At 37.4% G+C, this 71,335-nt stretch overlaps 6 protein-coding genes and 1 long non-coding RNA gene across 12 annotated transcripts; 3 read left to right on the top strand and 4 right to left on the bottom strand.

The window, feature by feature from the left end:
• Positions 1-5,919: 5,919 nt before the first annotated feature.
• LOC131303860 (uncharacterized) lies at positions 5,920-8,957 on the top strand. 2 transcript variants are annotated; one of them, XM_058330920.1, is made up of 4 exons: positions 5,920-6,865; positions 7,041-7,427; positions 7,852-8,075; positions 8,235-8,957. In XM_058330920.1, exons 1-4 carry the CDS (start codon positions 6,112-6,114, stop codon positions 8,484-8,486), a joined length of 1,617 nt encoding a protein of 538 aa, XP_058186903.1. In that variant the 5' UTR covers positions 5,920-6,111; the 3' UTR covers positions 8,487-8,957. The 2 variants fall into 2 exon arrangements, with proteins under 2 accessions (XP_058186903.1, XP_058186902.1); XM_058330919.1 differs by having other exon boundaries at positions 5,925-6,865; positions 8,232-8,957.
• A 4,542-nt stretch (positions 8,958-13,499) lies between these two features.
• LOC131303873 (E3 ubiquitin-protein ligase MPSR1-like) lies at positions 13,500-14,416 on the top strand. The gene is made up of 2 exons (XM_058330935.1): positions 13,500-13,599; positions 13,645-14,416. Exons 1-2 carry the CDS (start codon positions 13,592-13,594, stop codon positions 14,213-14,215), a joined length of 579 nt encoding a protein of 192 aa, XP_058186918.1. The 5' UTR covers positions 13,500-13,591; the 3' UTR covers positions 14,216-14,416.
• A 1,917-nt stretch (positions 14,417-16,333) lies between these two features.
• Positions 16,334-17,461, bottom strand: LOC131304258 (uncharacterized protein At5g19025-like). The gene has a single exon (XM_058331438.1). It carries the CDS (start codon positions 17,165-17,167, stop codon positions 16,505-16,507), a length of 663 nt encoding a protein of 220 aa, XP_058187421.1. The 5' UTR covers positions 17,168-17,461; the 3' UTR covers positions 16,334-16,504.
• Positions 17,462-28,083: 10,622 nt separating this feature from the next.
• LOC131303897 (cyclic dof factor 3-like) lies at positions 28,084-32,422 on the top strand. The gene is made up of 2 exons (XM_058330961.1): positions 28,084-28,607; positions 30,733-32,422. The coding sequence occupies exons 1-2, from the start codon at positions 28,464-28,466 to the stop codon at positions 32,029-32,031; spliced, it is 1,443 nt and encodes a 480-aa protein (XP_058186944.1). The 5' UTR covers positions 28,084-28,463; the 3' UTR covers positions 32,032-32,422.
• A 1,100-nt stretch (positions 32,423-33,522) lies between these two features.
• Positions 33,523-35,013, bottom strand: LOC131304137 (uncharacterized). The gene is made up of 2 exons (XM_058331264.1): positions 34,326-35,013; positions 33,523-34,235 (listed from the first exon to the last, which is right to left on the bottom strand). Exons 1-2 carry the CDS (start codon positions 34,408-34,410, stop codon positions 33,709-33,711), a joined length of 612 nt encoding a protein of 203 aa, XP_058187247.1. The 5' UTR covers positions 34,411-35,013; the 3' UTR covers positions 33,523-33,708.
• A 14,867-nt stretch (positions 35,014-49,880) lies between these two features.
• On the bottom strand, positions 49,881-53,387 carry LOC131304231 (uncharacterized). Of its 4 annotated transcripts, none has more exons than XR_009192332.1 (6): positions 53,276-53,387; positions 52,880-52,966; positions 52,672-52,754; positions 51,515-52,404; positions 50,475-51,423; positions 49,881-50,369 (listed from the first exon to the last, which is right to left on the bottom strand). It is a non-coding gene; the product is annotated as an uncharacterized LOC131304231 (long non-coding RNA). The 4 variants fall into 4 exon arrangements; XR_009192333.1 differs by lacking the exon at positions 53,276-53,387 and having other exon boundaries at positions 50,475-50,507; positions 51,247-51,423; positions 52,880-53,037; XR_009192334.1 differs by lacking the exon at positions 53,276-53,387 and having other exon boundaries at positions 52,672-52,737; positions 52,866-53,042.
• Positions 53,388-60,711: 7,324 nt separating this feature from the next.
• Positions 60,712-63,860, bottom strand: LOC131304353 (amino acid transporter AVT1J-like). Of its 2 annotated transcripts, none has more exons than XM_058331571.1 (3): positions 63,540-63,860; positions 61,661-62,268; positions 60,712-61,380 (listed from the first exon to the last, which is right to left on the bottom strand). In XM_058331571.1, exons 1-3 carry the CDS (start codon positions 63,688-63,690, stop codon positions 60,865-60,867), a joined length of 1,275 nt encoding a protein of 424 aa, XP_058187554.1. In that variant the 5' UTR covers positions 63,691-63,860; the 3' UTR covers positions 60,712-60,864. The 2 variants fall into 2 exon arrangements, with proteins under 2 accessions (XP_058187554.1, XP_058187555.1); XM_058331572.1 differs by lacking the exon at positions 63,540-63,860 and adding an exon at positions 63,131-63,494.
• Between the last annotated feature and the right edge of the window lie 7,475 nt (positions 63,861-71,335).

Genomic DNA, 71,335 nt, shown 5'->3' with positions numbered 1-71,335 from the left:
AACAAAAAAACTGTATATTGACCAAAGTCTGTACAAATTAAAACCCACAACAAACAAAGCACAAAAAACCTTAATCAGTGTTGATTTGAATCTTATCCTTGCTTCTCTTATATTAAGCAAGCACATTAAAATATAATCCTCCCAAAAGTTATATAGTTGAGACAATACCTTAATATAGCTTAATCACCTCAGCAAAAATGCAATGCTTGAGATCATCAATCTGCATTTTCAAAAAGGTCAACACACACCCACACAAGCTGGCAGAGAGGGAGATAGGGCTAAAGATTGATTTTTTTAACGCATGCGGAAAAAAAAACTGAACGATGACAAAAAAAAAAAAAAAAAAAAAAACAAGCTTTTTTATATTTTTTGGGAAACTAGGCCTAAACAATTTAAGAAGAACCAAACGAGGCCTTAGATCCTAAAAGTTCTCCTATTAATCTCCACCACCACCAAACCCTCATTTTTCTACAAAAAAAAAAAAAACAAGGGTTACATTGCAGGGAGTTCGAGCTGACTCGAATCAATTCTATGGCGTCTAAGGTAATTACACTGAAGGCAAAAGGCAAGGCGGCGAAGGGCTCCTTGAGGCCGTCGGAGGACCGGTCGCTGGCCAAGTCCATCAAGGAATGGATGAACTGGATCATGAAGAAAGCCAAGGTTTACCCATTACGGCTTCATCCCGCTCGTCATCATCATCGGCATGAACTCTGACCCCGAGCCCCAATTGGTAGGTCTGTTGGGAGCCCAAAGGAAAGCCCATCGGAGGCCGTTCGTCGACACCCTCTACAGGAGATCTTATTGCGCACTGTGCATATATCGTGTGTGTGCACGTGTATATGAGAGGATAAAGAAAGCAATCGACAGCAACGAGATTTTGAGGATACCTCGGGGACGCTTGATTTGGGGCAGCTCGATATGGGGAAGATTGATTTCTCCGCCACTGGGTCTCCCCCTCGCTCTCCATCGCTGGGTTTGGAAAAGAGGGGAAGTAGTGAACTAGGGATCTGGGAAAAGTACAGAGCAAGAAAAAAGATTAAACAAAAAAAGAAAAAGGCCAAAAACAATGAAACGACATCGTTTCACCTAAGGGGAAAAATTATTTCCCGCCCTTGAGCCCTTTTTAACGCGTTCCAAATGCCGCCCAAAATTTGGGGACTAAAAACAGTTGTATTTGAAAGACCGCCGTTTTTTTGGTATACTAAAAACACATCATGTGCAACAGTAGCACCATAATCCATATGTAACCAATAGAGAAAAATTCTCGTAAAGTTCTATAATGCACCACTCGGGGATTGTCCGAGTTGTTTTTTTAAAATTGGAACCGTCTACCTTTTTTATGTGGGAGTGATTATATCATTCGTGCAAAAAATAAAGTAAATTGGTTATCGTTCTATACTTGATCGCACATAAAAAAAAATTTCTATTAATGAATCTACGTCCTGATGAAAAGGCTTCCAAAACCTGATAGACTCGAAAATTTGTGAGAGTAATTGAAACACCAAGAACAACAAAATGAATGGTATGGATCGTTATAGTTGTGTCGCAGTCGTGTGGCTAGCGTACATTAGACTATAGCGAAATACATTGGTTTAGAACTAGATAAGTTGGATATATAGATTTGAAAGGTAACTGCAGACTCATTTTTTCGAATGTTCGATCTAAACCGTTACGATTTAAGATTTTATCAAATTTATTATTCTCCCCTAAAAATATGTGATAATCGGATGTCGGAAACCACATAATCGAATCACATTCTGTGCTTCCAAATGTGTTAAAGTCCTATAATGCATCACTTGAGGGCCGCCTGAGCTGTTGTTTAAAAATTGAAACCGTCTACTTTTTATGTGGGAGTGATTATATCATTCGTGCAAAAAATAAAGTAAATTGGTTATCGTTATATAATTGATCGCACATAACAAAAAAATTCATATTAATGAATCTACGTCCCGATGAAAGGGCTTCCAAAACCCGATAGACTCGAAAATTTGCGACAGCGATTAAAACACCAAGAACAACAAAATGAACGGTATGGATCGTCATAGTTGTGTCGCAATCATGTGGCTAGCGTACATTGGACTATAGCGGAATGCATTGGTTTAGAACCAAATAAGTTGGATGTATAGATTTGAAAGGTAACTACAGACTCATTTTTTTGAATATTCGATCTAAACCGTTACGATTTAAGATCTTATCAAATTTATCATTCTCCCCTAAATAAGTGATAATCAGATGTCGAAAACTATGTGATTGAAAACACATTTGGCGCTTCCAAAGGCGTTAAAGTCCTACAATGCATGACTCGAGGGCCGCCCGAGATATTTTTTTAAAATCGGAATCATCTACCTTTTTTATGTGGGAGTGATTATATGATTCGTGTAAAAAATGAAGTAAATTGGTTATCGTTATATACTTGATCGAACATAACAAAAAATTTCATATTAATGAATCTACGTCCCAATGAAAAGGCTTTCAAAACCCTATAGACCCAAAAATATGCAAAAGTGATAAAAAAAACACAAAGAACAACAAAATGAACGGTATGGATCGTCATAGTTGTGTCGCAATTGTGTGGCTACCGTACAATAGGCCCATTTTTATACAATAGAATTATATAATATATATTACTTGTTCCAATTATAAGCACAAAAAGATTGTTGGCCTTGGTGGTTTGAGATGTGTGTCTCAAGTCCCTAAGGACTTGGGTTCGAACCCTATAGAGATTATTTTTTTAAAACCGATTATTTTTTTAAAACTAGTTTTTTTTCTTATTTATTTTCAATGTATTTTATTTTAAAAATATTTATTAGATGAAACGCAGTGTATATTAGTACAGTCCTGCTACGAGCAGGGATAATCCGTAGGGACAAACGCGTTTGGCCCCATTTGGATCCCGAAAAAATCTAAAAAAATATTCATAAATTTTTGAATATTATTTTATGGGGCCCTGTAACAAATCAGCTACAGTGGATATCGATAAGTATTACTTTTGGATAAGTAGGGGCGAAAAAACGCGTTTGGCCCAGTTTCGCCCCTACTTATCCAAAAGTAATACTTACCGATATCCACTGGAGCTGATTTTTTATAGGGCCCCATAAAATAATATTCAAAAATTTATGGATATTTTTTTAGATTTTTTCGGGATCCAAATGGGGCCAAACGCGTTTGTCCCTGCTCTTAGTTTTTTTGATATTAGTATATGTGTAGTAATTGGTATATTATCACGTTTGAATTTTGATTCAAAATTTCTTAAACATATAAAATATTTTAAAAGCTTATTTTACTTAAATAAAAGGAAAAGATTAATAAATTATTGGATTATCAAAAAATGCATAGAAATAAAGTAAACTATAATCTGAAATCCGTTGTTTATTTAATAACATTTTTTTTTTGGTTTTTTTCACGTATCGATAAAGGGATATTCTAAACCTGATTGAGCCACAAATTTACGGGACCGAATAATTCAACAAGTGCAAGAAAATCAACGATCTTGATCGTCAATATTGTTTCGCGATCTTGTGGCTACTGTAATCGGATGATGGAATAAATATTTCCTTTCTTTTAAATTATTAAAAAGGGGTAAAAGTTGATATTCCATGACTAAATCTATTAGTTGGGTAATGTGTTTGATTTTTTAATTTGGATTAAATGAAATTACCCGACTAAAATATATTTGGTCGAAAAATGGAATTTCGTTTTCTATCTTATTAAAATCCAAAAAAATGATATTTCCTAACTAACTTGAAATTTAGTCGGCAAATAAATAAATTACTGACAAAATATAGTTTAGTCGGAATTAATTTTCTATTTTATTAAATTGGAAAAAATGATATTTCCCGACTACATTTAACTTTAGTCGGCAAATATATAAATTACCGACAAAAATATAGTTTAGTCGGAATTAATTTTCTATTTTATTAAATTGGAAAAAATGATATTTCCCAATTAAATTTAAATTTAATCGGCAAATAAAGAAATTACCGACTAAATTTAGTTTAGTCGGAATTATTTCTATCAATTACCGACTAAAATATATGTTTTGGCCGACCAAATTAATTTAGTCGGCAATTGTTGTATATTTTACCGACTACAAATTTTTAGTCGGTAATTGGCTTATATTTTCCGACTAAACAACGTTTAGTCGGGAATTGTGTATTTTGTTGTAGTGAACCTTTCTAAAACCGCCCAAACAAAATACAGACAGGTTGTAGGTACAATTACCACAGCTTTTGAGTATTTGTCTACTTGACCAGCTAGAACTAGAAATGAAAACTAAAGAACCCTCTCCACCCACCCACCACCCCCCCCCCCCCCCCCCCGGGCTTTTTTTTCTCTCTCGCCGGCAGGAGAATCCATTTCTTTTCTTGTATTGTTTATTACAAGTAAGTGACATTTTTTTAACAAACATATAAGAATTTATATTAATCCAACGACATTTTCTGGAATCTAAAAGTAGAATTGATTTTGGATTTCATTTATGTTCATTCATTTTCTGGAATGATTTTGGATCCAAACTTCCAAGTTGATGAATGTACATGTATCAATTTGTAAGTGTTTGTTTTATTGGGGCGCAATTAGTCGGGTTAGGTGGGGTTTACTGTGGTGTAGTCTGTAGAAGAAGAAATCATAGAGAGAGGTGCTACTGGTACATACAAACATCTTTTTGATCCCATTTTTAGTCTAAAAAAATGATCGAAACCGTTCATTTTGTTTAAAATACTTTGTTGAAGGCTCCTACAAAAATAAGCTCAATCCGGTATCGGTTAGGGCGTCTACAAAACGTCCAACTTTGTCCTAAAATTCAAGCCTAGATTCTAAAGCAAAGTTGGATGTTTCATAAATGCTCTTATCGATACCGGATTATGCTTATTTTTTGCAATGACCATAAGCAAAGTATTTTAAACAAACTGAGCAGCTCCAATCAATTTTTTGAGACTCAAAAAAAAATTTGTACACACTGGTACAAATTTATATCTGTACCATTAGACTTTCTGAATCATAGAGTGGTGCTGGGGCATGACCACATGCTGCCCCACCCAATACCCTTAACCACCTCACACACTTGTGGGGTACTCATGGCCCCCGCAACATTGTGTGTTTGGTTAAGACCTAGGGTCATGCTCCTCTAAGGCCTAAGGCACCTAATGGTCATGCTGAGCGGCTTGTGGCAATGCCCAAGAGCACTTATTAATAATTTTCGGCGTAGAAAGCCATTTGACTCAAATTCATGATCCTAATCTTCTGTGTGAGGTAAGAGCATACATAAGTTATGACGTACCTCCAATAATCTATCCTTGGGTTATCCCCCACCCATCCAAAAGCAGTAGCTTTCACTCCTTTCTTTTTCGAATGGGCAAATTTCTCCTCTTCTTTTCAGCAGTTATACTTTCGTGTTCTCATGGTCTTTGCAGAAAAGCCATCAGAGGCAAAAAATAATAATTTAAATCCCTCGCTCAAAAATCTGCTAAATTTGCTGTCCTAACACTCCTCCAACTGCCCTCCTTACTTTTTTGTTCATGACCAAATGATACTTCCACTATAAGATTCAAAACAAAAGAAAGTTAACTATCACCTGTCATAAGTAAATTATATCATGGGCTGATTTTTTTTCTTTTTGACAATTATATGTACATGTCAAGGTTTTAAATCGTGATATGGGGAAAGGTAATGGTAATGGTGATATGGCCATATATCAGCCAATATCTGTGGTCCGAAACCCTGTTTCGTAACGGTTGACAGGATGCGTAACAACCTTAATTTATTTAAAACCGCAATCCATGTCCAAATTGTGGGATGAGAGGAAACCAATTTGGTATGAATTACTGGAGCACTAAACAAAATTTTAGAGATAGGAGAACAACATAATACTTTTTATTGTAATCCAAGTTTTGTCTGTCTTGGAAGGTAAGCCATAATCCATGATAAAAACCTATCCAAGACTCACCAACAAGCTACTGTTTCCAATGATTATATAAGACCTATTCTCACTGCATGTCATTAGTTAATGTATCAATTCGCTAACCACCCTGCTAGTTTTGATCAAACATCTCTGGATAAATCTGTGTTTATACGCTCCCAGAAACTAATTTGGCCAATCCAAAAAAAACCAAAATGCTAAAACTCCCAAATAAGAGGTTAGTTCAAGCCATGGAGGGTTATGTTTTGAGGATGGCTTTGGTCACATCTTGTTGGTTTATCCTTGAATCTATCCTCTTCCCAGATGGATTTCTGAAGAAGTTTTATCTCGGCTTCTACATCCACCCGCTATTGCTCTTTCTCTGTCAGATTTTCCTTTGGATAAAACTACTTCAAAGATGGCTTCCCCTCCTTGTCTCGCTAGCTATTCGAATCGCTTGGTTTGTAGCGTCTGAAATTTGCAGGGTGTTTCCCAGTATCCTCTCTGTTTTCGCATTCATTAGAATCACCAATGATGAGTTTGCAAATGAGGTGGAGGAGCATGAAATTCCAAGTGCTACAGTTCAAAGTCATATGGCCGATTCGTATAGCACTTGCGATGCAGTATCCATTAAAAATGAAGCTAAAGTATATGCACTACACATGGAGGAGGTTGAAGCAGACACTGATTGCAGTGACAGCTCACTACTAGTGGAGTCGATTATAAGAGAACCCCGTGTGCTTATCGATGAAGATAGAAGCTTGGAGGTGTATATGCCCTCCATTTCACCTCCCCAAGATGATGAAATTAGTGTAACTTTGCCATCATTGTGTAGCTCTAAAGCACCAATCGTTGAGGGAGAATTGATCAATCAAAACATGGAGGCCGACATAGATCCAATCTATGAGAAATACAGTGAAAGGATGAGATGGTTTGATTTGCTCAATCATGATAGAACATGTGGAATAAGTAGGTACTCGTAATCATAAACTGATTTACAAACAGAATGTTTAATATTTGAGAATACGTTTACAATTATATGAAAAATTCGTTGCATCAGCATGAGGCATTTGAGGTGAATTCAGAACATGCAATTATTTTCTTGTTTCGTCAGTGGCATATTGGCTAGCTATTTTGTATGCAGGTGCAATCTTGAACAAGCAATTGGCTTCTCTTAGTTCATTTGAGGATATAAAGTCTGTGGAATTCTCCATTCCACAGATTTCATGGAGCAAGACGGCTAGAAGAAGGCTGATAAGAAGCTTAGAAAGTGACTTCGAATTGGTTTATGTGGCTCAATCATGCTTATCCTGGGAAGTACTACATTACCAATACCGAAAAGTTGAGGCTCTCTTATGCTCAAACTTTCAAAATGGCGCCTTTTATGAGAATGTCGTCGGGGGATTTCAAAAGTTTCAAATACTTCTAGAGAGATTTATGGAAGATGAAAGGTGTGAGGGCAAAAGGTACTGGAATTATGTTCAAAGGAGGTTAACTTTCAGGAGTCTACTCCAAGTTCCTCAGGTTTCAGGTACCTTTCACAGAAAAATATGTTTATCCTGGTTAATCAAGTTGGCAAATCAATAATTAGTGCTATCCATTTATCCATCTCCAACATATGAAGCATATGAAATAGTAACTTCAACATGTGTTTTCCTTTTTAAAAGAGAAAAATAGTTGTTCATTTGAGAAGGGTATCAAAATTTTGCTGATTGAGATTTGAAAAGATATATACCTTTAAAATGTGGTGAACCTTATTATATAACAAATTCTAAAACTTCATCACGATGCGAAAGCTATGCAATCATTATATATTAGTAAGAAATGCATGCCTTCCCCTAAAACGCGTGTTGGACTGTTTCATGGAATGAAATATACTACAGTCCTATGCACAAATGAATGATATTGGCATATTTCCCCTGTCCTCCAATGCACTATACTTCTGATCGTTCAAGGTTATACGGAGGAAAGAGAAGATGACGAAACTAGGGGAGAAGCCATGAGGGCAACAGAAGTGTTGCAGGGCATAGAGAAATGCATAAAGGCCTTTTGGATGTATGTAAAAACGGACCAAAAGAAACCGCGGTGGAAAATGAGTAATCTCATGTGGACTTATCCTCCGGTAGAAGACCCTCGAGACTTGGAGCTCCTAGCAAATCTTACTAAGGCACTCCGAAAGGTAATTCCAGTTATGTATCTGCATAGCAAACATCACATTCAAATATCAGTTGCTGAAATTTGGAGAACTACGAATTTTATGCATTTTTCATTTCATCGTGATTTAGGATACCAACATAACATACTAAATGCAATAAATTGCTTTATTTTTCTGTAGAAGGAGCTATGGCTAAAAGACTTGCAAGGGAAGAGGAGGTGTTGGTTGAAAAGAGGAGTGAACCCTCTGGAAGCATCTCTAGAGAAGGAAATTTTGTTTACAATGATAGAGATGAAGCTGGTATCAAGGGTGCTCAAAATGTCGATGATTTCCACTTCTCAACTCAAATGGTGCCAGGAGAAGCTTAATGATGTGAAGTTTGAAGCAGGAAAGGTTACGAGGGCAAACACAGTTTCCTTATTTCCCTCTTCCTAGTATCTCTCTGAGAATGATATTTGGCACCAGACGTAATTAGGAAATATTTCACTGGTTCAAACGGGAAGGAAGAAAAAGAGAAGTTGTCATCAATTCTTACATATGAGAACGTATAAACGTTGTGTAATGTCTTTAGATTTATGAGCTTGAACCCAGAACCTCGCAGCACTTAACTACTGGTACCTGACCGTTGGGCTGAAGTCTAGGCCGATGCCAAGGTCCACTCAAGGAAAGGAACTGCAATACTTGGTTGCTGCGGCAAAACTGTCAAAAAATAAAGTGGCTTCTCTCCTTGCATTCCCAGGGCCAGGGACAGGGTGATGGGTATTCTCCAGCCTGCATCTGTAGGGTTCTTTTGGCCATTGACAAAATATCCTTTCATACCTACAATTTTAGCTGAATAAGTCCGGTCGCAATGGCCCGTTGTTTCCTGTAATTTTGATAATAGAAGGAAGATAGTCATGTTCTGCATTTGCTAGTTGTCTGAAATTGTTCATTGTTCTTTTCTTTTTTCTTTTTTCTTTTTTCTTTTTATAAGTACCATTTGGTACTCTAAACTTGTTAGGTACATTGATTTGATCCATTTACCTCCTTTCTGGCACATTTTGGCGTTTCACATTCAATGAGACAGCAAGTCAAAATCATGCCCAATTCTGTGTGCTCAATATAAGCCAAGAGGGCCAATGGGGATAAATACTCTGTCCTAATGCAAGTAAATAGATTTTGAGAAAAATATGGCGTGTATTTAAATCTGATATCGGAGCGTCATTTTTTTGGTATTATACGTCAGGATCTAGGGTGCTGTAGTGCACGTGTAATACGGCACACAGCCGTCGATCTCATCAATCAACGGTCCAAATTAAAAATTAATTATGACTGATAATAAATGATTCTTACCGGTCATAATTAAAAATCATATTTCAACCATTCATCGTCAAAATCGATGGTTGGTGTGCGTCCTACAAGGTGCCTTGCAGAGTCTTGCACGACAAAATTTCCCAATCGTATACGTTTAGTAACGACAGTAATGTTACAAAATGAGGCACCAAAACAACATTATAAAGTTATGTCCCACCGCATAGAATATCTAGATATGGTAGTCATAGCATTTGTAAGGTGGTGTTCCAACTCCCAAAAAAGAAGGTTTTGGAAAAAGAAAGGTAATTTCAAGCCCAAAAATTATATGTTTATGCAAATAATTTTTCTATCAATATGGATCTTGTTTGATAGATTTCATTGAGATCTTTTATACGGTGCAAGAAAAATCAAAAAATTATTTTTCATTTTTATTATATTTGAGTTTAAAAATTGAAGAAAAAGAACTTTTTAAAAAGGAAAGTTAGTTGGAACGGGGCCTTTCATATGATATGCCCGCGGACTTTTATTTTTATCGGAAAAAAAGGCTAATCGACGGTAATGTTATGGTAAATGTATGACATAACCCATACAACATGTATCTGAGGTTAAATTCTGAACGCCGACGGTGGAAACCGTGGAATTTCTCTTATCACCGCATCGTGGGTTTTACAATATCTATTCGTGGTTAAACTTTGACCATCAGCGTTGGAAACCGTGGGGTTTCCCTCACTGCACTATGGACCTCACTATATCTTTATTGTTTTAATCTGAATCGTTCATTTTTGTAAATTCCGCCGTGTAATATACCCATGCAAAAAAGAAAAAAAAAATCTACTTCTTAGTTTTCACCAAATAACTTTTCCCATGCCACGTGTCTATTCCGAAGCACACTCTACTTTTTAGTTTTCACCAAATAACTTTTCTAATGCCAGATCACAAAAATTCGTTTAAGAGTCTTAAAATTTCTGCACATAGTCTCTAATAAATTTTCGTTATCTATCTTTTTCCATTCATTATTCTCAAAAATCTTCCTGAAAATCCAAATCGAACAAGAGTCGGATTAATAGATCCAATTGCGGGACCCACCAAGCGGCCACTATAGATCCCGAGAAAGCCGACGGGCATTTTACCTTTAGGTCCAGAAAATAGAAAGTAATTTCCACTGGGTCTTCTTTAATTAACAAAATACTAAAACCCTATGAAAGTGTCTAAAACTCTTAACACTGAAAGCGCCTAATCTCTAGGGCACCCTATAAAAGTGCCTAAACCTAAGGATACCCTGTAAAAATGCATAAATCCCTATAAAAGTGCCTAAACCGCTAAAACTCTATAATAGGAAAGTGCACCCTAAAACCCCTATGAAAGTACCTAAATCTAAACTCTATGGCTCTATAAAAGCGTCTAAACCTAAACTCTATGATACTCTAAACCCTAGATTATTCTAAAACTTTAACGTACCCTGAAACCCTAAAATCTTAGGGTGACACTTTCATTAATGGCAAATGCATTTTTATAAAAGTAGACATAGTGGTAATCAAGTATTTCATTTCTGCGTAATGAAAATTAAGTATCACTTTTCTGTACTCAGAGCTAAAAATCTCAAAGCGGACACGAACAACTCGGCGGAAACATTCTAGACCCTTCGTCCCTTCGCGACCCTTCCAACGGCCTCCTCCGCCCTTCCCCCTGTATTGTTGGAAATTGACTAGAATTCCTAAATTGACTAGGATTCCTTTTCTTATTTGGTTTAGGTTTATTTAGTGTTTTCCTATAAATAGGGACCTTGGGGGTTCCTAGGGTTATGGTCTTTTGTTCAAGGGCTTAGATATTAGGGTTTTGTTTATGCTCTTAGGGTTCCACCAAGGGTTTGTGTCTCCCTTTTGGGTTCCACCAGAGATTTGTCCCTAGATATCTGTTTGGTGCTTCAATTAGAGTTACGGGTATAGCCGGCTCTTTGTTTCTCTCCCCGTTTATAGTGAATCCTCTTGCTCTTTCCCCGTGGAGTACGTTCTTGCTTTGTGCTTGAACGGAACCACGTATATCCTTGTGTTCTTGTTTATCGCTTGTTGATTTATTATATTCTCAATTTCGTGTTCGGCACAACAAATTGGTATCAGAGCTCCGGGTTTCAATCCGAGGCTTTTGTTTTCTGTTGCGTATTGTGCAATTGGTGATCGTTTCAATGGCGACTCGTTTCGAAATTGCGAAGTTCGATGGGCAGAGCACTAGCTTCAGTTTATGGCGTATTAAGATGAAGGCTTTGCTTGTTCAACAAGGATTACACAAGACTTTGTTAGGAAAATTGAATAAGCCTGTTGATATGCAGGATAGTGTGTTTGAGGATCTCGATGCGAAGGCGCTCAGTTCGATTCAGTTGTGTTTAGCCGATGATGTGCTTCGCGAGGTCGGGGAGGAGGATACTACTGCCGGTATTTGGTTGAAGTTGGAAAGCATCTATATGACGAAGTCTCTTACCAACCGGTTGTATTTGAAGCAGCGCCTTTATACGTTTCGTATGAGGGAAGGTACGCCCGTAAAAGACCATCTAGATGAGTTAAATCGAATTATTATGGATTTAAAAAATATTGATGTTGTGATTGATGATGAAGATCAAGCCCTTATTGTGTTATGTTCTTTGCCTGCATCTTATGAGCATTTTGTTACTACCCTACTTTACGGGAGGGATACGATTTCCATGGAGGACGTTAAGTCTAGTTTGTATTCGAAAGAATTGAGAAAAAAAGTATCCGGTGAGGGTGGTGATTTTGTTGCTCAGGGTTTGATGGTGCAAGGAAGAACTTCTGAGAGGGATTATGGCAGTAGAGGGGTTTCTGGCTCTCGTTCCACAAATCAGGAAGTAAAGTGTTTTTACTGTAGGAAATATGGGCACATGGTGAGAAATTGTCCTAGGTTGAAAAATAAGGATAATTTTGAAGAGAAGGTTGTTGCTGGTATTGTTGAAGAAGATTCCGACGATTCACTTATGGTTCTTTCTGTGAGTGTCGGTGATGTCTGTTCGAATAACGAATGGATTCTGGACTCCGGATGTTCTTACCACATGTGTCCGAATAAAGATTGGTTCGATACTTATGAATCGGTCAGCTGTGGTACAGTTCTTATGGGGAATAACATGTCCTGTAGAATTGTTGGGATTGGAACAATTAAAGTCAGAATGCATGATGGGTTTGTGAGGACGTTGTTTGGTGTTCGACATATACCAGATTTGAAGAGGAACCTTATCTCTTTGGGTACTCTTGACTCTTTGGGTTGGAAGCATACCGCTGAAGGTGGAGTCTTGAGGGTTTTGAAGGGTGCTCGTGTTTTGATGAAGGGTCGGAAATCGAATAACCTCTATGTGCTTGATGGTAGTACGATTGTGGGTGCTACATCTTTGGGTTCTTCATCGGTGAATTCGAGGTTGACTCAGTGTTGGGTTTTTAACTCTGTGGTAGAGTCGGTAATTAACTCCGTGTGGAGTTTGAGCAGATCTTCGAGTGCATTCGGGAGGGATGCGTTGGGTGGGAGGTGCCCGTTGGAAGATAGAGGCTCAATTTGGAGGCATGTGCGGCTGGGTTTCCTGAGTCGCGTTTACAAGGTCAAGCAGGTGTGCTTGAGCCTTACTCGTTTGTGCCGTTGGTGATGGCCCCGTGGGGGGGCTTTTGGGGGAGATGAGCGATTAAAGGAGAGGATTGCCTATAGTGTTGAATTCGATGGAATTCAAGTCAAGGTGGAGATTTGTTGGAAATTGACTAGAATTCCTAAATTGACTAGGATTCCTTTTCCTATTTGGTTTAGGTTTATTTAGTGTTTTCCTATAAATAGGGACCTTGGGGGTTCCTAGGGTTATGGTCTTTTGTTCAAGGGCTTAGATATTAGGGTTTTGTTTATGCTCTTAGGGTTCCACCAAGGGTTTGTGTCTCCCTTTTGGGTTCCACCAGATATTTGTCCCTAGATATCTGTTTGGTGCTTCAATTAGAGTTACGGGTATAGCCGGCTCTTTGTTTCTCTCCCCGTTTATAGTGAATCCTCTTGCTCTTTTCCCCGTGGAGTACGTTCTTGCTTTGTGCTTGAACGGAACCACGTATATCCTTGTGTTCTTGTTTATCGCTTGTTGATTTATTATATTCTCAATTTCGTGTTCGGCATATCTATCGACCCCCCTATCTCCATTGCCTTTCTCATCAAGTAATCACATCATCCTTTTCTCTCTCTCTCTCTCTCTCTCTCTCTCTCCCAAGCCACCAAACATGCCGACCTCCGAAGCAAACACTCCACCGGGAGAGCCACCAAACATGCCGACCTCCGAAGCAAACACTCCACCGCCGCAGCAGTCGCCCCCTCCTCCCTCCGATCCAACCGGAGGCCTCGCCGTACTCCTCCCCGTCATCTTAGGCTTCCGGGAAGGCCTCCTTGCACTAAACAGTATAAACCCATTGACAGCCTCGGCGACGGTGATCCACTTCGCTGAAGGTCCAAACCAGCCGAGCAAAGACGGGCCGTTACCCGCGTCGAAGAAATCCATAGAGGACATGCCCAAGGTGAAGATAACGGAAGAAACGGATTTGAAGTCAGAGTCCTCGTGCGCGATATGCTTGGGGGAGTACGAAGTCGGTGGAGAAGCGAAGGAGATGCCGTGCAAGCATAGGTACCACCCAGGGTGCATCGAGAAGTGGCTGGGGATCCACGGGTTGTGCCCGGTTTGTCGGTACGAGATGCCCGTGGAGGAAGACGGGGACGGGGGTTCGAAGGGGAGCGAAGGGGAGAGCAGGAGAGAACAGGGAGAAATACGGATTAGCATCTTCTATGGAATAAGTAGCGAAGGCGGTTCAACTGATGATGGGTCTTCAACCGAGGATATGGAGATTGATTAGGAATGATTGTTCTTTTCGTTTTATACTTCTGTTTGTTTTTGAACTTTTTGTTTGATTCGATTCCATTGGTTGGGATTCCTTTGTACAGACACAAGAATTTGTTGAGTTTGCGATTCTAATGGAATTGTTTCAGTTGTTCGAAGGCTTTGGTGACATACAATGGCTAATTTGATAATGGAATGCTTGTATGGATTTACTAGATTTAAGGTTTTGGAAATCATGTCTACTTGTAGTGGCAAAAAGAAGGGAGGGAAAAAAAAAGGAAATAAAAAAAAAATTAACCGAATATACATCCTACAATGGCATACTCTAGAGGAATCCATGTGAAGAATCACATGCAAAAACGGTAGATTTTGATTCAAGTCTTTTCATCCATTGCCAAGCAAAGTAACGCAGTACGAGGATTAGTTAGAAATAGCTTCAGTAGAAGGCTATTTTTAGGGTAGATTTTGATTCAAGTCTTTCCATCCGTTGCGGAGCGAAGTAACGTAGTACGAGGAGTACTTAGAAATAGCTTCAGTAGAGTAGAAGGCTATTTTTAGGGTTGGCAATGGCAACGAGGTGGATCAGGGGAGGATACCACTGTCCCATTCCCAATTCCAAACTTCTATATATCCAATAGCTGTTCCCGATTCCTGGGATTTTTGTTTTTACCCTTCACCCCCACTTCAGATGTCGATTGGGGATCTCCAAACGGGGAACGGAGATCCAGAAAAATCCCAAATCCAGAGGTGAGGTGAGGTGTGGCAGTCGCAGATTCAAACTTTCAAGAGTAACCCTAACACTGAATATCAAGATTCCATGGTATATTAGCGTCTGATGAAACTTGAATGTATGATCAGTGCATCACATCGAACTTGGGAGCATTTAGTTCACAAGCAGAGGCAATGTAAAATAGACATCAGTTTATGAAACATAACAGACGTTCAACAAGATGAATGTCTAACAGAACCAAATACAGTCACAGATACAAGATAATCGAGACTTAGGGGGAAATGATACAATAATTTCTTTTCGCAGTAGGAAAAGAGAGCTTCGATAACAGAATTTACCATGCAAGCCTAAATTTTAAAGAAGTTTAGTCGACAAGTAGCAAGGAAAGAAGTCCGCACAGACATATCTGGGGCAGTAAGTGAACTATCCTGCAACCAAGGTGATTGAAATCGGTCACACTCCAATCACCAACCCTAAAACCAAAAAGAAAAAGATGTGTTTTTTAATTGTTTATGAGTTCCGAAAACAAACTAATTGGTCTCCCCGTACGTAGGTAAAAGAGAGAATACATTGAACATACTTGCCAAGTTCCGGAACTAAGTCCAGGTCAATTGCATTAAGCTTTAGAACGTCAGGCTAAATTCGAAAGCCTGAGAAGCTAATTTTGAGTTAAGAACTTTCTGTATAGAAGAAGCAGAGTTTGGAGGATCACTTGGCTATGCCAGTTCCATTGCAGTATCCGCAAAGAAATAGGCTAGCAGATCATTTTGTCAAACTTGTGGGGAAAATAACATGTCCAGGCAACTACACCACATATGATCCATCTCTACCTGAAATAGCAATCAAACTAACATGATGGCTTCAACGCAGTTTCAGACCAGTAGCAGGACGGACATGTAGAGTCAAATATAACCGGGTTCTCCACATTCCTGTAAGGAGTGGACTACAAGTCTAAATCTCCAGTCACTAAAGTCTTAACTCCTCACTTCCTTCATCTAGTTTCTTTTGCAAAAATTTCAGCTACGCAGCCAAAAAAGGAGAATCAAAATGTGGCACTTCGAATTTACCAAAGGACATATGTTTCTCAGAATTCCTATGGGTAAAACTTTTATAATCTACTGTGAATAAACAACTTATGTGGGAGTTCAAAAGAGTTGAGTTCAGAGTGCACACATTATGGGAGAGAGTCGCAAGTTTGCAACTACTAACACTGCACGAGACAAGAAAAAAAAGTTTGAAACTTTCTTTACATTCGAACATCTAACTCATTCATGGTCCTACGAATTAGCAAACTGCTACAAGCCTACAATCTATATATATGTATATATATATATATATATATAAGGTGAATAATTTCGAAACTACGATAAGCAACTAAAATGAGGACATATGAAAAAACCACTATTGGTGAAAGCAAGGATTCTTATTTAGTATCCACCCAATCATAACCATCCTTCCAACTTATTCCCATGACCTTACTTCAAGAACGACATATGTCAAAGAAGATGATCCAGTATCCAGTATCAAATATCGAACATGCTTCCTATAAGTAAGAGTAAAAACCATATGAGCACTCTAATTTTTAACCTTTCGCGGCGGCTTCCTTGGTCCCGGAACCTCCATCCTGCCAACAGAACACCCACACCTCCCCCTAAACAAAAGAACAGCTCTTCCATTAGGTGGTGCCATCTTCCTTAGCTCAGATTCCAACTCTTTGTGGTGATCGCGCGCCAATTCGAACACTCCTTTCTTAACACCATCTCTCCCCAAAGAACTACTCGAATTCTTCAAACTCTCCTCCGTCTCAAGCTGGATATCGAATTTCCCCCCCATACGCAGCCCACGGCAACCCGGCCTCCCACATTTCCTACTCAAACACACTGTGATTCCCAATACAGCCACCACTGTGCACAAAATACTTACCCCCAAACACCCATAAATAATAGGGGCCCCAAAAACCTCCTCCCTCACCGCGAAAGCTAGACCTCTAACAATTGCAATAGTGTGGAAAGTTAAAAGCTTTATATGGGGGATTAGTAAAAACCCCGAAGCACTGATCACTGCAATCAAGATTAACACATCGATGGCAGCCCATCGAGACTGTTGGCAGATGCCCAAGTGATTGGGCGAATTGGGTGCCTTTTTGTGCCTCAATTTGGGACAAAGATCGGTTGGATTTACGGAATTAGACATGTCTATCTGTTGATCAACCGAGACTGGGGTATGGAAACAGATCATTTGAATAAAACCCAGAAATGAAAACTGATTATACAGATCAAACAACGTATGTGAAATCGGACGAATTCAGATCGACCCACCTCGTGGCCATTCCGATTTTGAACAAGCGGGTGGCACAAATATGCCTTAATTTTGTTGGGTTTGGATCAAAGATTGGAGCGGAGAAGACAATGGACTGATGCGAAGAGAATTGGGTTTTGTTTGAGAGGTGGAGGGAGAGGATTACGTTCATTTATGGCTCTCATGGTTGGTAAAATAAAAGGGTTGGATACTTGGATTAAGAGTCATACACGTCAAGTAAAGAACCCGTGCCCTCGTGTTTTTTTTTTTTTTTTGCCACATGGTATAGTTAGCTGAATGTATTAGGTTAGCACAAAAAAGAACAATAATTATCCATAACCCTAACCTCAAACCACGCACGGAGAGGCTCGAACCTCCGCCTCCTAAAGGAGAGAAGTGATAGGCAACCAACAGCACTAGGCAGTGAGTCATGTGGCCTCGTGTTGAAGGACTATGATTTAGGCTTTTACTTTTCTTTTGAGGTCTTATGTTCGAAATTTGTCGGGTTATCAACTCTTACGTTTGGAGGTTTGCTTTGCCTCAAACTTGGCTCTCTTGCAAGTGCGCGGTAGAATTAAATCCCAAAATTAATTGAAGTGCACGTAATTTAGTTGAATGCTTGAGTTATAAAAAAAGAAGAGATTTTTCAAGCTAATTGATGGGGTGAAGTTTTGTGGGCTGAAGACTGAAGTAGTGCATATGCAATTTTGCTCCTCTTTTATCGGGAACTTTGCAAGTGGGCAATGAAATTGAGCCTTCAAAATTAGTGTGCACAGATCCGACCCTAGGCATATGTCCACTAGGCGATCACTTAGGACTTCCAATTTTGAGCCCACTAATTAGATCCCAAAATAGTAGAATATGTTAAATATTATTTATGGGGAAAATGACGGCCAATGACGTGTTTTGATAATTGATACCCGCCAAGGATATTTTCAGTATTAACAAATGTTCTTAGCTTGTCCTTAGCGGGTATTAATTATCAAAACACGTCATGGACTGTCATTTTCCCTTATTTATGTCTACTATTTTAGAAGTAGGCTATTGAGGTACAGTGGTAAGATGTGCGTGCTATAAGTACAGGATTGCGAGTTCGTCCTCTTCAATTTTGAACATCAGCAGTTTTGTTACTCGTACAAAAAGTGGTTTCAAAATGACAGTTTTGAGACTCGAACTCACGACCTAGGTACTAAAGAGGTAGTACAACAATTTTGCAACTGAACCACATATAAGAGGTCCCATTATCAAATACCACTTAAGACCTCAAAAAACTCAGAGTCGGGCTTGAGTGTGAAGTGAGCATTAACTTGGTCGAACACATGAATTATTTAAAAATAAATAAAGGTGGGTTTTGCAAGACTGAAGTTTTGCAAAACTGAAGTATTGCACGGTGGACTCAGACTTCTACTAAACAAGTTAAATGATTTTTGGTGATGATTTTAGTAGGGGGCTGACAAGGTTTCCATTAGGGCCGAGCTCAGTCAGCCCTATCCGGGATCCTGCAACTCAGCTACACTATAGGAATTATAGGGCACCAGAACGACATTATTTTTGTGCCAAATGGGGATGCCACTCAAGCCCTCAAAACTACGTCGTTTTGAGCCAAAAAAATAAACCAACTGGATACCTCAATGCAGCCACACTACAGGTATTATAGGGCACCAAAACGATGTCGTTTTGGTGACAAATGGGAATGCCACTCAAGCTCTCAAAACTACCTCGTTTTGCACCCAAAAAAATGGACAGTAACTCCCTGTTATTGATTATACAAGCTGCAGATCCAAAGGAAAAAAAATAGGCCACTCAAGAAGCAACATCCAAAGTCCTCCCTATCAAATTATCAACCAAAAAAATAAAGTGAAGAACTTGTGCATATTTAAATTAAAAACCATTATCCATTATCCACAACCCCAAAATCTGAAATTAAAATCGATCTCAATCCACCAAAACGGCATAACCATCCTCCATAACTTTAATAGAATGTGTTAATTAAACAATAAATGTCTCGCCAAAAAGAGTCATTGATATCTAAAATTTAACCCCTCATTGGGACTCCGGAATCCTGCAGCTCAGCTGCACTACAAAAATTATAGGGCAGTGCAGGATCCCGGAGTCCCCTAATTTTAGGCATACTTAGTTGTCCTCTTGACATTATTTTGTTCTTTTGCTATTTTACTTTATAGATTATCAAAATAATATGGGTTATCCATCGGAAAATTTTAAAAGTTATACAACCTCACACAACTCAAACGTACAATACACACATATTTAGTGGGTCTCACACACACCGACATTGTATAGGTATATTTGTTTGTGATTGTAAAAAACTACACACATTCTACACAATTTAATCAACTTTAAAATTTAGAATACACATTTCATAACCAAATTGATGTATCCTTTCAACTTTATTCCCAATGCAATGAACTCTTTTTTTTTATTATTGATAATCGATTGTCGTGATCAACTTACATGCATTTTAAATTTTTGGCCCCCCAAAAATTTCAAATTTTAGAATCCCTCTTATTTTAGTATCCTTTATAAAAAAAATAAAAAAAATAAAGACTAGCGTAAAAAGCTTCATATTTAGTTATCTCTGAAGACCCCCGAAAAGTCAGGGAGGCTCTAACAAGCCGGTGACCAAAAGATTAGGAATTCATGGCATTTGCTACAGTTGGTACGCGATTGATGGCAGATGCGCTTGTGTCATGCCACAATGGTTCCTAACTTCCTACAGATTTGTTGAGAGTTGAAAAGCCTGACAGAAACATAGACCAGTGTTGCATATTTCCAACCTATTAATTCGTCATCAATTTTGTTACTGTCAAGGGTTGGGTCAGTCAGAGTATGGAAAACAAATTAAGCAATTTACTTGTTCAATCTTGTAAGTTCGACCTCTAGCAAAATACTCAGGCCTTTGAAAGAGTCGAGATCGCGTTAGCTGGTCCGAGCTTTCAATTGTCAATAACAAAAAAAAGCTCTAGAAAGGAAGATCGCATATCGGTCAATCAACCACGAAGCATCATTTGGGCGAAACAAAGTAATATTTGCTAGGAAAAAAGGACCCCTCCAAAAAAAAAGATGAATAAAACTCATCAGGACTAGTTTTCTTGATAAAAGTGGTTGTGCCTATTTGTTTTCAGCCTATTCATCGTCCATAGGGCTTGGAAGCCTCCACAAATGGCTCGCATTTCTCATTTTAGTTCCGCAAATCACAGCGCATTAGACCGCAAATAACGCACCACGTAATGCAAAAAAAGTTAAAGTTTTATTGCACTTTTCACATATACCATTGCGCTTTTTTACGCATTAGCATCTGCCATGTGGACTGTGATTAACATTTTTCTTCTCTTTCTTCTTTCGGAATATAGTGGAAATTGTTTTTCCTGAAACTGCAATTGGGCATGGGGATGGGATGAGAAAAAAAGTCGGTCCAGTTTGGCCTGAATTTGCCAAAAAAATTGGCAGAGTTTGACTTTGTATAAACTACTTTGGCATTTTCGGTTTTATGGACAAATTCAGGTGAAGCCGTGAAGGAAATTGGTTTTCGTTTGTTTCTCTATTTTAAAAAAAAATGGGGAAGGAATTAACAAATAACAACCTACCTAAGAAACAAAATGAGTAACTAAAACATGTAAGAAAAAGAAAATAAATTAGCAATTCAAGTAATGTTGAAGTTTTATTTTTTTTATTTAATCCTTTAAGTTAGGCCCTGTTCTACTTTCTCAAATAAGTACTTAAAAATGACCTATTTTCAAGCTTAAAAATAATGGACTTACAAAAATAAATTTTCAATTTTTTTTTTGCAGTTGAGATCTACGGAGTATCAAACAAGATCCATATTAAATATTTTTTTATTTCAGTAAGCTTATTATTTTTAAGCTTGAAAATTGCAAATAAATATTTATTTTTTAAGGGAGGTAAACTGGAGCACCACCTTAAACTTCCTCTTCCATACTCTCTTTTTTTTTTTATAGTCTCCTCTCCCTTACTCTATGTTGCAAAAAGTCCTTGATGAACCCCCACTACCACTACACATGAATAATTCATGTTAATTAGGCGTTGGAAGAGATAGTACTCAATGGGTTTGCCCAAATGGTTACGAGAAAGTAACTGCAAGATTTGTCTCCCAAGAGATCGCAAATTCGAATTCCTCAATCACTCTCGTCAATATGTGAACCCAACTAAGAAATAAAGCAAGTTTGAGTAAACACAAGCACCTGTTCGGCGCGCCAAATTATGCCAATAGCTTTTCGAATGCTTTTGCTTCGTTCCTTTAGTTACATAATCTTTTAAAATGCCCATGCACTCCCGCTTTCAATTCTCACGTTGCGCTCTCCATCATCTCTCGCGAATTTTAATAGGTTGGGATGTGTTTCAAAAACGCTTCCCAGCTTCTGCAAGTTGAGTATGTGACCTATATAGCAGGTTAGTTGTGCTCCCCAAGTTTTTTTGGTTAAACCAATTTTCAAACCTTTACCTTCCGAAGCTAGTCCACAGCCTTATGGGTTGGGTCATGTTTTCTCTTGCTCTCAATATTTGGTTCGGGCCTTGAGCATATATAGTCTAAACAATGGGCTTTGGACCAATTCAAAGTGGAACAAATAATTTCGGGAAAATGACGGCCCAGGACGTGTTTTGATAATTAATACCCGCCAAGGACAAACTAAGAACATTTGTTAATACTGAAAATGTCCTTGACGGATATTAATTATCAAAACACGTCCTTAGCCGTCATTTTCCCCACAATTTCCTTTGGAGTAATTTCGAAATCAATAATCAAATCTTGACCGATATACAAAATCTGTGGCATTTGGAGTGGGTGATCCGGTGATGTGCCCTACATGGGTGACATATAATTGTCCAGGCACTCCAAGTTTAGAAAAATTAGTTGGTGCTCTTGGCTCTTGGGGCGCCCCTACTTACTGTCTCAACAGTCTTATCCACAATACAATTTTGTAGATCCAGTACTAAGTTTACAGATCTCACAGAAATGTGCGACAGATGAAGGTCTTGGGAGCATTACGTGACGGTGCCCAAAAGCACTGAATAATTATTCCCACGTTTAACTTATACCATTCATTTGTAAACATGCCGAGGGGATTATATGTCTAAGAATCAAAAATAAATAAATCAGGAACAAAAGAAAAGTATGATTCTGAAAATTTTGACATCATATTTTTTTGAAAATAATTATTTTTGGTCATGTTGAATCAATTCAATCTTTTACACGAATATTTTACTTGACGAACCGCGCTGGCAGAGAGCACAATGCCCATGACCATGTCGAACTCAACAAAGCACCTTTCCTTCATCTAGAAAGGATTATTGAACAGAGTGATTAAGTGAGGCTCGAACAATTGAACACAGATGTTCACATGCATAATCAGATATAGATTTGTGTGGAGTTATCAAACTTATGTGGAGTGACTATTCAAGTTCCCTTAAAACACCCCCCACATAATGCCACAAGCCTGTTTCTTTCATACATGGAAGTGGAAATACACACTTTTTGTGGGCTCCAAGTGAAAATTGAGGCTATGGACATCACATTACTGTTGAATAGAGACACTAACAATTTTTTGATCATCCCAAAGTCTCGAGTTCGTTACATACATCAAATTATTTTTGACACATTTGTATCCGAATTGGTATTCTGATATCTATGTGCCTAACATTACTCTCGGGGAAGGTGTAAGTTCCATGATTTGAATTGTTCCAATTAAAACAAGAGAATAAATTTTATTCACCGCCGATGTAAAATCTCATTTTTTTCATTACCGTTTATTTTGGGTCTCACTGAGCGTCTATTGTTGTATCTAAACCGTTCATATTTTAATACCCTTAGTCTAGTATTATTAAGCAAAAAATCAGCTTAATCGGAAATCGATAGATATATCAAATTTTGAATTTTGGTTTATAAAATGGAAGAATTGATTCTGTCCATTTTTTTAAAAAAATTCAATTTTTGATACTTCTAACAATGTCGTATCAAGTTCATTTTTTACGTAAATACATTACTATATGGGGTCTACAAGATGAACGATTCAGATTAACAATTAACACACGATATGATCAAAAAATGCTGAAGTGGAAACCCCACTTTTCCACCGCCGGTAGAAATAATTTATTCTCTTAAAACAAATCCAAATGGAGCACGAAGAAAAGAAGGAAAAAAAAGGTTTTCTTTTCCCAAACGGCATAAAGAAAAAGGATAATGCACCATCTTTTTTTCCCTGAGTACACGTGTCGGTCACGTATGAAACCTTGTATCCGTAGCAAGGCAAAGCACAGCCGCCACTAGTAGCAGATTCGCTGGGTTAGGTTCCTTTTGGTTAGCCCAGCTGCTAGTAAGCACACGTGTAAAGGCAAGACGCGTGGGTGAATTCGGGGGATGTTGTAAAAGGAGCTTTTCTTCTTCTTTCGCTTTTACTTTCTGGAGGTGGGGCCCAACGGAATGAGGGGTGCTGCTGCTGCACAGTAGTGACGTGCGACTGATCCAGCAGTTCATTTCAGCACAAATTGCTCGGAGTAAATCCGAGCTCCTACGAACTTTACCGTCCACTGTAAAGGCAAGACGTGTGGGCTAAATCAAGGGATGGCGTAAGAGAGAATTTAATTTCGTTCACCCTCCACTTAAAAGAGTGAATATTACCATCCTTTCTATTGATTGAAATTATGTGAATTTCACCACGTAGAGATGTCATGCTTATCAAAAAGTGTATTGTAAGGGTGAGACCTATACCATTTCAATCAATAAGAGGGTGAACAAAATTGCACTACATAAAATGAGTTTTTTTTTTCGCTTTACTATTTGGAGGTGGGGCCCAACGGAATGGGGGTTCTCCTGCACTATATCGTGTAATGCGATTAATCCGTCCGTTAATCTTGACACGAACGACTCGGATTAATCCAAGCTCTTATAAATCTTAACCGTATGTTGTACGAATTAAAATTTGAGCCATTTATTATCAAGATGGGCAATCGGAACGATCGCACTGCACTCTGTAATGCGGAGTTGCACTACAGCACGTTGGGTGGGATGCCCAACGAGAATGTGGGTCTGACGTGGCGGGGGCCGTGTTGTAATTCCTCGTTGGATGCTTTTTTTTGAGGACGAGGCAGCCGTGTTGAGTTGATATCAGATGTTGACGTGGAGTTCCGTGGTTCAAAGCTGATCCACTGGTTTTGGGGCTTTTGTTTGTGCCCAAGCAAAAAACTCGGCAAAGACTCGCAGAGTATTTGAAAAAGTTGGTTCCTTTATTTACTCCATTTCACAAAACAAAAAGTTTACTTGGAAAGTGACACTCACAAGTCTTTTTCTTTTCTTTTTTTTTCCCTCAATAGTCAGTAGTGTCCGGAACAACTTAAGCGCATAATGACAAATCTCATCTCAGTCCGGTAAATGACAAGCTATTAATGTCGAGATTCGGAGATTTACGAAAAATTTCTTTCTTGCGGTATTACCCCAAAACAAATCCTAAATAATTATGTGAGAAAAAAACCCACCAAACAATCGGTCTAACTGTTGGGATAATACTCAAGTCTTTTGCTATTCCCCGTTTTCATGAGAATACTTTAGAAAGAAAAAGTAAGAATTTCATTTAGAATGCGCTTATTGTATTCTCTCCTCTCCTCTCCTCTCCTCTCCTCTTTCTGTTGTTGTTGTTGCTGCTGCTGCTGCTGCTGCTGCAACTGAAGTACTTAATGTATTCAAATATCTAGGTGATGCATTAAAGATTACGAGATTAACTAGCTCAAGCCAATTAGTATGCACAAAAAAACTAAATAAGGTAGTGTTTACGATAGTTCTAAATACAGAAATTAGATTTTATAGTTTAGTAGAAGCAAATAAACATGTTTACTATATCTGTGAAATTATGATTAAATTACAGGAAGAACTGGTACTATTCACTTCAAAAAGCTAAAAATCAACTTTTATAAAACTTAAAACCTAAAATCCTTTTCGAAAAGCTCCATAAGCTATCCAAACCCGATTTTGGGATTTTCAAAATTTTATTCCTTTTCTAGACTTTCAAAATCTATAGAATCCGAAAATTTGTTATCCACAATTTTTATTAAACACTGCAAAATTGATTTTGAAAAATTAGAATTTCAAAATTAGAAAAATAATTTTTCATAACACCCACTAAGTCGAAAATTTCGAATTTAAGATTACTAGGGGAGATATTTAGTGATCATTGTATATTGTCCTAACATGGTGAAGGTCATGTTTGAGAGTGGATTTGATATATACTAAAACGAAAATGTGAAAACAATAATATGCTTGTACTTTTTAGTGTTTAATAAACAAAATATGAATTTGTAACAAACACCCATAATTAAAGGCCCTAACACCACGACACAATTCTTTAGTGCCACAACCATTTAGGCATTTATGTCATTTGTCTCCTTTTTACCCTCAAATTTTCTTTGGAAGAAAGGCTTCTCATCTCCAACCCATCTTTATTTTTTCAAAATAGAGGATGGATGTGATACATTGAGAGAGATTTTATAATTTATAAAAAAAACTTCTTCACTTTTTATACTTTTTGGAAGAATCTTAGAGGGATATCATTATTCTTTTTAGAGATCTGGTTCTCTAAATTTACTTTTGTTCTTCTATATTTAGAGAATCAAACTATTTTTAGAGGACCAAATCTCTAAAAAGAACTATAGGTTCCTCAAAAATTCTTCCAAAATGTAAAAAAAAAAGAAAAAAGAAATTACAAAATTTCTCCTCAATGTGTTACATCCATCCTACGTTTCAAGAGAAATAGAGATGGATTAGAGATGCTCACAACTAAATTGAATTTAAGAATTGACAAAAACCATGGAATTACTAAGGCCCTCTCTCTCTCTCTTTTGGGAAAAATACCATGCATTAAACAGCTAATTAATAGAGTTTACAAGCCGGGGATAAACAACCCCTATCAAATCCTCGCAAAAAAGGTCAACAATACAACTAGAGAAATAAGGACGCAGGGACAATCCGCAGGGACAAACGCGTTTGACCCCATTTGCATCCCGAAAAAATTTAGAAAAATATCCATAAATTTTTGAATATTATTTTATGGGGCCCTGTAAAAAATCAGCTCCAGCGGATATCGGTAAGTATTACTTTTGGTAAGTAGGGACGAAACTTTCAGGATCTAAATGCGGCCAAACGCGTTTGTCCCTGCGGATTATCTCTGCTAATAGCTTTTTTGATATACAAATCTTCCACCGAAATCGGTGCGTCCTTTGTCCATATTCACACACAAGTCATACATTAATTATAACCATCAATTCTTATCCACTTGTCTTTCAGTATGATGAAATATTTTTAATTGTTTTAACAAAACTTGACCCGTGATGAGCCGATTGGTCCAAATTAGACGCTGGGTCCAAATCAAAATACTCCCCCTTGTTACTCAAAGTCTAGCCTACTGGTCATATAATCATTTATACTAGTACTATACTTTTCGCTCAGGTTCTTAATTCTTGTTCTTTATACTCCCTTTCAATTATCGCTAGCTCTAACAAATTCTATCAGTTTTGGGTGTTCATAAAAAAAAGTTCTATGATCACAAACAAACATATAAATACACACTCACAAGACATGTGGCACTACACGCTAAAGGTGCGCAATGTGTGTGGGCCCCACATGTCACATGTCTTGTGAACGAGTGTGTTCATTTTTTGTGCATGTTAGGTTGTGATCGTAGCAAAATTGGTTCATAAAAGCGCTTTGACACTTTTGCTTTTGATCTTGACTCTTGAGCATTGTATGATTTAAGTCAATACGCTTGCGGAGACATGAACAACATTTGCAAGTACGAGCGTAAAATCAGTAAATGTATCTTTTGAGAATATTAAAAATTCGTAAAATTTACGAGAGCGAATTTTGAGAAAGAAAAGGGAAATAGAAGAAGATTGATAACGAGAACGCAGGTTTATTTTCAGCAGGGTGTACACGTGGGTGGGTTGCTCAGCTCTCATCCGTTAGTTTTTAATGCTTTGATGGGAAGTAGTTCCACAAGTACTCTTGAGACCAACATTCAAACCACTTTTCCAACTTAAATCCCACACCACAAACAGAAACAAAGAGAGAAAAAGTTGGGGGAAAAGCAAAAAAGAAGGCATCATCTCACCTCCACAAACTTTTTTCCACAAGAAGTCTTCAAACTAGGAGTATAATATTTCAATTTCCATTATGGGCCTACAACGATGATCCGAATCGTTCATCCACTATTTTTTTTGATACAACATGAGTCAACATGTGAACTGTATATTTCATGTAAATTGTTCATATATTTATTGATATTCGATTAAGCTATCTTTTACACAAATTATTCTTAGCGAAGACTTTGAGGTGAATGGTTCGAATTACTATTGTGGGTCTATAATAAGTCCCAAAAAAGAGCAATGCTAATGGCTCGGCTCGTTAAGACTTGGCTCGACTTATTTAGTAAACGAGCCAAGCTTAAGTTCGAGTTTTTGGCTCGCTTATTAGACGAGCCGAGCTCGGCTAGTTTGACAAAAGTTTGGCTCGTGTAGGGTGGCTCGGCTCAATTAAAGAAGCTCGTTTAGTAAATGACTCAGTTTGGCTCGATAAGGGCTCGAACTGAGCTCAAACTCGAATTATTGGCTCGTTTAATAAATGATGAGTCAAGCTCAAGCTAAACAAAACTCTACTCGACCCATTTATAGCCCGAACTCAAGCTCAAATTTTTGACTCGTTTAAAAAATGATGAGTCAAGCTCGAGCTCAACAAAACTCTGCTCGTATCACGAGACTTTGCCCACAGAAAGTGTGTTTGCAGAGGTCTGATGGATAAGTTCGGGACGCATAAACAAAGAACTAAAAGTTAGGCGACTTTTTGAAAAGTGGAGCGTGGATGGGGTGGTAGCCGAGGAATTGGAATTGGGGAGATGACTCGGAAAAGGGATTCGTTCGCTTTTCTTAAAAGCGAGAATCAAAAAGGTGGAAAGGAAAATTGGAAGCTCGGAGGCCACATAAACTTCTTGTGGCTGAGAATTCGTTTTCCCCGCTGACGTGGCGCACCCACCTTTGCTACTACTACTATTACTTGATCAAGAAAAGCGAAACCCATTTCCAGAAAGCGGCGCCGAAACCAAACAAGCTCCCGAACGCCAAACACTCCCCCTGCTCTCGAGATCTAATCCCCAAACCCACCGGATTTCTCTCTCTCTCTCTCTCCCTCTCTCTCTCTCTCATTTTATTATCAGACTTAATGTCGGAAGGGAAAGACCCAGCGATTAAGCTATTTGGAAAGACGATTCCGCTGCGAGATCCTGTTGCCGATGAGGATCTTCCATCTTCGCTCGAGGAGAATAGCAACTCGAACAGAGGTGGAAAAGATCAAGAACCTGATGAGGTATGGATTAGATCGAGTGTTTTTTTGTAAAATTTTCTGAGCATGACCCATTATTTGGAATACTTAGATAAGTAATGGGTCGTGGTTAATTTTGCGTAGTTTGAAGAGTTTCTTGAGGTAGGGTTTTTGGATTTACAGTTTTTAAAGATCAAGAACCTGATTAGGTATGGATTGGATCGAGTATTTTGTATTCTGAGCACGACCCATTATTCGGAATAGTTACATGGGTAATGGGTCGAGGATAATTTTACGTGGTTTGAAGAATTTCTTGAGGAGGCGTGTTGTCCAGTTAGGGATTTGGATACAGTTTTGAAGATCGAGAACCTGATAAGGTATGGATTGGATCGGGTATTTTGTATTCTGAGCACGACCCATTGGTTGAAATAGTGAGAGAGAGATGGGTAGCGAATAATTTTGTGTGGTTTGAAGATTTTTTGGAGGAGGCTTATTGCGTAATTAGGTTTTTTTGGGCACGGTGGGTCAATTGATAGTGCAATTAGACCTTTGAATTGTAGGATAGTGGAAGTATTTTCTATTCTGAGCATGAGCCATTATTTGAAATACAGAGAGGAGTAATGGGTCGTGGATGATTTTACGTGGTTTGATGGTTTTATTGAGGAGGCGTATTGTCTAGTTTTAGTTTTTTCAGATACAGTTTGTGTCGATTGATGTTGAAATTGGACCTTTTTGTTGTAGGATAGAGTAATTCTGCTTCACGATTCCTTTCTTGAAGCAGTTTGATTGTTTGATTGAGGAGCCGTATTGTCTAGTTAGAGTTTTCGGATACAGTTTCTGTCGATTGATGTTTAAATTGGACTATTTTGTTGTAGGATAGTGTAGTTATGGATTCGTCGAATTTTCCAGATGCATACGATTTTGCTAATTAAAATTTTTGGTGGATTTCATGAGTAGATGACCATATTATTAGGCAATATACTTGAAGAAAGTGAGGCTAATCTTCTCTATAGGTGTAAATAATCCTTCTTCACTGTCAATTTTCTTGCCATGTGTTTGTTGATTCCCGAAGTGAAGTTGATTGCATTTTCATTTTTCACATCCCTAGTTTCAAGACTCTTTCTTTGACAGCTGTTGCAGACTGTGTTCTTTGATGATCTTATCTACACTATTTGTCAGTCATTTTTCTTTGAATATCTTGATGCTTAGTTTCTCAATCCCTCATATTCAAGTGTGAAGGATACAGCTAGCTGCTAGTAATATCCATTTGGTAGTATCTCACAATTGGAAACTGCTTAGTGTAAATACTCAAGTTTATAAGGAAAAAACTGGTTTCTTATTGATGTCACTTAAGTTTTTCGCTTACATAGATGTTGTTACAAGCAAATCGATGAGGTTTATGGTTACTTCTGATGACTTCCTGAGTTATTTTTGCGGGTTCTATCATGTTTATAGCTCCTGGGTAGTGTTGTTGTTGCTCACTTTTGATTAGTCTGAACTTCGAGCTCCAATTTCCAGGAGTTACAGATGAGAATTCAGATAATTTTTTTTTACATCCCTGTCTAGTGATAGTTGAATTATCAAAACTGTGTAAACCTATTCACCCAATGTATTCCCAGAAATGACTCGCCGCCCACTTTGCGGCCTCTCATGCTCACAAATTCTGTTTAAGTTCTTGTTTTATTGTAGAGGAGTTGCATACAGGGAAAGGAAGTTTTGAAATGCCTTCCACGATTAATCTAGATTAATGTTTCGATTGTTTTTGTAGGCATTCATAGTTTGCAAATAATTGCCACCAATGCCTAAACTTCAAAGTTATATAAACTCGGGTACGGCTACATGTCTAAGTACGGGATTCAGTTATTTTAACGTGAAGGACACAAGGACATGGTGCCACAAGCCGTGTAATAATTATTATTGAGCTGTGGATAAGTCTTCAGTAAACTAGAATACTAATGTGCTTCCTAGATGAGTATTGATCAGATACATATATCGTACTTTTACAGAAGTGTCAGGTACTTGCGTATTTTGAACAGTCCATATAATGAGGTTCACGTCACAAAGACTATAAGACATCTCTAATTCATTCTACTTCAACTGCTCTATCTGCTATGAGGAATAAGACATGAATTTCTCCTTTTTCTCATTGAAGTCTGTCTGATCTATTCAGGCCCTCTCAGGCGAAAGACTACAGGATACAAAACAGGAAGATGGATCCCAGCCTATTACTGCAGAGGAGATTACAGTTTCAAATGCAACTGAAGTAGTAAATGAGAACCCAAAGACTCCATCCTTTGACAATGAAGCTGCAACAACAAAAACTTCGAAGACCGAAGAAGAGCACAGCGACACTAGTAACTCACAGGATAAAACCCTGAAGAAACCAGACAAGATACTTCCATGCCCCCGCTGTAATAGCATGGACACAAAGTTTTGTTACTACAACAATTACAATGTCAACCAGCCTCGCCACTTCTGTAAGAACTGCCAGAGATACTGGACAGCAGGGGGGACAATGAGGAACGTTCCAGTGGGCGCTGGTCGTCGGAAGAACAAGAACTCAGCTTCTCACTATCGCCACATCACCGTGTCGGAAGCTCTTCAGAATGCTCGAGCGGATCTTCCCAATGGGACCCTCCACCCCACTCTAAAGCCCAATGGCACCGTCCTCACATTTGGCACGGACTCTCCTCTTTGTGAGTCAATGGCTCAAGTTTTGAACATCGCAGAGAGCACAATGCGGAATTGTTCACAAAATGGGTTTCATAAACTGGAAGAACAGAGAGTTCCCGTTTGTTACGGAGGTGGAGAGATTGGGGATGATCAGTCTAGCGGATCTTCAGTCACTGCTGCAAATTCAAAGGACGATGTTGGCAAAATGGGACCGCACAATCCGATGATGCAAAATTTCAATGGCTTCCACCCGCAAGTACCTTGTTTTCCTGGGGCTCCATGGCCTTACCCGTGGAATCCGGCTCAGTGGAACCCTGCTTTTTGCCCTCCAGGCTTTCCTATGCCATTCTATCCTGCACCACCACCTTATTGGGGTTGTACCATGCCGGGAACTTGGAATGTTCCTTTGGTAGCACCACCTAATTCTTGTCCAAACCAAACAGCTCCTAGTTCTGGTCCTAAATCCCCAACGTTGGGGAAGCATTCAAGGGACGAAAACGAGGTTAAGCATACTTCGTCCGGTGAAGAAGAGCCACGGAAAGAGAGTAGTCCTGAGCGGTACCTATGGATTCCAAAATCTTTGAGAATTGACGACCTAGGAGAAGCCGCAAGGAGTTCTATATGGGCGACACTGGGAATTAAAAATGATAAAGCGGATTCAGTTAGTGGGGGAAGTCTTTTCAAGGCCTTCCAATCGAAGGGTGGTGAGAAGAATCATACGTCAGATACCTCTTCAGTGTTACAAGCCAATCCCGCAGCATTGTCAAGGTCTCTCAACTTCCATGAGAACTCATAAGTTTGTAGCTTGGAAAATTTCTAACTTGTGTCATGGTGGAAATGGAAAGGAGTGGTTCAATTGATGGATTCAAATGACTGAGTTCAATTCATGGTACTCATATGCGGGAATCCGTTCACAGAACTCTCCAACCGGGAGGAGAGCGACGATGAAGACTGAAGAGTCATAGATTAGCTGGAAGTAGCAACTGATTTCTACTTTTTGTTGTTGGGTTATAGTAAGAGCTGCTACCTTTCCATTTTGTGTAAATGGTTGTGCTTGAGACGTTAGACTCATGTACATATTTTTGTATGAAACGGGGCAAACTAGTCTACATAGTGAGTTTATGTACCAAGATCCCCAAGTGTAGTAAAATAAATTGGGGAATAAATTTCAGACTTTTCCTGCCTTCTTGAGATTTTTTTTGTCCATTGGCTATTTCATGATTTCATGCACTTGTGGTATTCAATTGTAGAACGGACCATGACTCTATTCTTAAGGGAGACACCGTAAAATTGTTGACGTATCCAAGTCCAAAACGATCAATTGCTCACCTTAGATATTCTTCTGGATGCCCATGGTATTCGGGTGGGTTTCCGATATATAGATGGAAGGTGTTTAGCATCCTCGAAGAGTACGTTTTGAACAACGATCAATTGCTCCTTAGTTCGGGTGGTTTAATACACAGAAACCGCAGTCCCCGCAAACCTTTTTTTTTTCCCCTTGAACAGCCCAGCAAGTGCCTCACTAAATTACAACATGCCACTCTTGTACATTTTGTGCAAGTAAGTAGTAAATAATTCTATATGTCATATCTTGCATCAACTTTCTTTCTATAACTTCGACAGTTTTTTTGCTGATAAGAAAAACTTCGATAGTTTTGCAATTGTTGATTCATAATTTATTCGTCTAGTTGTTTTTTAAAAGTCACAGATACAATTATTTAATTCTTAAATACCTTTCAAAATTCCTGTACACAGTTTTCAATAAATTATTTATATCTCTCTCCACTCATGATTCGAAAAAAGCCTTCCTTAAAACCCGAACCAAACAAGATAATTTGCATTGCCTAAGTGTTCGCCATGTTTTATACCAATCTTTTTAGTTGGCCAGGAACAGGACGTTAGATTGCTGTAACAAATGCTCTTTACAGTTAATAATTTCTCAGTTAGTAGATAATAGCAAGAGAAGTGATTTTTGCACTCATTTTATACAATCCACACTTCTTTTTTTGTTCTTATTCATATGAATTTACTTTCTTGCCCCTTTTCAATTCACTTTTCCATATGTCCAAGGGCAAAATAGTAAATTCATGTGAATAATGACAAAAAGAGAAAAGTGAATTATAAATAAAGAAGTGTTAATATCATTTTCCGAATTCAAATCACTCAATTAAAGTGGGCCCTTCCGCTCTAACCATTGGACATCTTTTTTGCAACTAGAGACTGCTTTCCAAAAAAAAAAAAAAACAAACACACCACAAGAGACAAACTTTATAATGGACATGCAGAATGATAAAGATGAAGCTATAACCATAAACCCTTTACTATATAGTCAAGTCCTTTGAAATAATACTAATCATAACCCATATATAAACACATTTGAGGGTTATATGTATCTCCTAATAGCCTTCCATGTCCTCCAATCTTTTTTTTGTTTTTGTTTTTGTTTTTGTTTTAGAACAGGCCATTTCTCCAATTACATTAATCGAACAATTACATAGAACACAAACACAAGGGCGATGTAGAACCGAGGCGCATATATAACCAGCGCAAACGTAAGGGCGGTGTAGAACAGAGGCGCAGATATAATCAGTACGAACATAAGGGCGATGTAGAACAGAGACACAGATATAGCCAGCGCAAACGCAAGGGCAATGTAGAACAGGGCGATGTAGAACAGAGGCGCATATATAGCCCGCGCAAACGTAAGGGCGATGTAGAACGGAGGCGTAGATATAACCAGCGTGGGAGCCAGTGGCGCCTCTGGCTCGTGGGGGAAAAAGATCTTGCCCGGGCACTCTTTGGCTATGTACCCGTTCGTAGCGTTGTAGCTGCAATTCATCAAAGCCCCAGTGGTGGAAGCACAGAAAAGAACCTCGTGCAGCTGATACCCACCATTAAAATCACTTTTACATGTTATCTCAGTGATCACATTGATTTGGTTTTGAACAGCTGCAGGGAAATCATTAGAGGAATACGCCTGATTTCGATCAGGTGATAACCCTGAATCAAAAGAGGAAAAAAGTGGGAAAAAAAACTTGGAAGGGAGGTGAGGAGGATTTCACAAAATTATGCCATATTTGCAGATCGTACCTTTGGCAACCCGTAGCAGTTGAAGCAGAGGACCAACTTCTTCCATTACAACTATTGCAGTATCGAAATAGCTTTTAGGGGTCATGCCGTAGAGGCATCTCCCGTGCCTCTTCCACTGTTGGGACCAGAATGCGAAATCATCTCCTAGTAAGTTGGGCCATTCTTCCTCAAGGTCAGATCTCTTGTAATCCACCTGAGAATGAAACCAAAGGAAGAGAGAGGAAGCCAAAGCATTAAACCCGTACGAGTAGTTTATTTTGCCAAAAACTAAACAGAAACATCACTCTATAAAACTCGTTTTTTATTCTGATCGATATTGCTATAGGATAAAGGGTCGAAAACAGATCTCCTCAATAATTTCGGAAGTAAAGATGCAAGATTGCTACCGGTGGAAATTACAGGAAATTATTGCAAAAATAATTTGGGGATGCTCTGTTTTGGTCCCGGGAAAACGTGAACAAACCCAGATGATATATACTATATCTTCCTATTGGTTTGTAGATCTGGATCTCCCCTTTAACAAGAAGAAAAGTAGTCATCTTCCTTAGATACCCTGATTGTGAGGAAGAGCAATAGGTCAAAGAAGGATATATATATATATATATATATATATATATATATATATATAGAGAGAGAGAGAGAGAGAGAGAGAGAGAGAGAGAGAGAGAGAGAGAGAGAGAGTTAACATGGAAGGAAAAACACTCTGTGAGAAAGAAGAACCAGAAAAAACAAATACTACAAATGAAGAGAGAGGAAAAAATTGTACTCCCCAGAGGGTTAAGAAAAGGGGTAGGTAAAATATAAAAAGTGTCTTTTTAAGATTAATTTGGTTCAAAATTTGGAGACGTAGATAAGAATGTTCTAAAGGAGTACTCCTACTGTAAAACAAAAGAATGTTGGTTAATTTAGTTGTACGGACTTCGGTTGTCTGTAACAGATCCCCCTTTGTACAGCGAGGAATCGCTTTGCCAAAACCATCAAATCCCCAGAGGCCATGTATCGTGAATCTTTGGGGAACGGGCCTTTGGCATGGGAAAAAACCAGAGGTTGTTGGGGTGCAAACAGAGTTTGGCCATTGGAGGGCAAGCTTAAAGGAAGCTGGGGTAACTTTTGTTGTGCTGGATGAAGATGGTTGCGGTTTGATGGTGTGAAACAGAGAAAACAGATATATGACAGTGAGGAACTTCTTCATGTTCATTTCCTTCCTCTAAGGTTTCTTGGTTTCTGTGTAAGAAGAACTGGAAGTGTACTACTACTATTCAAAGAGTCAACATTTGTTTGGTACAGTTGCATTAAAGGGTCTCTCTTTTACGGCTTGTTTTTTTCAACTTAACTTGAATTTAATTTAAATTTGAAAATTTTATTTTTATTTAAATTTTTTTTGCATTGATTAGTTTTCGGCCAAACATTTTTTAAGTTATTGATTCGTCTCAACGAGAGGAATCAGAAAAGTAAATTTTTTTTACTTTTTTGCCCATGTATTTTGATAAATAATCACTTTATAGCGCAAAAATGTCTTCTTCTTTTTTTGCTAAAAAGTGATTATTTCTCAAAATACTTGGATAGAAGTAAAAAAAAAAAAATGTTTCCGATTCCTCTCGTCGAGACGAATCAATAACCCACAAAAGTTGGCGCAAAACTAACTAATGCGAAAAAAATTCAAATAAGGACAAAACTCTCAGATTTAAATTAAGTTCAAGAGAACAAGACCTTAGTGAATACTCAATGAATTACTCCCTCCGTCCCAATTTACTTGTCCCAGTTCTATTCTAACCGGATAAAAAAACTCGTTATATCTTTAAATTGGTAATGAATTTTATATCCAATATGGATCTTGTTTGATAGATCTCGATTTGTTCTATAATACAATGTTTTCAAAATTACCTAAAACATTATAAATTACAAGATATAATCAATCGAAAAGTGACCCGAACTCCCAAAAGTAACAATTATATTGGGACAGATGGAGTACTTGTTCGGTTTGCATTTTAAGAAAAGTTTTTAAGTGTAATGAGTTGAAAGAGATAAATAGATAAAATTTATTAGTAACCATGAGTAAAAATTTTGAGTATCTCAAACAAACAAGCCCGAGTGAAGACTATTGCTTTAGAGTTTCAAGTTTCAGGTTCATTTCTGGTGATGGATCAGGTCGACTATTACGTTACCATGTGGTTACAAGAGTGGGTTAAGGGTAGACCCTGCCTTCCTTTTTTTTTTTTTTTTCATTAGCAAAAATAAATTTCATTAACTCATAACACGAAGTACAAAGATAATAAGGGCTTGAGTACACCGGCTTGACCACCCAAGACCCTCTTCTCCCAACCATACGGAGGAAACTGATTTAGGCCCGAGTAAGTTGAGCCCAAATCAGGAGGAAAATCCTAAAATATACCCAACGATTGGTAAGGAGCCAATCCAAACAGACCTAGCTTTTAAGCTAGCTATTTGAATTGGGCTTCTTTGTTACTGTTTGGCAACTAGTGTAGCGTAGCCGATTCGGCTGTCAATTTTTCATGGACAATTCGGCGTTAATCAGAGTCTTGCTAATATTAACCGTCTATTATTCAGATTAAAATCTGAGCTGTCCATCTGCTGAGATGAACGGTCGGATCGATTGCACTACAACACTCCCGAATTTGAGTTTTTAGGCAGGCCTTCGATGATAATCACTTTTTTTTAGTAATGGAGGGTGTCCCGGGCCAATATGTGCGCATACTCGGACTAATCTCTATAGCCTCTTCCAAGCCGTTTCACACACTTATGCGTGAAGTGATCATACTTGGACAGAAACATGTCTAAGCAAATGCCCAATCTGTTTTTTGATTCAGAAAATATCATGAATGTCCGACAACTAATCAAATAGATGGATTGATTATATTGATATGAAATGCTATCAACTTGCTTTCACTGTAATGGATCAACAAGTATAAAACCAAAACCCAAATCACAACATGATTGGCTGATAATCATATTCACAAGCCAGCATTCAATTATTCTGAAATTCATGCTCCCAAAATATTATTCGTGCCTTAAGTGCTGTAATTCTGTTAAATGGTATTGATCCACGACAAAATAGCAGAGATAACAAGCAAAAAGGAAAAACCATGCTATGTACTGATTGAAGAATTTTGTCCTTTGTACATGTACAGTTTGTGACCGAGATCAAGATCACGATTAGGACCCGTCAATATAATTAGATCAAGCTCGGTAATATTACTTACGAATTATACAATCTGTATACTAAACAACATGAACTAGAGATCGGCTCTGATACCACATGTAAGAATAAATAATACACATACCGGTATACGCAGCAGAAATAGGATTGAACTATCCTCTAGTCATTGTTATTCAAGTTTGAACACCGAACACACACGCACTAGATTTAAGTGTCTTCCAACCTATGCATGCATGACTTGAGATGCCTTGATTGATGGATACCATAGGCTACATATTCATGTTAGGTTAGGGATCCTACATCTCCTTAGTCCTTATAAAGACCTTCTAGTTTCCTTCCATCAAAGAAAGCAATTAAACTAGTATAATAATGTAGGTGGGAAAGCCAAAAGCTTCTTAAAACCACCACTTCATCATCAATGGAAGTGGACACTTTCATTAAATCACAATGTGACTAAGTGGGCTCTTAAATATTTCTTACAAAGGATACATATAATAAAAAATAAAACAAGACCCCGGAATTAGTCGAAATATGCGCAAACTGACCCGGGCATCTGGTTATTAAAAAAGGCCAAAAATTTCGTTCTTGAAATAACATAAACATCTTCACAGTTCCAACTTCCCACCACTGGCCCCAAATAAAGAGAGAAAACTTTTCAATTTACGTCTTAGTAATAAGCAACCAATTTCCCCAAAAATTTAAATTTTTTTTTTATTCTGCTTTTCTCGTACACATAGTTGTTAAAAACCTACGATACATGAAACATATTTTACGATTTGTATCGTCTCCTTCGGAGAAAGATACATATCCCATTCTGTATCCTTTTTGTATAGAAATCCTACGATATGATCGTGTATTCTACGATTTATACACGTATCCTAATTCAGTTTGTATCGTACGATTTCTTATTGGGAAAAAGTTGAACCTTATTTCAAGAAGCGGAAACCCAAATGCATTAATTTAAGCCATTTGATCAATCTAATTATGACATTTTCTAAAGTATTTGATAGAAATTCAACCTAATGTAGGGCTTGTATAGAAGAAAGAACCATATTATAATTGTGTATTGCCTGACTTTTCTTTCCCTAACAAAGGGAACAGAAAGTCTTAATGTAATAAGCCCCAGTTGAGAGACTTGAATGTAAGCATAGTGTGTTGGTGTTGTTAGATGTATCTACTTTTTAATTGTATATTAATTTTAATTAACGTTATTCAAGTATAAACTAAATTTAGTATTTGGCACAAGAAAGTTAAATCTAATTAAGTCCAATTGACAAAACCCCAATGTAGAGGATACTATAATTAAAGAAGATATAAATATCTAATTTTTAGAAACTCTAAAATATCTAACTCTAGAAATTCTAGAATATTTTTGTGAAATATCTAGAGGTTTTTTTTTGTGAGAATTAGTCACATGTAGGGATAAGTCCTAGCCATTTTGTACCAAGCCAAAAAAAAGTTTGAGTTGAAGTGTAAGAATACTCCCCTTCCCCACTCTTGTCTTTAGTATACTCGCTCTTCCAAAAATCTTGTCAACCTAAACAATAGAAACTCATACATAGATGTACAACAGTTATATGCACATCAGAGAGAGAGAGAGAGAGAGAGAGAGAGAGAGAGAGAGAGAGGGTGAAGCAATTACTACTAATCACAGTGCATCCACAGAACATGGCGACCAAAGCCAAGGTCTCGACAAGTGCATTTTTTCTGTGGTGGGTCCGGTCCGGTTTTTGAAAAATTGCATGAGATCGAGTATTGCAAAACATGAGCCAAAATCATTTACCAAAAAAAAAAAAAGAGTCAAAATATTGCAAAATAAAAAAGCTAAGAAGAAAAGAGGGAAGGTTTTTGTTTTCTTCCACCAAAAAAAATCCCAAAACAAATTAAGAAATAGATGGGACATGGGAAATATCACACAAAAACCAACATGTTGCAAAACCGAAAGTCAAGAAAAGAGGAAGGATATTTGTTTTATGTTTTACCTCGAAAGCTTGTAGCTTATCTCCACCTTTACAGTGGGGGATTGCTTTGTGATCCTTGTCAAAGCCCCACAACCCATGAAGTGTAAACTGTTGGGGAATGGGCCGTTTACATGAACCCAGAACGTATTCATGCTGGTTGCAAAACAGCATTCGGCCACTAAATTGCAAGCTTATAGTAGGACGGAGTGTAGGTTTTATGTTGTGTTAAGGTAAACAGGCAGAAAAAGTTCACCATCATGAAGACCTACACACACACACACACACACACTCTCTCTCTCTCTCTCTCTCTCTCTCTCTCTCTCTCTCTCTCTCTCTCTCTCTCTCTCTCTCTCTCGGCTTGGTTGGTCTTGGTACAATGGAAACTATTTATATGCTTATGGTAGTGCAACTTGTGGTAAAGGGGGTGGTTGTGCTGCGGTACTGCAACTTGTGTTGCTGCTCTTTAAGAAAGCGTTTTCAAAGTTTCTTTCTTCGGAACCTATAGATAGACGCCTTAAAGGGTGATCTTTGCTAATTCTGGGGTGTTGCTTTTCCTCTGTGAGTATCATGTGTTATGAAAACCATGTTCTTTGATTTGCTAAAAAAATCGTATGGATCTTCTTGTGAAATCACCCACTCCAAAACACTTTTACATTACCTTTTTTTTCCGGTCAAACGGAAAAGATTAGAATTAAGCTAGATGTTCAGAAACCCAAAGAAGTGTCATACGGAAGGAACACAAAAAGGCTAAGAAAACCAACGACTAAGTTCTAAGATGTCCTACACACAAGCAGTCCGCCAGGACGAAGTCCCTAGTAGCTAGGGGAACAGCGATAGCGACGATGAGGTCTTCTTCTTGTTGGGAACCCAAAGGGCCAAGCAATCCGCGGATTGATTGGCTTGACGGTAGATGTGGGCAATGGTAGAACTGGTTTGAGATACAAGACAACGAGCTTCATGACGCTGAGGGTGATCAGGAGGTGGGCCTTCATTATAGAACTTGACTGCCACACTTGAGTCAGACTCAAGTGGTAGGTTTTGGCCATCGGGCTAGCGCCAACATACATACTAGCTAATATATATATTTTTTGGTTTTTCGTTGTTTAAATGCATAGAAAACGTCTAGGTAATCATACGAAGTGAACAAGTGGGTATCTCATTGGATATGAATGTGTAGTTCAAAAAGATCTAAGTTTCTGGAAATCATGGAATACAAGCCCTAAACAGAGTATACATTGGAAAAACGGATTTAGATAACCAATACCGATTCTTTGGGATTTAAGACTTGATTTGGTACGGTAATTTAATAAAAATGTGTGGAGCTAGCACAATATATATCTCTCCTTTGTCATATTACCATTCCGTTGCAGTAATCATTGTCCCAAATTAAGATACCACATGGATAGTCAGAGTCCCAAATCTCCTTCCAGGACCTCCCTAGCTAGTATTCTTCTTAGCCCCCTTTTTTTTGATTTTTTGATCATTTCTTTAGCCACTTTGACTTCCCAAAATGTAGGTCTTGGTAATCACTATCAAACAGCGACTTCTCTTTGGGTCTTGTTGTTCATTTTCAAACAAAATTACCCAGCAGTTTTAGTTGTATTTCGTAAATGCCACTGCAATTAATGTTATTTTGAGTTTCCTATATGAAATTCTGATTAAATCATTTTCACAAGAAGAAAAGAGAATTTTGGGGAAAAACCCGTTGGTCTCTGTCACCCACTCAAAATGAAAAAAAATTCTGCTAGTATCCTTATATATCGTCAATCCTATATATTGTCAATAATTAATCGTGCAATTGCCTCACTAAATTACAACATGCCACTCTTGTATATTATGTGCAAATAAGTAGAGTAATTAGTAAATATCTGTTGTCATTTCGTACATAACCTTCTTTCCATAACTTTGAAAGTTTTGCAATTGTCGATTCATAATTTATTCGTCTTGTTTTTTTTTTTTTTTTAAAAGTCACAGTAATCAACAAGTTTTCGAACTTTAGATTGCTATTTTTTTTTTTTACAAAACCAATTCGTCTCGTTGTTTTTTAAAAGTCACAGATACAACTATATATTTGATTCTTAAATACCTTTCGAGATCAATTGTAAAAATACATACTTTACAATGTACGTACATTGATAAATGTCCAAGTCTTTGTGCCTATTTCAGAGACTTGTGTAAAAAAAATATTACGTTAGTAATTAATTATTTTGCTGGCTAGTAAATGTCCGAGTTAAGTACGTATAATGTTGTGGTGCAGGGGAAGAAGGCTTGAAAGTAAATGTCATAAATACCATTGCATCAGGGCCGGCTCATAAGTTTTGGAGGTCGGAAGCGAACCTTTTGAATGAGGCCACTCTATATTTTTCATACAAAAGTGATCTACAAAGAGTCATAAAAAAAAAAAAACCAATACAAAAGATTTACCATTACAAAATAGAAGCATATAATTATCCCCAAAAAAATGCAATTATTACAATACCTCAAAATCCATCATTTGAAAATTATTCTTCTCGCACTTTTTGCTGCAAACGCACTGATTAAATCTCCATAGTCAAGCTGCTTTACCAACTCCTTCTCGATAGACAACATAGCCAATCCATTTAATTTTTCTTGAGACATGGTTGACAGAAGATAATTTTTGATCAATTTCAACTTTGAAAAGCTTCTTTCCCCTGATGCAACTGTAACCGGTATAGTCAACAATATTCTGTATGCAATCCATGCATTCGGGAAACAACCATCCAATGTCTTCAAGTAATTCAACACATCAATTGGCTTTCTTTTATCGTTTGGCAAAACATTATTCAAAACTTTTAATTCTGAAAATAAATCTCTCCCATTACTATCAGAAAACTCACCACTTTTCAAGAGATCCTCAAGATTGGCACAAGAGGACATCAAACAATTCAAACCCCACATAATATTATTATATTCATCACCATAAATAGAAAATCCTAAAAATTTTACCAATTAGGTCAACTGGTTAAGATAATAAAAAACTTACTTGGTAAAGGTGGAGAGTTGGAGATAGTAAAGGAGAGGCCTCAAGAAATTCCGTGTGCAAGTATTTTCCGTCCACAGTCGTTGGTTGTTGTCTTCCCTCCCCTTCGACTCCTCAAGCATGAAGCGTTTCTAGTTCCTGCCGTACTTACTCCTTATGATCGGCTATATCTTCTTTTTCTTTTTTGATCTTTTTTGATTGGCTATATCTTTCTTGCTAGTTTCTGCCGACCCTTAAGTTATTTTCTTTTTCTTTTTTTTAATGCATTAGTGTTTTTAATGAATAATTTCACAATTTTGGCTTATTTTGTGGCTCCTAAATTTCAATTGGGCCTATTTTGTGTAAAGAAATCTAGTGCAATTTTTTGTGGACCATATATACATACATATATATATATATATATATATAAATTTGGGGGCCCTCGTTTTTAATTTTTTTCGGAGGCCCGAAGCACTCGCTTCCCTCGCCTTGGCTATAATCCGGCTCTGCATTGCATCAAAGGGTCATTTTTGTTTTTTCTTCTATTCCTTTAGAATTACCAAAAGGCTTTTTTTTCTCTTTTCCCAATGCATAGTGTTCGGGTCAACTTATGCACACCTTAGACTAGTCTCTACATCCCCTCCATAGCCTTTTCATACTCTTACGCGTGGGATGAGGTGGCCCCAAGAGCTGCTGGTAAGGAGAATCGAACCTGTGATCTAAGATGTGAGCTGTTGAAGACTCAAGGATGTTATTTACACACTTAGACGCCACTCTCACCCGAGTAGGGGTCACGAACGGGCTTGGCAGCTCTGCGGATCGATTTCGGATTTGGAATTGGTCTACCCGACTGATCGGGTTGGATTGTGAGTTCGGACCAAACCCGACCCAGACTGACCCGCGCACACCCCTTTGATAGATGGATATAGTAGTGTATTAGTGTTACTATATGTTTCCTTTCAAATACGAGTATGTTGGGCAGATGATGACTAATAATTTGAGGTTGTAAATATTCAAGTTTTATGTTTAAATCAAAGAAAATAAAACTTCTTAATAATTGAAAGTATACATTAAAATTTGATTATTTTGTGTGTTATGAATCCCGTGCACGGGTTTGCTGCTAGTAGTATGGTATAGATAGTATAGTATAGAGTATAGATAGATGGCTTAATTTCAAGACACCCCCTTAATTATTACTTTTTACTTGTAAATAAAATTACTTAGAAAAACAAATGGGAAATGATATTGGCACTCTAAAAATTGATGCAGACACTCTAAAAAATAAAGGAAAGTGGCTTTGAAGTTAAATTGATTTTGGAGGGCCAATATCATTTCCCAAACAAATACTCTAATTATTTTACTTGTAAATAAAATTACTTAGAAAAAAGTTTACTAGAATTGAGGCCAGCGTCACATATACATACAAATATCAACACAAAAGGGTAATAAAGGTTTTTTCACTCACCAAAAGGATGAAAACATAAGCACGAAAAATGGGGGAGATGAATTCTTACATGTATGCCTATTTAGAATGAATATTTAATTACTCCTATTTTTTAAGAGCCTGGAAACACCCCAATTAGCGTGAGATTCAGGGGTAATAATGAGAATAGAAGGGACACTTTGGATCAACGATCGTAGTCGCCCGACTCGCTCTTACTTAAACCAACTCTAAACTCAACCCAACGCGGGAACTCAAAATTGAAAAAAGAAACGAGAGAGAGAGAGAGAGAGAGAGAGATCAGGACTCAGGAGAAGCGAGAGAGAAATCAGGAGATCGTCATGGATGGTACTCTCTCCGTCCCTAAATGCTTGGCACTTTCATGCTTTTTATTGTCCCATATTATTTGTTCATTTTGAAAAGTCAAAAGCAAAATATGGTAAATTTCCTATGTTACCCTTTTCTTTTGGGCACCAAATTTCAAATTCAAATTTTTAAGTACTATTCAAAGTACACTAGAAGGGTAAGATTGGACACTTGATTTTTGCACAATACAATAATATTTGTTCCTTAAAAGTTAAAATTCCTAAAAGTGCCAAACATTTAGGGACGGAGGGAGTAATACATTGCTTAATCGCCTCCAGTTTCCTATAATTAAGCTTGATTCTGGTTTCTACAGTTATGTTTCTACTGATTTAGGATTGAGGTTATAGATTGCTCAAATCACATTGATTCGAATTTCCTAAAATTATGCTCGATTCTTTGATGCTGTAATTGTGTTATAATATTATATGATTGACGTTTCTGATTTGTTGTTTCCTTGTAAGGCAATTATGTCGGTAAATTTCCTATAATTATGCGTGTTTTCTTGTTTCTTCTATAATTGTGCTAATTTGATATTATGATTTTACGCTTCTTATTCATTGCTCAATCGAATTGAGTTCCCTATGATTATGCTTGATTCTTGTTTCTATACTTGTGTTTCTACTTTTACTCTACTGAAAATTGAGGAGGATTTAGGTTATACATTCCTCATCTCACATTGCTTTGAATTTGCTATAATTATGCTTGATTCTTGATTCTGTAATTGTGTTAATTTGATATGATTGACGTTTCTGATTTGTTGCTTCCTTGTAAGACAACAGATTGGTTCAAACGTACTGTAATTTTGCTTGATTCTTCTTTATATAACTGTGTTAATTTGATATGACTGAGGTTTCTGATTTGTTGTTTCCTTGTAATGCAATCACATCGTTCATCTTTCCTAGAATAAAGCTTGTGATTCTTGTTTCCATAATTGTGTTAATTGAATATTCTTTCTGGTTCAAATCTGTTGTTTCCTTCCAACTCAACCACATTGGTTCGAAAATCTGTAATTATGCTTAGTTTGTTGTTCCTATAACTGTTTTAATTTGATAGGATTTAACCTCAATAACTGGTGTCCTTTATCTGATATGATTTAATGTTTTTTCATTAGATGTAGAAGCTGCTATGTCATTATTGAGTTCACCATTCTCCCACCATTCTGCTATGTCACTATTAGCTGTTCATCGGATTTCTTTATTTGGTTATGCTACTAGATAAGGCTTGTTGAGTTTTGCAAGTTTGGTTTTAGGGATATAGTGTTTTAGTAAATACAGAGGAGGCAGGTACCTTATTTGTCACCAATTATCACCGTGGCAAGTATTAAAAATCGAGTCACCATTTCTCAAAAATGGTAACGTGGGCGAGAATTCGCCACGATGTTAGAATAAGTAATTTGTAATCTTCTAGAATAATGTAAAATAAGTATTTAAATATCTAAGTTTAAAATAATTAGAAGTGTGTAGAAGTAATAATTACTAGAAGATATTTGTATGGATAGGACTAGATAGTTCTAGAAGAAGCTTGAAAGATGTTTGTAATTAAGCACATGGGTTAAAACTAGAAAAATCAAGAAGATAGGAGATATTTATAATGCACATGTGCTTATCTCTAGTAGCTAGAAAATTCTAGAGAATTGGATGTCCTCTATAAATAGACCTTTCTTGTACTCATTTTGTGTAATGAAAAATTCAAGCCTTTCACAACTTGTTCTTGTAACATCTCTCACCCATCCTTTCTTTACAAAATTCCACTCTCTTGTCCAAATTACTTCAAAATCTAACTAAGCACCCCAACACACAAAACGTAGGACTTGAAAGTGGAGACAACTTATGCACTTCATCATAACAAAAAGAGATTGCGTAGAATGGTTCAAAATGGAGAAGTGGGAGATGGAGTGAATAGGAGGATGACTACAATTGAAGTTCTACGTTATCAAAAGATGGCTGTAACAGAGGATTATGAGGCTGCTCGACTCGGCCTCATTGACATACTTAGGCAATTCAACTACAACAACGAGATTACTCTCGTAGATCCGGTTGATGTTTGGTCGCTTGATTATGCGAGGAAGTATGCTACAGACCCTGCTGCACCCGGTGCACCTGCCCAGCCGCCTTTGATGATGAGGTACCATCTAGGTACCTCATCAGGTATATACAACAGAGAGGAGATGCTGTTCGTCTCAAATCTCCTTGAGCAGCCAATTATGATTCCAGAAGTTGGTCAACTTTTAATGTTGCCAGCTAACATGTAAAGAACTTGTAGGAGATGGATGGAAATTGGTTAATCCATTAAGCCAAGCTACTTATGTTGGGAGAGTCTCGAGAATGAAACAAGACTCTCTTTGTATGTCACAGCCTCAATTGCGAAAAATCTCTTGACATTTCTCCACAACGTCCCTAAGAGATAAGAAGTAAGAACCTTTGTAGTTTGGGTTTTCAGCTCGCTAGATACTACGCGTCCCATAATCATCATAAAGAATTAAATCGCGACTTTTTTTTTTGTTCCATATCCCCAACAGTGTATCAATTCTGCCTTCAATAATAAGTATAAAGCTTAGTCCAATTCGCCTCATTCCCATATCCATTCATTCTCCATATTGCAGTCTCATAATTCTCACAAGGGAGAATCACAGCCAGTGACTCATTCCACACTGTGAAAACCACAGAGAACAAAAAAATAGTTGTAGCAAAAATCGGATAAGGGTGTCATTCGGAACACTTCATCAGCCATGTCGAATGGGATAACAATGTCCCTCTGATCCATCCAATTATCACCCCACCAATAATAAACTCCATTAGTGTAGGTTACTGATGAATATTTTTTCCATATATCAGCTGGCAAACCCACATTATTGATTGATCTTCCTCCAAGAATTTGTGCTTAGGTTATATATCTCAATATGGTTGTGAAAAAATGATTTAATCAGAATTTCATATAGGAAACTCAAAATAACATTAATTGCAGTGGCATTTACGAAATACAACTGAAACTGCTGGGTAATTTTGTTTGAAAATGAACAACAAGACCCAAAAAGAAGTCGCTGTTAGATAGTAATTAGCAAGACCTACAGTTTGGGAAGTCAAAGTGGCTAAGAAATGATCCAAAAAAAATTGGCTAACAAGAATACTAGCTGCATATCAAAAAAAAAAAAAAAGAATACTAGCTAGGGAGGTTCAGGAGGCACACCCCCCGTACGCTATCGTAGAAGGTTATGGTACGCAATCCCCTTGTTTCTCTTCATAACAGAGAAATGAAAGCATTTGCAATGTACACAGGGTAATATGCAGTTTCTGCACCAACAAACTGAGCACTGAATTGATAAGGGTTTATGTTGAAAGCTCTGTTCTTGAACCCAAATCAAGGGGACAGGGAGAAATAGAGAGATAGAGTTCATAATCTTCCTCACAACAAATCTATCTAATAATATGAACAATCTCTGATGTGATATTCATGCAAATAAAGTTCATAAACGGGTTCCCTTTTTTGTGTCTATGACTACTTTGAACATCTCTTCTTACGGAATCCTGCAACTAAAGAAATCAAGGATCTTCCTAAACCTGGACATGTAATCTTTTTTTTTTTTTTCGGCAAGTGTAATTCTTTGCGGCAAGAAGTAATTCTAAGTGGCCAAGAGTAATTTTTGGTGGCCAAAAGTAATTTCTCGCGGCTAAGAGTAATTTTTTCGCGGCCATGAGGAATTTTTGGTGGCCAAGAGTAATTTTTAGCGGCTAAGTGTAATTCTGCGCGGCCATGAGTAATGCTACACCGCCATGGGTAATTCTTCGTAGTTAGGTGTAATTCTGCACGGCCAAGAGTAATTATTCACAGCTAGGTGTAATTTTTTGCGGTCAGGAGTAATTATTTGTGGCCAAAAAGTAATTCTGCCTGAATTGATGTCAGGTTCAGTTAAGTTTTGGTTTTGGTTTTGGTTTTGACTCCAGGACTAATGACCAAGAGGTAATGAGATTGGAACAAACTAATGAACGAGACTATAAATCTGACAATATTGAGTTATAGTACAAATTCTTGGAGAAAGATCAATAACGTGTAGCCAGCTAATATACTCAGCAAATATGCACTAAGGACCTACATATTAACATATATACGCCCACGTCATGATTCTTGTTGGAGGCCCCTTTGACGAATTTTATCAATGGTGGGGAGGGGTATTAAACGAGTACCCAAGGGTTGTGGGGACTTTGTAATCTCTTTTGACATGCGTGATGAGGTGTCTTTCAGATGACACCCTTGCCCCAAATTCGGCGTAACCATTACTACGTGTGCAGTTTTCACATTGTGGAATGAGTCACTTGCTGCGATTTTTCATTGTCATGGCGAATGGTCACTTGCTGCGATTTTTCATTGTCATGGCGAATGGACTGAAAGATGGAGAATGATTGGATGTGGGAATGAGGCAAACTGGACCAAGCTATATATACCATCAAACCTTTTCTGGGCATAATTGACAAACCGATGGGAATGAGGAACAAGCCGACAGTGGACACGTAGTATGTCTCAACTTGAAAACTCATACGACGAAAGTTCTTATCTCTGAGAGACATTCTAAGAGAAATGACTATGGATTCTTGGAAATTGGGGTTGTTACATACAACGAGAATTTAGTCTATTAGAGTTTAGTTATCATGCAGATCACCATCGATGCTGCAGTTGGTTCTTGGAAAACTACAAATTTACACTCCAATAGTTAGGCCTAAATTACAATTAAATCTCTGATGTTTGAATTGGGCTATGCAATCCTGGAACTTAGGTCAAGTTCTAACTACACTTTTCATTCAAATTACTCTCAACATGTACTATGTGTACCCCTCATTCGATAGATACATTTCAGAAAATTTTATTTTTTCAGCAAACTTCAAACTTTAAATTTTCAGTGTTTGGTTGACACATTGAAAATATTTTCAGAAATCACAAAATAGCATAGAAAGTAAGAGGGAGAGGGGGAGAGAGAGCGAGATATCTAAGAATAAGGAAATTGAACATGAGCCACGACTGACAATCGAGAAAACTATTTAGTGAAAATTGTAGTAGAAGAGAGCGAGCGAGTTCATTTTAGAAAATAACTTAAGAAAAATTTAAGGGCAACTCATTTCCATCCAATTGATGAATAATAGTTTGCATGTAAAATATTTTCCACATTTTTTATACAACCAAACACCGGAAAATAGCTAAAACATTTTATCGGAAAACATTTTACACCCAAACAAACACGGATAATCAATCTTCCTAAAAAAATTCATCAATAACCATAACTTAGAAGCTAAATATTGCACCAGCATCAACAACTAAAACCCATATCCAAATAACCAGAAGAATCAGAAGAAAACACAGACACAGACCCCAAAAACCAAGAACCAAAAAGCCAAAACTTAAAAGCATATCGACCTGGAACTCAGAACTAGAAACCTATAGCCCAAATCAGAACCTGAACCGGATCGGAAAAGAAAAACCCAGGAACCCGGAACCTGAAATTGGAACCTAGAAAAAGAACTCCAAAATTGAAACCCGAAAACAGCTTTCCAAACATTGAAACCAGATAGTAAACCCAAATCTACCAGAGGCCAGTATCACAGTTCTGACAGTTCAGAGAGGAGGGAGTTTCCAGAAAGAATTAGAGAACTCAGCTTCTCCTTTACCCAGGTCCAAAAACTTGTCTCACGATTCATTCCATATTACAAGACTCCAACCAGACAAAAAAAATAAATAAATAAACGAAATTAAAACAAACAAGTCTTCATTACTTAATAATTACTATTCAGAGTACCACTAAACTAGCTCCTGGTGGTAGTTTTGCTTCCAACAGCCTAGCACACTTTCTACCACTTTCTAAAGCCTCAATTTTCATGATCCAGTCTGGGTGGTCAAGGTAAATTACCAATTTATCAAGGGAGACAGCAATCTCAAGCAAGTGTGAAGCAAGCTCAAGGTCCTTGGCATGCCCAATAAAGCCAACCAACTCCACCACTTTAAGGCATTGGTGCTGAAATCTAGAAGATGCCTGTGCCCGTGCATGTTCAACTACATTGAACTTGGGCTCGTACGGCTTCTCGTCCGATGATGATGATGACGACGACGATAACCATGATTTTGATGATGATGACTGTCACAATTAAAGAGCCATAATTGTGATTTTTCTCAAAAAACAAAAGGATGATAAAGGAAACAACAAGCTTATGTACGAGTAAGATACAGTGCAATGTCGTACCTTCTTGAACTTGTAAGACTATCCCCACGTATACTGCCAGAAAGAAGGTAATCGAATCAGAAGGAATTTTTTGCAACTAGAAAGATCGTTGTGATGTTTAAGTGTACAAAATGAAGTTTAACACTAAGACAAAGATTTGCATGACACAAGTAACCCGAGCTGAATAAAGAGCGAGCTAAGTAATCCATTTAGTCCAAAGCCCAAAGCCTTTCAATCAAATTTTTACTAGTAGAATATCTTCATGTGTCAAACACTTATATATTACAAGATGCCTAGGGGTTTAAGAGCCCAAATGCCATACAAGGAAGAGAGATGAGCCCATGGTCCCTAAAATCCCTCATCAAATACTTCACATCTGCATTAGCTAACCAAACTACCTCCATCCATAATCCCTTTCCCGCATGGTAACATGCACCTGATACTTTCTTATTTTTAAAAAAGCTAGCAATAAACCAATTTTGCGAGTCCCTTCAGTGAAGTATCCCGAAATCATTATGATCCCCTTCCACAGAAAATCTGCCAAACTCTTTAGCATCTACAGGAATTACACAGCAACAAACTTTGTAGTGATAAATGTCTCTTTAAGGATTCTTTGTATATAAAGGGACAATCATTATGACTTGACAACATAAAAATTTCACCTTGGTAATCACTTGGAAAAGTAGTCTCCTAATACAAACGTGAAATGTGTAGCTTTGCCCAAGAAATAAATTAAATCCTAGTTTACGAAATGAAACCATAAAAAACAGATCCGAAAGTTACGAAAGTTAACTCCGAGGTAAGAGTACTCAACTCGCATTGCAAATCTCGATAATGAAGGGCATGCCTTAATCAAGCAAGTGTAGTTGACAAGGCTAACTCCAAGTATGGCATGCGTTTGCAATTCCAACTGCTACAGTCGGCATAATTGTGGAAATTCTCGGGGAAAACTTCTAAAGGCTATAGAAACCTGATCAAATAAAGGCACCCACAAACCTTTAATTGTGATTGAGAACATGAATAATGCTAGAATTCCAATACAATTTGGCTTACATACTAACCTTGGAATAGAATTTCATCTCGAGCCTCTCTAGCTGTTGTAGACAGCTCGAATCCAGGTGATCTTTGTACATTAAAGATTCACAATAACTGCCATCGATGGAGAACTTTGCAAGAGCAGGAGCATTTGTAAGCAAAGATGTATGCATTGCCCATTATATGAAATTGACACGAGATTTACAGCACAAATTTCCAAAACTCTCAAACATATGCATTGGTAGATCTCCAAGGACTTCAATTTGAGTGATACACCAACAACTTTTAGATTCTGAAGCTGATTTGACAACGTGACATGCAATTCTTCCAGAAGAGGACAATTGGCCAGAAAGTTCTCAATAACCTCATCGGTGACATTAACATATATGAGACGGAGGGTTGTAAGGGAAGAAAAGCCAACAGAATCAACAGCCCGGGTCATGCAGCCATACGACTGCATGTCTTGTACAGTATTTGAACTTGACAGGAACTTTTCCAAGCTTGGAAATGTATACATTCTGCGCCATCCTCCAACGTCTTTCAAGTCCAATTCAAAGGTTTTAACTCCCTTTTCAAATGCAAACTTAATCCAGCTATCGACATGATGATAATAACTAGGTTTCAACCGATGACGAATTATAAACTTGTCTACAAATGGACCCTGGTGTAGTTTCAAAACCTGATTAACCCACCTTGCATATGCAGAACTTCGGATCCTTACATCATCCATTCGCACACCCCTGGAATATTCCCAAGCATCAAATTCCAACCTACGAGTGATAAATGTTCACAAGTATCTCCATTTACGTGAGAGGACACTAGTTCTTCCTGCTTCCTTATGTGTCAAAAGAGAAAGAATGGCAACCAGGATGTCCTCTGGCAATTGACTAATCCAATCCTCTCCGCAAATCTCCTTCTTGCCAAAATTATTGCAAAAAAAAAAAAGAAAAAAAAAAGAGAGATGTAAATAAAAGAAGAAGTACATGAAGTATTGAGTCTGTGACATTGCTGAACAGGAAACATATTAGTATTTCAGAAGTCAAATGTTTTACCACACTACTAAACCCTAAGCACAAAAGTCCAAGACAAAAGCAAAAGAAAACCAAAACATTACGAGAAGCACCCGTATTTAAGTAGAATAATGAAGAATTAAAAAATTATGTTTCAGAATACAAGCCGTCACCTTGTTTTGCCCAGAACAAGGGGCAGGATGATGCTTCAATTTTGCCACTTTATTGAGTGACCTATGCTTTGTTCTCTCGCCGCCTATGATATATCCACAAACAGTGCGTAACATAAAGATCATCAATCAGCCATAATAATAAGGTTTTCTTAACAGCACATAGGGAAAGAAATCCGAAGATCACTACCACTGACTATCCTACACTAACCAATTGCAGTTAATTGTTGCTTTTGCTCATTTTCTGCTGCATGTCCCGCCATCCCCTGATTATAAATAAAGTCCTTCCTTTTTGTAACTAAAATAATTTACTTTTCACTCGTTAATCGGCAGAAGAAGAACTACCAGGGTGAAAAGAAGGAACAGAAAACCACACACACACACACACACACACACACAAAAGTCAGATAACTCTCATAGATCACGTCTCAATTTTCCACCCGATCTGCGTAAATTCGGAACTTTTGCCAATAGGCTCAACATCTGAGATATGGGGTGGAAAAAAGATTATTTATTTATTTATCTCAAACTCTGGAAAAGAAAGAAGAAGATTTTCTAATCTAAATACTCCACGAAAACTCAATTGATTTACCAGAGAGTGCATTACCTCTGTTGTAGTAGTTTCCCCTATTCTCCATAGCGTCAGATCTCTGGCATACACAAAATTGTTAAGCATACGCATATATATAGAGAGAGATCTCCCTGTCCGACCCCAATCCGGACAGGGATCCGTCTCCTTGAAGAATAGAACGAACAGTCACTATATGCCAGTGTCTAGGTTGTCGGAAAAATTTCAAAATAAGCCCTGATCTTTCAACAAAATGTTAATTCCCCACCTTGTCACTCTGTTAGTATCAATTAGAACCCTCACCCAATCTCCCGTCCAAAAACTAACTAACGGATGTGCTTACCTGATCTTTGTGTGGGTCACCTGGCCTTATTGTAGATAGGGCTGTAAATGAATTGAGCCGTTCGTAAACTGTTAGAGGCTCGACTCGGTAAAGGCTTGTTCGAGTTCGATTCGTCTACTAAATGAACTGAACCTGAACCTCAATTTTAGGCTCGTTTCATAAATGAGCCGAGCATGAACACAATAGTATTTGGCTCGAGTAGGCTCGCGAACCTGAAGTATATGTGTATATCATGGGGATTTTATATAGTTATATAGTGAAAATTTTAAAACTTGTACAAGTCTAAACGTTTACATTTACTAAAAATTTACTTATGTATATGTTTTTATCATTTTATATGTATATAAACATATTTATGTACATAATGAAAAATTTATTCGTAGTTTTAGACCGTATGAGAACATAAAAATATGATATTATTGGATCGTTAAGACTCGAGAACAAGCTCGAGTTCGTCCCAAACCTGGGCAAGCTCGGTTCGAGTTTGGCTCATCATAATTTTCATTGAGTTCGGCTCGAGTTCGAGTTCACTAAAAAACTTAATGAACAAATTTGAACATTCTAATATTCGGTTCAATTCGGCTCGTTTACGGTCCTAATTGTAGACCATGCCAGTTGTAATTTACTACGGTACTTATACAAAGTACCAGCTGTTAGCGTTTGGACAGGAGATTGGGTGACGGTTCTAATTGATACCGAGGGAGTGACAAGGTCGGGGATTAACATTTATTGAAAGTCAAGTGTGTATAGGACATTGAGTTAAAATGTAGGGGTTATATTGAGATTTTCCCCTTGGTTCTAGGGTTGGCAATGGGACGGGTAGAGGTGGATACCACTATCTCCGTCCCCGATCCCCAAATCCAAATCCAAATCCAAATCCATCCCATCCCCGTCGGGAAATTATTTTTACCCTCCATCCCCTCCCCAAATGAGGAAGGGGGCTCCCCGTGGGGAATCGGGAATCCAACTGGAACCACAGGCAAAATCGGTATTTTTAATCCGGTATCCCTCCTGCAGCAAGACGCCAAGAACAAACAACACATGCAAAGCTCTTTAAAGCTTCGTTTCTTAATCTCTCAACACGACGCTATTTCATGAGTTTCTGACGTGAACAATATTTATCAGATGTGAACAATATTTATCTGACTAGAACTATCGATTTGAGCTCTTTTTTCTACTAATCTTCTATCTGTGGTAAGTAAATTCAATTACTTTTATGTTAATTGACAGTGAAATTTAGTTTCTTTCTTTCTTCCTCACTTATGTATATATAGTACTCCTATATAATTTTTATTTATGTATATAACTTATTTATTATATATACACACACACACACACACACAAACGGGGCGGGGCGGGGATGGGGCGAGGACAGACTCATATCCATCCCCTACCCGTTCCCCATTTTTTTTTTAAAATTATCCCCATCCCCTACCCGATCCCCGAAAAATCCCCAATTCATTTGGGACGGGACGGGACGGGGCGGGGCGGCCGGGATTGCCATCCCTACTTGGTTCTCCGTGGCCCTATGAGTCTAGAGCGGCAAAAGAACGGATTTGGGTGGATTTGGACTAATTGAAACGGATTATGAGTTGAATATAGGTGGGTCAATTAAAGGTTAATAGTAGACGGGTTAAAATGGATTGGGTTAAATATGGGTCAAGTCATACCCAATTCACCCAACCCGACCCGTTCTCCATTTTCTCGCCGTCATACAACCAGGAAAACCCCTGGCATTTTTATTTTTTTTTTCCTGCTTGGTTCCTCAAAAAGCAAATGAGTAAAATAACAGTTTGAATTTTTTATTCTTTTGATCCAGTGCATTTTATGGGCTGAAGAGTAGGAGGTTCTAAGCTGTAGGATCAATGTCCATGCTTTGTTAGAACTGAATTTTGCTTTTGGTTGTATTTTTTTCCTTGCATTTAATATAATTGAGATTATCTTGCTCATAAATAAATAAATAAAACAGAGTTACAGAGCCAAGATAGGTTGCTTAATCTTTTTTTTACGTCCGGGCATAATTTTTTAAATTTCTTTCCACCATATTATAGAGTTCGTGAAGTATTTTAATTTGGTGTAACGAAATTTTAAAAATGATGATTGAAAGTACTTTTTTTTCAATTCAAAAATTGCACGACTTATCATAAGAGCAGACAATTGGGGATAGAGGAAGTAGAGGGTGTTTGGAAACCTATTTTTTGGCTTTTCATTTTCAGCTTTTTGATTTTTTGGCTTTTTGGATTATGGCCAGAATATATTTTTAGTATGGTAGGAGTGTTTGGGAGATCTGTGCAGAATGTATTTTGAAATGTAGTAGTATTTGGTAAATGATTGTCGAAAATGAATTATGGGTTGGATTTTTACCATATTGCCCTTTGTCTTTATTACTTTGTCGAAAATGAAGGAAGGAAAGTGGGTATTTTGGTAATTGACCACAGAATCCGAAAATGCAAAAATGTGAAAATCACCTCTAGACCTACTTCTGGGTTTTTGCCTCTAAACCCAAAAACCGAAAATCCATTCTCAAAATGGGATGCCAAACACCCAAAATGGGAAAATGAGAATCCGAAAATGCAAAAATTAAGTTTCCAAACACCCCTGTAGTATATAACAGGTGAATTTGAATAGGATCTTCGAATTAATAGTTCAATTTCGATTGAACTTTCCCGCTCAATTTCTGCAAATACACTTATAGAGTGATAGCAAAAAGTAGCATTATGTAACCAAAATACCACTTGTTGAAATAAATTTCCACCATTTGTCCTAAAAAATCAGTTGATATTATGGAGGATTTGAATTAAATTTCTCACGAACTAAACGTTATTATTTTGGGAACAACGACAGAAAGTCGATCGAAGAAAACAAAAATACGAGAGTTTGTTGAAAACGGGTGCTCTCTCTCTCTAGAGAAATGTGTACATATGGTTATGTGTACGTAGAGTTACAGAACAACAGAAAATGTGAGGGCAACGAGTAAGAAGATAGAAAAATATGAGAGCTTGGGTCTTTTAAGTTTAATCCATATTGAACTCATTTTTAATCCATTTAAATTCATATAAATATGGATTTATATGGGTTGAACCAATATCAATCCATTATAGAATTTGGGCGGATTGGGTTGAGTTATAAGTGGACGAATTTGGGCGGGTTAAGAAATATAGAATGAAATTGCCACCACTATTTATGAGTAAGGGCCTGTTTGGATGGAGTGAAAACAGGGGGGCAAAAATAAGAGGGGGTGAATGGGGTGGGGCTCACCGTTAAGCCGGTGTTTGGAAACGAAAATTGCAGGGGTCTTAGTTTTCACCCCTTCTTCTTTTTCACCCATTTCAGGGATTCTCGGGTATAATTTTTGGGCACCCCTTGACCTCCCCAAATTTAATCCGGCTTTAGAGGGAGGAATTTGGACGAAATTACCCTTGCTTATCCCCTTTCTCCAACCCGAAAAACTCCTTATTTAATTTCAGGACTCTCTTAGGGTGCTCATTAAAAGGTCTTAGAACAAAAAATCCATTATGACCATTTAAGATAAAATGATCAGAAAAATAAGATCTTCGCACCGGTTCAAATGGATTGAAAATTAGAACACCTATTTTTTTTACACTATTTATATATTAAAAAATATAGTTAAAAAATTAAGTGTTTCAATTTTCAATCCGTTTGAGCAGGTGCGAAAATCATATTTTTTAATCATTTTATCTTAAATAGTCATAATGGATTTTGGGCTCTAAGACCTTTCAACGAGCACCCAAAAACTCCTTATTTAGTTTCAAAGCTCTCTTAGGGTGCTCATTGAAAGGCTTAGAACCAAAAATTCATAATGACCATCTAAGATAAAATTATCAGAAAAATAAGATATTCGCACTGGTTCAAACGGATTGAAAATCGGAACACTTAATTTTTTAACTATATTTTTTAATATATAAATGGTGTAAAAATGTTTTTTATTATAAAATTTTTAGAATAGACATTTTTTAATATTGAAAATTGAATTTATATACTTATTTTAATACGTAATCAAACTTAACACTGCACATGGACAAAATAGTCATTTGACAGCTTTTCCCACCATCCACCCTTCTTATCCCCCCCATTCTATAAACCATCCAAACAAAGTCAAATTTTATCCCCTATTTAATACTCCATCCAAACCACATACTATTTTATCATCCCTTCATAAACCATCAAAATTAATATCCCCTACTATTTTATCCCCCCTTCATATTTTTTACCCTTAATTTTTTACCTGCATCCAAACGGGCCCTAAAGCACAGTTTTAGTTCCCCAAGATCTAAATTTTTTATCACTTTGGTCCCCTATTTTCAAATCTTGTCTATTTGAAGACAAATAGTATATACAAGATGACAAGGTATTTCGTCCTTGGTACGCGAAGTTTTAGGTATATTCAAAAGAGAAAAACTTGTTTCCGGCTGTGCACTCAATCGTGACCGTCCAAAAGTGTTCTGAACGGTCCAGATTTTTATGAAACTTTTCTAGGAAAGAGTTAATTGTGACCAGTCATAATTGAAAACGAATCTCAGCCATTGATTGTGTGAATAGACGGCTGAAATTGGCTGGTGCTGTAAACAAACACCCTGTTTACAGCACATACAGAAATAAGTATTTCTCCATTCAAAATAACTTGCTCCTAGTGGACAATAACATTGACTTTAATGAATTAACCATTGTATACGCAAATTGATTTAGGAACCTAAACTTTTAAAAAAATTCTCTTGGGAATTGGGGCTGTGACATACAAGGAGAATATAGTCTTGTTCACGAGACTATCTCAACTTCAATAGCTTAGATTAAGAGTTATCATACAGATCGCCATCGAAATTGCATTTGTTTCTTGGTACACTCCAATAGTTAGGCCTAAAGTACAATTAAATCTCCGATGTTTGAATTGGTCTATGCAATCCTGGATCTTAAGTCAAGTCCTAACTAGACTTTTCATTCAAATTACTCTCTAACATATACTAGTGTACCCCTTGTTCGACAGATACGTGTTCGAAAATTCTGATTTTATGGTAGAATGATCCAATTTGAAACTCAAATAAACATGTCTTGAGTTAAGCATTGTTAAAACCTTAATAAATGTAGACCAAATCAAATTTCAGCCAAAACACTGATGGGAATGTGGGCTCTTTGTGGGTAGGCTATCATTAGAATTTCGAAATACATTGGTTTCATATTAAATACTATCTATATATCAACCAAATAAGATAGTAGCCCCTAGTCTCTCAAGTCTCCTCCACTAAGTTGATAAACATAAAGAATCATATCTTCAATGCTGAGAATTTTGACAAGAACAAAAGTAAAGCGAGTATAAATTACTGACAACATGACCCCAACAATCATCGCATTGCAACCTAGCCCCTGAGCTGATAGGCAACTCATGGGACTGACTTCCTGTAGATGTGCAGATAACCCCTCTTTCCAAATGTTCCCTTGGAAGTTTAGCCATCATACTACAGGATCCAAGGGCTCACAACAACAACAACAACAACAACTCCTCCTCCTCCTCGTTTAACCAAACGATGTTGTCTAGAGGCTAACAAGATAACAGAGAGAAAACGGGAGAAACCCACAATCCGTCATCTTCTTCTCCGTTCAACGTCTTACAATTCCCATTGCCAGCCCATTCCTTGCGATAAACTCGTTCCCTCTCAGTCTAAAAAATCGTTCCCCCTCAGCCCAAAATCTTGAAATTATGTCGAACCGGCCCAGTCCGGTTTTTAATTGGTTTAGCTGGTTTTATCCTAATACCCTAGGTTCTAGGTAGGGTTTTGACTCACGTGGAGTGGTATTCAATTCGATCTGGGTTGGATCGACTTCTCTCTCATTGGATCTCATGATTAAACAGGTTGGACGGAAATTCTTCCCTCCAACCTAACTCTGCAACACAGCCGGCTTATGGGCAGCAAATAAACTTTCAGCCTCCCAAAAAAATGCAAAAAAATGGGCCCCAAATTTTTACGACTTCTATATACGTTAATATTAGGCCTAGAATTTCACATACTATGAAGTCACAACATGAACATCTCTTCCGATTATAAATACACGTTGTCATTATCCAACGGACGTGCACGGTAGCCAACTGCACGATCGAGCAACGTCACGCCGTTCGGAGCGACACAAATGATTTTACCCGCCGCTTAATAGAAATTGTACACATCTATCACTGGTTTAATTGACAATGAGCGAGAGGTCGTTTAAATTCATATTTGTTTTGAAGGTAATAATTAGCCGATGTGGGACTTGACCCTTGACCTATTTGTGGTGGGGTAAATAAAAGATCCATAACATTGGGATCATACAACAAAATGATCAATGGACAATCAATTAAGAAAAATAATCTAAGTGAATTCTTCAGCCAAACCATAAGCCATTAGTAAGCTCTGATGCTCGGGTCAGATGAGCCTGCCAACAATGGAGATATCGACTTCTTTCGGAAGTACTAATAATCAAACAACTATCCAAAGAAGAGAAAAGAAGATGATTCATGAGAAACTTGTTTTTGGAGGAAGGTGGGAGCCTGCCATCAATGTTATCTTTTAAGCCGGTTAAACTGTAGGCGTGCCTCTCACTCTGTCTGCCTTTACATAGCACAAGATTAATTGATACCTAGGTATGGTCATATCCTATCCAACCCGACTAGCTCCGATCCCTGCCCCGAACGGGTTGGAAATTCGGAAATTTTTTTGGAGATCGGGTAGGATCTGGAAATGATTCTTAAAAACTTTCAGAGAACAAGTAGATGGTTGATATGTAAATCCCCGCCCTAAATCCGCCCCGACGACAAAATTTCAAAAACCCCACTAAAGACTTGAAAGGGTGGTGATATGACTTACGAGATTAATCAAATTAAAATTTGTACTTTAGGGGGTTTTGCAGTGTGGAATGAGTCAGTTGCTTTAATCTTCTGATCAACGGCGTATCTTTTTAACATATTCTTTTTTAACAAAATGTCGGGCTAGCTTATGTGCACCCCGACTAATCTTGGGTTACTGAAATTAGCAACCAGCCAAACCTCCAGCTAACCGAAGGTTTGAAATGTTTGGCTTGCATAATATAGTTTTACGATATTGATCCACATAACTTTAACTGTCACTTCAACAAGTTATACAGATTGCCATACAAAAGCTTAATTGTAACTAAAAGAAGTTCTTGAGATTGCCATACAAACACTATCACTGAGCCCAAGACTTTTCTGTCTATTAGTAACATACAAGTGCCTTACAAAACTGAAATCAACTTCAAAGTCAGCAGAGACAGATATTGCTTACAAATGCCCTAATATTTCTAGAACAGAAGTGTAAGTTCCAACGATAACAATCGCAATACCCAGTAACACGATGAACTCGATAACAATGGGTTCAAATCCCAGTCTTCGGTAAGTGCCAGATATCTTCAAGTAACACAAGCATGGAAGTATAATCGAAGCTGTGACGCTCAGAAATGCTCCGACAAGTGACATTAGATCCCCGAAAAAGGGGATGGACAGGGCTACGATGACAGTGCTGATCACCAAGGTGGATCTGATCAAGAAGCTAATCGGCTTTTTACTGTAGTATGCCCGGAAGCGATTTTCGATAGCGTTCACTATTGGTGTTACCATCAGTGCATATTTAGCAACAGGATTGACTAAGGTGGTGTATATTGCCACTTTTGAGCTGAATGTTTTGGTTGGGAGGTTTAGTGTTATCTGCGACTGTACGCTGGAACCAAACATCAGGAACCCAGCTACTGCCATTGATGCATAGGTAACAGTACAGAAGAGAAAGCATAGGAGCAACACCTGCAACAGAGCAAAACAGAGTGAAATTTGGTAACACAAACCAGTGGCGACCCCAGAATTCAGTATGGTGGAGTCATTACAAAATAGACCCCACAAGTTGAATAAAATCAAACGAAACTCTACAAAATGAAATTATCATCAAAGTGCTTGTTTTTAAACTCATTGAATTTTCTCCAATTTCTAAAATCTCAACCCTAACTAGTACAGTATTTTCAGGGTGTTTTACTCCAAAGTAATAACCAAAAAGATTAGGTTCTCTCAAACGATTCAAGCACTTTACCTTGGAGAATTGCTTTTTGTTTTCCATGGAAGTGTAAAGGGTGGGAAAAACTGGATGGGCACAATAGCAGAATGCATATAAGCTGACGGCGGTAGGTATTCCCTTCCAGTTGAGGAGTGTTCCTTTCTGTTCAAATCCAATACCATCATGCGCTCCGGCCCACACAATCGAGCCTAAGATGATAACAGAAGCTAAAACTCCGCTAGCAGATATAAAAGAGATGACGTTCATGTTACTCAACCAGACTGTTGGCAGTATAACGAGGGCGACAATTACAACAAACATTTGTTTTCCACCAACTGGTACTCCAGCAATCTCAACTCCCACACCCGGCAAGAGATTTTGTAAATTGTCACCTTCTAGAATCAAGAAACCTGTGGCAACCAAGTAGAGCTCCATGTTCATGAAAACCGATACCACCATTCTTCCCTTGTTTCCAAATGCTAGCTCGCCTATGTCTGGATAACTTCTAACGTGTGGATCTACATCCATACATCTCTTTATTAGCAAGCCGGTATAGAAGGTGACAGCAGCGATGACAAAAAGTAGTAGTAAGCTCAACCACCCTCCTGATGATAGTGCATAGGGAACTGAAAGTATTCCGACACCTGAGGAATAGAACAAAGAGGATTTATTGTAGTTTCTTAAGTCAATGTAGTACAGAAAATTTATTTCTGAAGAAAATTGGTAGGGGAAATGAGAATAGATTTGAGAGTGCACAAAGAAGTCTAACTGGTAAAATGGTTTATGGAAACTAACAGTACTATCAGTTGTTTTCTGCAGGAAAGCTATTATAGAAACAGGATGGATTTCACTTACTCATTACCAAAACTAGAATATCATATTTAGTGATCAAATTATTCACGTCCATTAAACAGAACTACTACATTCTCTCTTCATCCATTTTTACGACCATTTGTTCGGGCGGCTTAAGTGCACCTCAATTTATGTCAGAGTCCGGACCGAGCAAACCTCCAGTGGCTCCAAGACTTTTTCAGGAAGAACAAAGACTAAAAAGAGGAATACAAACAGAAAGAAGACTGGCTTTTCCCTTTGATGAGAAGGAGCTTTTGATGCACCCTCTTAAGTCAATTGTTCATATCTATTTGATAATTTACTACCTTTTGTACGCATATCAAAGACAAGCAGAAAGGGAGATTTCTATAACCTTATTTGGCTCAAAATTCCTTAGTTTCCGCTAGCGAATAAAACTTTATAAACCTTTCTTAGACCCTCAACTACATCCCACATGATTTGCCCATCTACCCACTGCTTCAATCTGATCAAGATTACTATGAACAAACAGTTATAAGTTTCTAACAAACCCCAAGGGGTTTGGTCAAGTAAGCATGCATGAGAAAGCTAATAAGTGTTTGTCCTCCTTGAGGTCATTAGCTTCATACGGAAGCTCGCCCGGACATCCGGTTATAAAAAAAACAAACGATTCTAACAAGATGGTTGTTTGCGTACCCAAATAGCGAAAACTTCAGCAATTACGAAAATTACTTGTATTGGGCTTCAATTCATTCGATCTTTTTTTTTTTCTCAGCAGCCAAACAGGGTGCTGTGGGTATATCCTCAAACAGGGAAATCAAGAAACGGCCAAAATGTTTTCTGAAGCGCTTCAATCACAATCAGTTCCTATAGCACAGTAAATCTCAAAGATCTTAATCAGAACCTAATGGATTTGTAATTTAACTAAATCTATTCATCTTATGTCATATAGATTACATGTCAGATCCCTAGATCAAATTAGGTAGACAAAGAAAGTGGGATTTGCAATGTAGGGGTCCAGTGGTGGCTCCAGACCATAAAGCAATCAACCCAATTGATAGGGGGAAAAAAGAGCAAAAAAATCACAAACAAAAATCCATCAAACCTGACAAAGCGTTGAGTCCATTGAAACAGGTCTTGAAAAAGGAGGTGTTTCCCTCAGCTTCCTTCACACAGAGCTTGTCCTGCTCCTTCTCATCCTTGTCAACCAAGAGTGGTATTGTTATGGAATACCCATCTCGTGGTACGGCATCCATTGTAGATACTCTGTCTGTGTGTGCGCGCGCGCGTGTATGAGAGAGAGAGAGAGAGAGAGAGAGAGAGAGAGAGGCAGTGATAAGTGCAACACCTAATCCGAAAACTGGGCAGCTACCTCTTGAAATAGCAAGAGAGTAGAATAAGGAGTTTTTTTGGGTGGTGTGATGGAGCTGGGGAATTCCGTGTATTTATATAGTACAAAGTACAAACATTAATTTTCTCCTGTGGGATTTGGGGTCCGATCTCTTATGTTCCGAAAATTTATGTGATTTGGGGTCCAATCTCTTATGTCTCGAAAAATTTATGTGCTTCTGTGCCGAGGATTTTTCCAAACGTTGAATTTTTTATGTTTTAAATTCAACGGATAAAAAATTTCTTGGGATACAAAAATTTTCGGCACAAAAAATACTGTCTTGCGGAATTATCCCAAATGACGGCCAAGAATGCATGGAAAATGTGTTAAAAAAAGGCACACCATTGGACACATCGTTTTCGACACCCACTCGGCTGCTTCATTACTCACATGATTACAACGAAATAAATGGCGATACACGGCACTACATTCCAATCTGGGGAAATTATTGAGGAGGCCACCTTGGCTTAACTTTTTTAGAATTTTTAGGCCCACTCTTTTCAAATGACTCGAGTGCATAGCCCAATATACACGCATCTCAATTAATTCTGAAGCTTAATCGATCTCATCGCCGACTTATGGAAAGCCCATTTAAGCCGGTGTAAAGCTATGTGTGGATTGATCCCAAAGAATTTGATAACACCTAATAAGTTCGAATCTAAAAGCTTAATAATGAGCAAATTCCTAAATCTCAGACGTTGACCGCTTCGTTTTTATGTTTTTTCTTAATTCTTACTAGTTTTGGGTTGATTTTTTTACAATCGCAACATTCCGACACTGAATAAATTTTCACATCAGAATGTTCAAGAGTCACTGAATAATCTCGCCATTCATAATTACAATTTGACAACTATTAAGGCGTGAGAAAAGGACATGCATTCACAGTTTAGCTATAAATACGAAAACAGACATGTTCAAAGCCGTCCGATGTACATGGCCAATTTCACGTGCATCGAAGGGTTCTGCATACATTTGTGTCTGAATCTGTGTCCGCAACACTACTCTTTTCAAATCTCAATGTTGCCGTGTATGATTGGGAGTAGTATTTTTGAATAGGAAGATATTATCTGAAGTTAGTAAGCCAGCTTAATTATTACCTTATGAACTAAAACCTGCCACCTATCATTTCTGAAATGCAATTTCGCCGTGTTTAAATAGGAATTCATTCGGAGTAGGAAAATATTATCCAAAGTAGGGGTCATTCGGCTTGTTTTTTTCATCTTTATTTAAATTTTTTTCGCATTTGTTAGTTTTTTTGTCAATTTTTTTTGAATTATTGCTTCGTTATGACGAGAGAAATCTAAAAAGTAAAAAATTATGATCGAAACCTAAATAATTTTTTGGATAAAAACAAAATTAAGCCAATTTTTTCTTCTTTATTAAAAAAAATTGATTTCGATTGTAATTATTTTACTTTTTAGATTCCTCACATCATGACAAATCAATAATTTACAAAAAAATTGACGAAAAACTGACAAATGCAAAAAAAAATTAAATAAGAAAAAAAAAAAAAAGCCATTTGGCTGATTAGGCCGAATGAATTAATCCTCGTCACCTTTCCCATCTAGTTCAAAGACGTATAACATGGGAAGCCTACCCTATGACGGAACAAGAAACAACAGCAATGATAGGATCGATCTAAAATTAGATCCAATCCAAATGAACTCTTTTTTTTTTGAAGTATATGGTAGAGATTAATTTGAGTTACACAACTTACATACGCTAGCTAAATGAATTTAGACTAGACAATTCAACGTTACTTTGGGAACAAGGGAGATGAATTAGTACTATAAAAATTGCTTGGACGGAGTTATCTACAAGATGCAACGGGCCGTTTCCCGACCGAGTTTGTTTTCGGTGGATATATTATGGGTGGAGATATGATAAATGGGAATATATATTATATGGTTTGTATGAGTAATTATTGAAGACTAGATATCTATATAGTAAGGTTTGTTTTGAGATGGATATAGAATTAACAGGAAATATAGCATTTTCGTAGTTACAAAGCAGTATATGAAGACATATATAATAAAAATAAAGGGAGGTGTCATTATTATATTCGGCTCTAGACGAATATACAATTCAAGAATATCATATCTCTCTTCTACATTCGGGCAACAAACACCGAATATAAGTAGTTCAAAAATGCTATCTAGAGCGACACTATATTCGCTATAGTTATCATCTATATCCCGTTGACGAACGGGCCGTGCATATATTAAGGGTTTACCAGTCAGACTTTAATATGTGTAGTCCAGAGCTTACAAGCCGACTTAAACCCATACTCCTAGACTCCTAGTACTCCAACTAGATAAGGGTTTGGTGGATGGTAGAGCACGACGTGGGGACTTCAGCCCGTCAGAGCAATAATTGCTATAAGGGCATCCGCACAAGCCTTTTTAAATTTTGGACCAAATTATACCTTAAAAAATTATTTTTTTACTTTAGTTACTCACTTTTAAAATATCTACTACATCAGGCTCTTTATATTAAAATTTTGCCATTACAATATTGATTCTTTATTCTTCTTTATTCATGTTTCATATAGTACACGTACAATCAAACAGGCTGCAAGTTGAGATGCAACAGAATAATAATAAAGTAATGCTTACCGAATGAACAGGGGCTCCTTTACATAAACGAGGAACTGTAGCTACTTTAGTTTTCTCCGAGTTGTCAGCGAGGCTGATGCTCACTGGTTTTGGATGACTTTCTCGCTATAATAGCGATAAGAGCTGGTTTAACCAGGTTGGTGCGGATGCTCTAATAAGGACAGGGTTTGGTAATCTCTAGTGGGGTTTTTCTTGAGATTCTTTTGGCAACCTCTGCACTGCACATGTTTTTTTTTTGTTTTTTAATTTACTATTGTGTTTTGTTTTTGCTGTACTAAAGGAACATCATGCGGATCAAAACAAAAAGGAATATCATCATGTGAATGAAATCTTAAACAAGAAAAAGTCTGGGGCACGGATCAAAAAGAAAAAAATATTTCATCCGTCCCTTTTTAAGTGTCCTGCTTCGTAATTCCAACTTATTAAAAAGACATCATCATTACACTTTTCACATCAACTTTTTCCTCCACTTTCCCTATTTACCCATCATCATTACACTTTTACTCACTAACTTTTCAAAATAAAATCTACTTTAGGGACAAAATAGACAATACACCAACTTTTACCCCCCTAACTTTACAAAATGGACACTTATTAAGGGACAGCCCAAAATGGAATACTGGACACAAAAAAAGGAAAGGAGGGAGTAGAAAAGTCTGGGGGTACGCGACATATATATCGTTTAACATTCCGCTGCTTAGTACATATGTGTATATATCATTAGTGTGAAATCTTGAATACATGCAAGGGCGGCGAAACTGTGTTGGGGCTCGGGGGGCCGCATACATGCAAGGGCGGAGGTATGTTGGAGCAGGGGGCCGCTATGTTGGGGCCCGGTCCCGACCCTCCGAGCATCCGAGTTTTAAAATTTTATTTTGCATATACCTTATTTTGAATATTATTCGTAATTATTCGCGTATAACTACTTATAATTTTAATAATTTTATTTTGATTTGATAAAAAATTGGCTATTATACATTCTCATTTCTCAATTTCTTTCATAAATAAAAAATAAGCACATAACGGTTAAAATAGCTTAAAGAAAAAATAAAATCATCGGTATTTTTTAACATCATTAGGCTAGAATTATTTCAATAAAAAAATGTAATGCATTGAAAAATAAAAATCTTGTGATATATTAAGTATACGTTCCGATAAAAATTATATATCTATTAAGCCGGTCCCCTAGAATCCTAATCGTGACTTTGCCACTGACTACATGGGTTGCTCGTGGTTAAGTGGTATACATTTAATGTACACCAAACCGAACATTGTACCCATAGTTGTGCTCGATTTTATTCTCCGAGTTTGCAGAAGTGCAGGTATACATTTAATTCTCAGCATCTAAAAATAGATTCTCAGTATCTTTTCTTTGAAGGGCTGCTACACACAGACCAAGGCGCATAGAGTGTGGATAGATTTTTTTGTAGGGTCCACTTTGGGTTCCATACAAACGATCCGACTGCTCAATAATTGTAAAACACTTTTTCAAAGGTTCCTATGAAAAATCAACTCAATCCGATACATATAGATTCTCGATCCAATCTCTAACTTTTCATTGAGATTTTTGGATAATAAAAAGTTAATTAAATGATTGGATCGAGCACCTATAGATATCGGATTGAGCTGATTTTTTTACAGAGACCCTTGAAAAAGTGTTTACATTTATTGAACGGCTCGAATCGTTTGTATGGGACCCATGGTAGATCTCACAAAAAAATCTATGCACAATTTGTGCAAAAAGTGTCTATGTGGACAGACTTTCTATGCTTTTCTTTTGTTCAGTGCATCTTTCTCAGATCATTAAGTTAAAAATCTCGAAATGAGTTTTAATTATTAAAAAAGGTAATGATTTCCAGACTTCTCCCTTTAATACTATATGCACTTCATTTCTTGTCTTTTAATGACACTTTTATGTGTAATTTTTTTCACTGAAACACAAGAAAACGAGTGCATGCATTAAAAAAGACAGTGTGAAAATCAGTTCTGTGATGTCGTATTTGAGCCTATTCAATGTTCATACATGATACATTCAAAGTTTTCTAGCTTGTAATCATAAAAAAATTGAACGGGGAAAATATTGTCCATATACACCATTAAATAACTGAAAGTATTCCTATTTCCGTTGTCGATCATTTTTAGGCCAGGATTTCTATAAACAAGTAAAAAGGCTTTCTTTTTTATAGACAACAAAAATTTATTAAAACTCGACAAATAGTACATCGAAGAGAAGATCAAATACTAGCCACAGAGATTGAAGCATAGTATGAGGAGGCCAATTGGCCAAAGGAGAAACAAGAGTAAACAATGCGTTGCTGCTTTTTTTTATTTTGGTAAACAATGCTTTGCTGCTTTAACCTACTAGGTTGGTTGCACATGCATCCAATCATGTGAAGATCTCTCAATTTCATTTGACATTTCGAGTTGTTCGATTTCAGACCTTGATGTATTTGAAATTATTGTGACAAATTAAGTTGATCAAACATCGATAAAAACTTGGTTGGATTATATTTCTATAAGACAAATGGACGGTCAAAATATGACTGGTCATATGTGTCCTGGAAACTAAATATGTTTCATTTAGATCAATACTATTGTCCGATCAACTTAATTTTCTGGTATGAATAATAACAACTCAAAACTTCTAGAATCATCTAATAGGATCATATATACTGAAATCGTACTTTCCGTCACATAAAAGGCCACGTGAAAAATGGTCAGACAAGAGAAATTTTTCATTGTGAGAAAAAATGATATTTCAATTGTAGGGTTAGCTCATGACTTCTCAGAATAGATGAATTTATTCTGGGTTACATCCGCCATCTCAACAAATGAATCAATAGGATTCGTTTTCAATGGAATTTTTTGCATTCACAGATTCTATCGCCTCTCGATTAATGGGTCTGCATTCGACAATGAAGCTCTTAATATAATTTATTCTAGAGTCGATCTTCTCAATCTTTATTGGCTCAGAGTGTCTTGATTTTTTTGTTCGATTCTAATCTAAGCACACATTCATTTCAGTATGAATCAATAAATTTTGATGTTGTATTACATTGCCTTTTATGAGATGACTCATGGATCTAATTACATATTGAAATTCTATATCATCAATATTCTTTTTCTCTCTTTCTGTCCCCCTTTTATTCACGTCTTTTTTTTTCTTTTTTCTTTTTTTTTTTCATATTTTGCTTCACAACTTAGAATCCAATTGATTTTTCTTTTATTTGGGCAAAACACAATAGCGGAACTAGCCATAGGCTACCTTAGGCTGTAGCCCATGTCTACCACAAAACCCCCCCCCAAAAAATATGTGTGTATATATATGTTAAATTTCAGTCTGAATAATTTTAGCCCAACCCACCATCCAAATGTTTTCAGCCGACAATACCTCGAATTGTGAGGCTTCAAATCCTTAAGTATTTCCTTATTATACAGAGCATTGATATATGTGCTTAATTTTGTACATATGTTGTTAAATGCAAAGCACTGGCTTGTGTACTTAGATTTGTACTGGCTTGTGTGTACTTATATAGAGCATTGATTGGTATACTTAAATTGGTTTAAAGCTGGCTCTTACAATCTTACTCTTTTAGGTTTAAAATATAATGGAATAGAAAAAAAAATCTGAAACGTTTTTTGAGATTTGTTGATGTCTGAGGGTTTTTGCAAGAGTGTTTTTTCATATTCTGCATGTTAAACACACCACTGCATTAACTCTTAAGAAATAAATATCCAATGTTCTTACTCGTTACAATCTGGACTTTCACAATATGAAAGGTCAATGATATGATGGTGCTAGCAATATGTGCGGTATATGGAATGGATTATAAGCCGTGTTTCTTAGAAATTGCCTGTACGCAAACTATATACACTATTTTGCCCACCGAATTTTTTTTTGGGTTAGCCCAGGACAAAATCAATTCCTGATTCCGCCCTCGACAAAACACATTTCAATTGCTACAATATTAACAATATGATCAACACATCCCATCTTAACTGATTTTTTGGATCCAGATAACACAAAATATATAATGAGTTGATTATTAGTAGTTCATAGGAAATCTTTTTCGAATCCTAAGCCTAAGCCGGAAAACAATTCCCTCGTTCAATAAAAAACTGCTCGGATCAAGCCCTTCCCGATCATTTTTTTTTGCTGATTTCTCGCGCATCTCATATTCTAATATTCGAGAGAAGCATACAAACGTACCATCCACATTACAATTTGAATAGAGTTGATTTTGGTCCCTAGTCGTTGGGAATGTTTTGGATGTACATGGTATGCATTAGGTGTCTGATATAGACAGACTATTGTAGCAGCCAGCATTGTCTTCTCTAGCACTTGGTTCGTTTTATGTGTAGTCGCAAGCCGAACCACATGCATTGTCTTCTCTAGCACTTGGTTCGTTTTATCCTTGTATGTTTTTCTTTTTGGTCTTGAAAACGCGGATGAAAAGAGCAGAAGAAAACATGTTTTTGTGGTGGAAATTAAGTGATTAAGCAAAGAGCTAGTAGGTCAACTGATACGGGTCGTTACAATGTGTAACTCATTCATATGCTAAATCAATTTTAGGCCCCGTTCCGCAACGCAAAATAAGCCCTTATTTTTTAAGAAAGCAATTTCAAGCTCAAAAATTATGGACTTAGGGAAATTTAAAAATATGCAATATGGATCTTGTTTGAAAGATCTCGATGAGATCTTTTATACGATGCAAAAAAAATTGAAAAAATATTTTTATTTACATTATTTTTGAATTTAAAAATATGAAATAAGCTGCTTATTTTTTAAGGAGGTTTCTGGAACGGAGCCTTAATCGGACACCGATATCTATCTCATTAAATCACGTTTTCTTGAGAAAAAATAGACAGTGTCATTTTGGTACGTTATCAGATACT

Source organism: Rhododendron vialii, chromosome 10a, assembly GCF_030253575.1.
Source record: "Rhododendron vialii isolate Sample 1 chromosome 10a, ASM3025357v1".
In the NCBI taxonomy this organism is placed as follows: Eukaryota; Viridiplantae; Streptophyta; class Magnoliopsida; order Ericales; family Ericaceae; genus Rhododendron; species Rhododendron vialii.
The sequence above is the reverse complement of the archived record's forward strand: the minus strand, read 5'-3'. Positions and strand labels throughout refer to the sequence as shown.

Coding starts and splice junctions, on each gene's coding strand:
- LOC131303860 (XM_058330919.1), top strand. CDS start 6,112: ATGCTAAAACTCCCAAATAAGAGGTTAGTTCAAGCCATGGAGGGTTAT. Junction 6,866..7,040: donor TGATAGAACATGTGGAATAA/GTAGGTACTCGT, acceptor TTTTGTATGCAG/GTGCAATCTTGAACAAGCAA. Junction 8,076..8,231: donor TTACTAAGGCACTCCGAAAG/GTAATTCCAGTT, acceptor ATTTTTCTGTAG/AAGGAGCTATGGCTAAAAGA.
- LOC131304258 (XM_058331438.1), bottom strand. CDS start 17,167: ATGATCTGTTTCCATACCCCAGTCTCGGTTGATCAACAGATAGACATG.
- LOC131303897 (XM_058330961.1), top strand. CDS start 28,464: ATGTCGGAAGGGAAAGACCCAGCGATTAAGCTATTTGGAAAGACGATT. Junction 28,608..30,732: donor AAGATCAAGAACCTGATGAG/GTATGGATTAGA, acceptor TGATCTATTCAG/GCCCTCTCAGGCGAAAGACT.
- LOC131304137 (XM_058331264.1), bottom strand. CDS start 34,410: ATGACCCCTAAAAGCTATTTCGATACTGCAATAGTTGTAATGGAAGAA. Junction 34,236..34,325: donor ACTGCTACGGGTTGCCAAAG/GTACGATCTGCA, acceptor CTTTTGATTCAG/GGTTATCACCTGATCGAAAT.
- LOC131304353 (XM_058331571.1), bottom strand. CDS start 63,690: ATGGATGCCGTACCACGAGATGGGTATTCCATAACAATACCACTCTTG. Junction 62,269..63,539: donor TGGACTCAACGCTTTGTCAG/GTTTGATGGATT, acceptor TCTATTCCTCAG/GTGTCGGAATACTTTCAGTT. Junction 61,381..61,660: donor ACAAAAAGCAATTCTCCAAG/GTAAAGTGCTTG, acceptor GCTCTGTTGCAG/GTGTTGCTCCTATGCTTTCT.